This window comes from Netta rufina (assembly GCF_964035555.1).
Source record: "Netta rufina genome assembly, chromosome: 2".
Lineage (NCBI taxonomy): Eukaryota > Metazoa > Chordata > Aves > Anseriformes > Anatidae > Netta > Netta rufina.
This window is the reverse complement of record NC_140124.1, coordinates 65,820,281-65,877,500: the sequence shown is the minus strand read 5'-3', so window position 1 is coordinate 65,877,500 and position 57,220 is coordinate 65,820,281. Positions and strand designations below refer to the sequence as shown.

The 57,220-nt window shown below is 36.7% G+C and overlaps 2 protein-coding genes across 5 annotated transcripts; one reads left to right on the top strand and one right to left on the bottom strand.

Moving 5' to 3' along the window:
- Window positions 1-3,834: 3,834 nt before the first annotated feature.
- On the bottom strand, window positions 3,835-19,353 carry TRIP13 (thyroid hormone receptor interactor 13). 2 transcript variants are annotated; one of them, XM_084282832.1, is made up of 14 exons: window positions 19,168-19,353; window positions 18,802-18,904; window positions 16,916-17,081; window positions 15,990-16,119; window positions 14,058-14,113; window positions 11,278-11,368; window positions 9,504-9,576; window positions 8,589-8,652; window positions 8,230-8,316; window positions 7,335-7,441; window positions 6,120-6,273; window positions 5,807-5,919; window positions 4,577-4,646; window positions 3,835-4,024 (listed from the first exon to the last, which is right to left on the bottom strand). In XM_084282832.1, the coding sequence occupies exons 2-14, from the start codon at window positions 18,891-18,893 to the stop codon at window positions 3,929-3,931; spliced, it is 1,299 nt and encodes a 432-aa protein (XP_084138958.1). In that variant the 5' UTR covers window positions 18,894-18,904; window positions 19,168-19,353; the 3' UTR covers window positions 3,835-3,928. The 2 variants fall into 2 exon arrangements, with proteins under 2 accessions (XP_084138958.1, XP_084138959.1); XM_084282833.1 differs by having other exon boundaries at window positions 4,577-4,643.
- A 120-nt stretch (window positions 19,354-19,473) lies between these two features.
- On the top strand, window positions 19,474-46,278 carry BRD9 (bromodomain containing 9). 3 transcript variants are annotated; one of them, XM_084306644.1, is made up of 17 exons: window positions 19,474-19,590; window positions 20,531-20,751; window positions 22,489-22,621; window positions 24,408-24,468; window positions 25,386-25,530; window positions 26,791-26,901; window positions 27,745-27,857; window positions 30,885-31,017; window positions 33,150-33,225; window positions 35,047-35,142; window positions 35,978-36,110; window positions 36,859-36,970; window positions 38,616-38,654; window positions 39,273-39,344; window positions 41,032-41,134; window positions 42,676-42,843; window positions 44,459-46,278. In XM_084306644.1, the coding sequence occupies exons 1-17, from the start codon at window positions 19,518-19,520 to the stop codon at window positions 44,557-44,559; spliced, it is 1,890 nt and encodes a 629-aa protein (XP_084162770.1). In that variant the 5' UTR covers window positions 19,474-19,517; the 3' UTR covers window positions 44,560-46,278. The 3 variants fall into 3 exon arrangements, with proteins under 3 accessions (XP_084162770.1, XP_084162769.1, XP_084162768.1); XM_084306643.1 differs by having other exon boundaries at window positions 27,742-27,857; XM_084306642.1 differs by having other exon boundaries at window positions 27,682-27,857.
- Window positions 46,279-57,220: the final 10,942 nt, after the last annotated feature.

Sequence of the window (57,220 nt, the reverse complement as noted above, 5' to 3'; positions counted from 1 at the left end):
GCCCTGGAACTCTCCAGTGTTTGTAATCAAGAAAAGGAATGGAAAATGGAGACTGTTATATGATCTGAGAAAAATTAATGAAGCCATGGAAGATATGGGAGCACTTCAACCAGAATTCCCAACTCCAACTATGCTCCCCCAGTCATGGACATTAATAGTAGTAGACTTAAAGGATTGTTTGTTAAACACTTGCCAGAATTTGGAAAACTTTGCCATATTTACCTTTTCTGATTGTACATATGTATAGACATACTCTGGTTTAATATGTAAAAGCAATGTTTTGTATATTTAGAAAGTTCGATGTTAGTGTGTGTGTGTTGGTAGAGCATAGACTCCCTGCACACCCAGCACTGTTTACTTGCTTTTTATGAATAATACTAAATTCATATTGAGTTGTATCTTCATTTATAACAATCCCCAAGTCTCCCTCAGGCACCCACTCCCTGCAGCCATTCCCCATCCTTCTGTCCTCTCCCAGCTGCAGCTGACATCCCCAAACCAAATTGTGGAGTGCCAGTGGACTGCATTCAGCCCCCTCCATATGATGCTACACCAATGACTGCAGACAGAGGCTTTGAAAAATAATACAATAATTTATTAACAATAATTGTGGTTGCTGCCACCAGCCCGGCCCCAGGCATATTTTGGCCAATATTTGGGTCCATGGATGTGAGAAACACTCCGTAGCCAATAATTTAGGCTCAGGCGAGGACCTCAGTGAAGTAGTAACTTATTCGCAATTGCAATGGCGGGCACCCCGCAAGCAGGAGAGAGCGCATCTACTAGCTCCAAAACACAGTTTATATACCTTTTGATGACAGGACCCTCCCCTGTTTCCCCACTGAGTGGGTAATCCAGGTTCACAATCTATCTGATGCTTCACAAACAATGCATGGCCTTCAGTCGCCGGCCTGTTAAATTTCAAATATCTTTTGACATTTTTACTGCTTGAAGTGGTAATGTTTCTTCACTTATCTGACTTGACACCATGATTTTCACCTACTTGTCCTAAGGAGTCTGGTTGTCTGCATTTTACAAGGTCGCCTGCTAAGCTTTCTTATCACTGTAAGCATATCTCAGTACCACATTCCTTCCTTCTAAACAATGTAACTGCAAAAACAACATTTATATTCCCACACTGGACACTGTTGGTGCACTTCTGAGAGTTTCCCAGCCCTCCCTCACCACACCTTAAAGGCACGCATGGTGTAAGTCATAGGCAACCTTGTTTTTCATCACATAAACTTACAGTGACATAGATCTCAGATTTTTCAAGACCTACCTCCCTGTGAATGAGATGCTTGAACTTCCATACCAAGTAACTTCTGCCATGTTGGGTAAACTTTTTCAACTTTGAATGAAGTTCTGCAACAACTTATTTTCATCAAAATTCTGTAATTACAGTGCTTCTATAGGCATTTTTTGAAACATTCTATAACCCATTGAGACAGGGAACAAGATAAAGGATGTTGATTCTGTAGGTCTTAGCTACTGTAATTGTATGTTAACCACAAGGACAGGATGACTCCAAAGATAAGGGAGTAAAAGACTATATGCATAGATAATGGAACCAGCAAGAATTGGCTTGACTGCTGAAGTCTGTCGAAGACAGGGAAGGTCAGAAGATTAGCAGTGAGGAAGACTTCTGGCCTTCAACAAAAAAAACACCAGAGTATGCTGGAAGACCACCCAAAAACTCCAGTATGCATGCAAATAGGGGTGAGAACCTATGTTAATGATACTTCTGAGACCTTATGAATATGCAAGAGACTTACAGGAAATTTGTCCTACTAATATAAGCACACTACCAGTAACCCTTGGTGTGTGTGTTAGGCATAACGATTCCCCTCTCCCACCCCCAGCACCCTAATAAAGAATACCTGCTTAATAACTTCAGTTACTGAGTTTCCACTGCATCACCATAATATCCCTTTCTCTAAGGCTAAGTCTAAAGATTTAAGTTGTTACAATACATTAAAATTACCACTTTAAATATGATATTTTCACTGCAGCCAACTCTTGCTCATTTTGGCTTTTAAGAGTTTCAGTCAGCATTTAGATGACTGCTAAAACTTAAGGATTCATGCTTGCCATCTAGTGTCTTTAAGATTTAGAAGCAAGCTCTCTATATAGGATCATAGAATCATAATCATTAAGGTTTGAAAAGACCTCCAAGATCATCTGGTCCAGCCCTCCCCCTACCACCAATATCACCACTAAACTGATACCAAGTCAGAAGAACATAAGATTCTTGATGCACTGAAAACTCAATGAAAATAGCTCATGACCAAATCTTTCATCTTATAAAAGTATACTGTAACATTGACTTTAAAAGATATAAAAGTAAGGAAACATAGCATCATTAGAATATTTCTAATACTAATGGTTAGGAGGTGTGCATTAACTGCATAGCATGTACTTAAAGCTCACTATTTTATCTTTGTTTAAGGGAAATTCAGCTACTACTCTGGAAACTCCCTTCCATTTCATTCTTTCAACTGACTGAAGATGAAATGCTTGTAATAGTAAAAGAAAATGAAGAATTGTCAGTTTTGTACTCAGTATTATATATGATATGTAATTACTACATAAAAGTTGTCTCTGGCCCTTTAGAGACTAGATACTTTTTTTTCCCACTACAAACTATTTACTACCCCATAGACAATTTGTAACTTTTGATATTGTATAAACTTACTTTAGGATAGAATAAATCTTGTGGTTAAAAATTAATGAGAACAAAATATACTACATCTTGTTATCTGTCGACCTTCTTGTTGAAGCATCTTGTTAATTGAAACATCCCGTTATCTGTTGACCCTCAGTTAGGCTGAAACTTGAGATAACTTCAGCCAACTTGGCATTGTTTATCAAAAGGTGAAAAGTACATCATGAGGAAGACTTATGGTCTTCCTCCCAAAGACCACTGCCCACATCCCGAAGACCCTTTTTCTTGGGAGGCTTTGTGTAAGCAAGGACTGATAAGCTAATTAGCGTATGAAGCGAGAGTAAGTGGGTTTGGGTAATGAATATGCATAGGCGTTAATAGAATATTCATTGTTTTGCTGTATAAATATGAGATAGTTTGTTACTTCGGGCATGCACGTTAGGTGGAAGGATCCCCCGTGCATCCAGCGCTGACAATAAAGGATACTTCATCACTTAGAAATTTCGGCTTCGATCTTTGAATAACTTTGATGTCATATCTACATTTTAAAAAAAACAAACAAACCAAGCAAACAAAAAAGAACCTTCATTCATTTAGAAGAAACTTTGTTACACATTTTAGTTGCCTTTCAGTGAGTGATGGTCTATTTGCAGCAACACAAAAAAGCAGTATTGTAAAAATCCAGTTAAATGATCTCTTGAGCTTAAACTTCTGAAGCCGGTATAAATAATAATAATTAAAAACAAAACAAAACAAACAAACAAACAAAAAACACTTGATATATTAAGTTTCAGGGTAAAAACACGTCAGTATAAAAGGGCTGGACTACCAAGTGAGCACTTCAGGTTTTTTCTAGTTTCATTATTATTTCAGTAGTAATTATCAGTGCATTAGTGCACACATCAAACACTGAATTTCTATTCTTTTAGAATTTGAAATAAACTGGAAATAAAAGAACTGATGCATGCACAGAAAGTTAAGAAATGAGAAACGGAATTCTGCTCACTTTTAATAACTGCAAGTAACATAAAAACTCTTCCTGAAAGTCAGCTTCCAATTGTCTCACTGCATTTGAAATGAAAGAGCAAAGTGTGCTGTAAAAATTGTTTATTAATGAATGTTTTGAAAAACTAGATTAGGGATTCCAGTTTTTTTAAGGTGTTGACAATCTGTTTTACATATGCGTAACAACTGCATGTTTCTTTGCAATAAGTACGTAGTTTTCAAAGGTAATAATGCAGAAAAGTATAGAACACTAAACTATCACACAGAGTCTGTAAGTTTCCTTCTTTCTTCGAATTGCTTGTCTACTACAAGTGAAAGAGCCTGAAGAAATGTTTTCATTGTAACACTGGGGGACTGGAAAACAAACAAACAAAAAAAAACAACAAAAAACATTCTGTTAGACCCACCACAGCAATAGACATGCATAAAAATTTACATACAAAGCACAGCATTTGAAAGGGAACTATTTGACTTCCATGGTACAAAATGCTCAAAATTTAAAAAAATAAAAACCTGAAGTTTTGTTTTAAACCAGCTAGCATTCTACAGTCAAAGTCAAGCTATGCAAAGTCCTGAGTCAATCAATATTACTGTGGATTTACCTCTAATGTTTGAACAAATATGCATTATTTATGAAGACAAGGTTTTATTTTAGCAACAAAGCCTCAGAGAAGAAATATCAGTGTTCTATCACAACATATCAGTTGTGAAATCAGTCTTCTTTGATCTCCTTTTAAATTATGGGCTGCACAGACTGTTTCATTCTAGAACTTGGTAGAAATAGTGTCCTTTAGATTAGCAAAATGTTTTAGGACCAATCTTTCACTTCAGACTAGTGTCCAAATGTCCTCCCACCTGCCTCCAAATCAAACCCAAAACAAGATATACAGAGTAGAATAGACTTACTTGAATATAAAGTGCATGTGCTAGGAAAGGAAGTTTTCTCAGGACACGGCCACTAAGACCTTCACTTCTTCTATAATAAAACAAACACAAGCACTGCTTAAATGCTACATATCTACTCTTAAAAGATGAAATTTCCTTTATTTGTGCTTGCCCCATAAGTTCCTCTAAATTAACTCAAATCAAAATACCTAGTAATAAGGAGCTCAGTTGCAGGTTTTTTAGCAGAAGCTGGACATGAACAGACAAATGTGTGGGAGGCCACATGGTACAAAGAAGCAAACAAGGATAGAGAAATATCCTTTATTTGCCTGCCCAAAGCTTACATCACAGTGATGGGAAAAGCATGATGTATCTCATGAATATGGGGGGGAATATCTACACTGAAAGCGTATAGTATAGATATAACCTTCCATACACACTCGGAAGGACTTGATAAATTTATTTTAAAGGTTGGACCTCACTGCTAATGCAGTCCATTGATTCCCACAATTTACATACACATTCTACTTCACCTACTTGATATAAGACTCAGTCTCTCTCCTCCTAGCACCCCTCTGTGTATGTAGAACCCAGTTTAAGTAGAAATTACACGTACTTCAGGAATGGAAAGGGGAAGAACAAAAACAAATTTTGTCTTGAATGTTATTTTACTTGGACCATAGAGACCAGCACTTTGGAAAAAAATATTGCTCAATATTGTGAATATAGTTTTATTGTTTCAAGAATTGCTATGCTGCAGAGAAAACATTTCCTTTACTAGCATACTCAGATAACTGTAACACTCTCTGCTTACACTTCATTCCCTTTTTTTTCTGACCACTTAAATCTTGCTGCCTACTGGATTGCAAGGTATTCCAAGACACTTTCTTGGCAGGAAATAAGGCCAAGGCTATTTCCAATAAACTGCATTACAAATCACAATATCCACCAAAACCTCAGGAATCTCATTAATTCAGGCAGCAATTTAAAGAACTTTAAAGAGTAGAGCAGAAACCAGAAGCAGCACTAAGTCAAGCCAGGTTTGAGGCCAAAAAATGTTTGCCAATCCTGATTGCTTCCACTTATTGTCTGCTGGAAGTTTTTTTCTAACCCCAACAATATTAATAAATAAATAAATAAAACACAACTGAGATGTTTCAGAAATCTAGCTATTATCTAATTCAATTATTTTGAGATATAATTCCACAACTCCTTTATATATATATCAAGCAGAATTTCAAAAAATATTACCTTGAGATTTCTTTTAGTAGAAGGCTTAACCTTGACACATTATTTTCTACGAAGCCAATCATCTCTAACTCTCTGAGCGTCAAGAGCTGCTGTCTAGGGTATATTATTTGACACTAGAAAACAAAATTACACACTGTTGTTTTTTTATTTATTTTTTTTTTACTTAAAAATACATTCATAATTAAATTCTACAATAAGAGTGGTAATACAGAGAAGGAATCATTTTTTTGTGGTTTTGTTATTTAGGAAGGTTGATGCATATATTAACTTTATTAAAATATGATGTTTTACAGTTCTGCTTTCAAAATATTACCTTCATCAGCTCTTCCAAGCAAGAAAGATATATTCTGAATATTGCTGCAGTGGATGGAGGGCCAATATATTGCTTTATGTCAGCCCTGTCTACAAAGGCCATGTCAATTTTCTCCGTAATATTTGAAGTAGTCAGGATAACTACATTGGGATACCTTCAAGATAAAAGCAGATTTTTAGGTTACATGCTCAATAATTATCTCCTCTTGGCACTGGCAAATTGATGCCATCCTTCTTACAACTCAAGCCATCTCATGCAATAAGCAGTCACATCACTTTTGTCAGCTAGCAATTACATTAAATGATACAATGGTCTCAAGTCAGTCACTAATCTATTTCAATGCATTGTCTCTTTCTTTCAGCTATTTCTCAAGCATCCATAGTTTTTAACCTTGCTTTAGAAGTGATATAACTATTAGTGATAGAACTATTTATTATGAAGAGAGTCTACCAGTATAGTTTCTGCCATGAATAGGTTTACAAAACAAAGGCTTGTAAATTTGAATCTCTTATCTATATGTTCTTGATTTCAATTCAGTAGAAAGTATTTAGTTTAACGGCTAACGTGATACATTCTACTGTGTATGACGTTAGAATGAGCTTCAACTCACTCTAACAAATACCAAAACAAAAATTTTAATCACAGCTATATTTAGATGAAGCCTGTGAACTGTACGGCTGAATAAGCCACTTGCTTTTAATTAGCAGAAAGACAGGGCAAAAAATACCAGGGCACCTTTCTTTCTGCAAACAGAGCCAAGTATGCCCACAAAGTAAAGGAAGTGGCAGGAAAAAAACAAGAGATGTGCTGCACTAAATCCAGCACATGAAGTGGACCAAGTACTGTTAGTGATTGATTCTAAGCCAAATGCTGTACACATCTGCTTGAGACTAACATCTAGGAGCTGTTACTGATGAATGCATTCTTCATTGATCTTATTCTTATCCCTCCGAAGCAGTTACTATGACCATCTGTGCTATATCTCTCCCCAGCTTTAATGGAATTATATTATCCGCAGATTATCAAATCCACATTTGTTCACCTATTCACATGCAAAATATTCTAGTGGATTACTCTAATTTCTTTTCATAATTAGCACCATTAACAAATTGTTTCATTAACCAATTAGGATTAGTATTCTAACTGGAAATTAAGATTTAGCAGGAATCATGAAGTTGTCAGTTACCTTTCGCTGTTGTAATAACATAAATTTACCTTTTAATCTGATCTATTTGTGTCAGTACAGCATTCACCACACGAATAGCATCTGAAGGCTCTGTGCCTGCCTTGAAGGCACTGCGAGCTGCTGTGAGGCTTTCCACCTACAAAACCAAAACAAACAAAAAAAGCACCCACACAAAACATTGCATATCTGGAATGCTGGCAGCAAGCAAATAATACAATACATCTCCAGGTTCTTGAGAATAGTATCTGAAATTTTGCCTTCAAAATCTTTTGTTAAGTAGGAATTTAGGGAAAGAGAGAAAAGAATGTCAAGGAAGCAAAATGTAATAAGTGAAATCCCTGTTCAGATAGCAAGGTCTGTTTCAGTAAATTAAGTAAATGAAAAATTAGTTTTCAGCAATTTAATTTCTGGGAAATAAAAAGAACAAAACAAATAAATCAAATTTAAAACAAGCTTCCCCATAGGAACTCCAACACAAAAAAGCTAATAAAGTACACATAAGCAATTTAATACATAAGTACAAGACCGTGCAGAGAAATGAGACAATTAACTGAAATCAAATGAATTCTTTTTAGAACTTCACAACTCTAGAAAGAGCACTGTTAATACAAATCCAGGCTATTTAGAAGCTTAAAACAATATTCAATTTATAAAGACACAGCAGCAAGATAAATGGCACCAAAAAAGGTTTTGCTTAATTTTCAACTGGAATTTGTCTGTTAAATCACATCGTGTCCTTCCCAAATCTCTCAAATCCGCCAGTTTAGATTAAAATTTACTCCTCTGCACAAAATTATGTAACTTATTTGAAAAAAAAAAAAGCCTAAATATGATTTTATTACACTTCGAGAATTATCACACTTTCCTACCCATAATTTACTTTCTGCTAAGTTTTAATGTACATCAATACTATTAGAATTATACCTCATCGATTAGTACAAATACAAGAGCATCTTTGTCATCAATTAACTCTTGAATCTTCTGGAACATCTTGGTTACGAGCTTGCCACTCTAGAAAGAGACCATATACATATGTTTAACTAATCCCATACCACATCACTTTCCAAGTCTTTCCAAATTTAAGAATGGAAAACTCTGTAGGCTTTTTATTATTGTTCTTCTAAGTAAGGCACTATCATAGCTTCTATTTAAGTGTTTTCAAACACATTAAGTATCCTGAATAACTTCTGGTGCAAAAACCTATTTTACGAACCAAGCTCAACAGATTACAGTGTAGCTTATAATAAAACAGAGTCCACTTAATAAGCTAAATCAATACCTACCTCAGAAAACCATTTAGAGAAAAGGCTATGGCTGTTTATCTCAATTAACTGTCCATACTTATACCTAAATTAGGAAGGCAAAAAGAAGCGTCAATTCTGTTGCATTGTAAATAAAAGTCAGTGATATCAATAACTTCCGTAAGTCTCACTCTCTCCATTTCAAGCCTGGAATTTTGTGAATTAGTAGTTTAAATTACTTAGTTCTAAAAACATAACACCCGTTTTGTTTTTAATTATAACTTCCAGAAACATGTCGCACTAGAATTTTTCACATTAAACTGCTATCAGGATTCCTTCATTAGAAGGGTTTTGGTTGCTATTTCCATATAGTTTAGGAAACCGTTTCCATGTTACTGGCATCATTCTTGGAAGATTTTGTTTAGTATAGCAAGTAAGAGCATGTATAAAAGCATGAAGCTTATTTACCATGTGAAGCATTTTTATTTAGCTATTCGTTGCAAAGAAGCTTACGGTTAACTCCTCTACTTGTCTGATACATAGACTGACCTCTGCTGACTGTGGCATTCAGACAGTTCAAGTATAAAACAAACTGGCACCAAAATCACTACCTATTAAAATCAAGTTTTATTAATCGTGAAGATTCAAATAGCAGGCATAATAACCTGTGATCCTTTATTCTTCACAAATGTACAATACTAGCATGAATAAATGATGATACTGCCACTTGAATTTGTTTTTTCTAACTTGGCTCAAATAATTAGACATTTTAAAAGGATTTATAACACCATAGCTAGTCTTTTTTTTTATATCAGATTAATTTTATTGCCAAGCTAGAGCTATGAACCTTAGCACTTGGCACCAGTTACTTGAAATCAAGTATTAAGCATCTTTGGGCTATTAAAAAATAACATTTAAAAACAATAAATTAAAGTGAAGAATTTCCAAAAAGATCACCTGTACGACAATCGTATTGTCAGCTTCTGAGCCAATGCTTTACAGAGAGAGGTCTTGCCAGTTCCAGGAGGGCCTGAATTCAAATAAAATTCATACAATATATTACACAGAATCTGCAACAGATTATTAATGACACCTAACATCTTTTTAATTACTGTATTTCATTACAACACTAATTGCAGCGTTACAGGAGACAGGATTGGGAACATAAGGGTCTTTTGAGAACTTTGCTTACTCACTACAATTTTAGAGCTGTGCTCTGCTGTCAGCTTTTAATTTTTATGTTGTAAATTATGATTATGTATAACATGCTATGTATATGATACGTATAACAGCTTGTACACAGACACCATAGAATTAAAATAATCAAATTCTACAAGAGAAAAGTGTTTCACCCTAGCAAGGCTTATGCTTGTTAACATTCTCAAAAAATCTGTGCTTTGCTTAAACTTCCTAAAACATACCCTTCTAGCATGCAAAAACAGAAATCCACTATGCCCAGTTTGATCAGCTGTTCACTTTACCAGAATCTACATACTGGGGTAGCCCAGAGCATCTTAGGAAGTGTGCTACAGGACAAACCTTTTGAATATAGCTTGAGGCCCTATAGAAGAGCCATACAGATTTCTCCAAGCAGACAAACATATTTAAACAGAACATGAATGTATGGAGATTGATTTGTGGATGCTAAACAAATGGATGACAGCAACCAGCTGACAGTATTTCCATTCAAAGCCAGTAACACCATTGTATCATAAATGTTGTATTTTGCACTACAAGAATTTTAGGTTTCCCAGTATTAACTTCTTTGTGATCACAATAAAGAGCCCATTACCAACATTAAATGTATCTATAATAGATATATTGTCAACAGTCTAAAATAAATAGCTTTCCAAACAAAGACATCCTGCATCTTCTAAACTAATAAATAACCAAGGAAGAAAATATTGATTTTAAATAGTTCATTGAACTAGATGTGTTAAATATTATAACTTAAGTAGAATCACAACAAATACACTCATAAACAAATACACTCATAACAAACATTTCCACTATGACCTTTAGTTTTTTGAATACCAGTCTGGATGACAAAATTGCAATTAATCAATAACATGCTGCAATATGCAACAAAATGAATTCAGCTGATGTCCATCTCATTTATGGTATCACTTCCACAGTAAAGTAGGAGTGATTGAACACTACAACTTAAGTGAAATAGTGTTAACGAAATAAGTGAAGGTACTGCCTTTATACTGGACAATATAATATACTGTTAATAACACTTGTTAATAACACTTGTTAATAACACTTGTTAATAACACTTGTTAATAACACTTGTTAATAACACTTGGATCAATTTTGCAGTTTCCTCAAAAGTATTTGTAATAAAGCCATAATTAATGAATTTTAATATTGCGGAAGAACTGTAACTACACTGGTTCCTAATGTGCTCAGTAGCTACAACATTTTTTGCACTTTATACAAAAGCAGTAGTATCACTTAAAAATGAAAATTAAAAACATGAACTATAAAATTTATAATGTGTCAACAAAGTTCCTGCAAAACCTAGTAGATGTGAATACTAATTTGATTATGACATCACTTTTCTTCTAAATTTGTACTGCATTATAATGCATCTAAAAGCACAGCTGCTATAACACAAGAACACGTATATAATTTTGCTAAACATAAGAACTGCTATACAAGTTCTTCAGAAGGAAAACATAAACAGATGGCCAATGAATCAACTTGTTTTAAGACAGATAATTCTTACCATGCAGCAAAACAACTCTGTTCCATGATATCAGGTTGCTGTCAACATTTCTGTCAGAAAATAGTAATGTTGTTGTCACATAATCAAGTAACTAATTGAAGACCAGGGTTGGGGGGGGAAAAAAGACACAAATTAGAGATGGGTCAGCAAATACAATTACAAATGGACAGTCTCCTAGTTATCTCTATCATGTACTCAAACAGAAACAAAAACAAAACAAAAACAAAACAACAAAAAATTCATTGAGTTTAAATCTCTCAGACCAAGTCCCAGTTTCCTTCTGCGAAGGTTGGAAATTCATTTCCTCCTTGCCCTTGGGAAAAAGAATAGCATTTACTGAGCACAAATGGAGTCTAGAGATTTTACATGAATAAATTAAATGCTTTTATAGAAGTTAAATTATTTTCATTTTCTACTCTCCCACTTCGAGTGTGTACTTAATTCACGAGCTGCCCAAGCACAGAGGGTAAGAGAATCAGACTCTGGTTTCTGTTTAACTTTTATTACAGGTACACATCTGTTTAGTGTGCTGTAGTCTACCCATCAAACAAAGCATTTGCTGTCAAATTTAGTTGCTTTCTATTGAAGCATTTGTATCAGCTACCGTAAGTAATGTGTAGATTGGTTTGTAGGTTCCAAAAAAGCAAAGTTGCATGTACCTTCCTTCAATGCTTATTTCTAAATACAAAATTACTTCATTATCTAGAGTAAGCCAGTAGAGAACTCTTTCCATTAAATGAATATGAACCTGAGGTGTGAATGAATACTGATTATTACCTCTAACACCTGATATCATTTTGTTTTGTATTATCATTACCTGTATTGTGCTCCATTTAACATAAATAAGACAATAAATAGTATTCCTGAAATAACCCATGCCACAGAATGGAACAATTAAGGAGCAGAAACAAAACAAAACAACAACAAAAAAACACCCTGAACTTCACTCAGCATATTTGCCAATAGCATCAATCTGTCAATGTAATATTTTAAAACTTAACAGGAATCATTTCAGTCTGCAAAGTCCAACCATAACCAGCCAGTTCCACAGTTTAAGTGACAATTCATCACAGCAACTTCTACAGAAGTTAACTAGTTCCATTTTTAGTCATTGAAAGCTAGCACTTCTTGTTCTACCAACATACCCTTACAGTCAGTGTTCTACTCAGTTATTTATTACATCAGTAAGTCTAGAGTCTTGTCATTTCTCAGATGATTTGGAAAGCAGTTCCATAAATCAGACAAGCGCTGATATGTTCATTGATGTTTACTTTACAAATGAACAAGCACTAAAATGTTTTGTTACAGAGTTTATGATTATAAAGCTTTAAGTGAAAATAGTGTATCTGTGGTGTTATAAACAAGCTAGTAAATTAGTTACATGTGTCCAAAAACTTGACACAGAAGCATTTTTTTTCTTTTAAATAGGCATAATAAACAATTTATGAAATGCTGTCATAAGAGCAACTGAGTCACTTGTGACTTTTACTCACATCACAATTATTTAATTTCAGGTTACAGTTCTACAAATTCTTGGAGTTATCATCACAACCTCTAATGAAAGCACAGAATCTTCAAGCTAGAAAATGACCCCACGGAACAGTTTTGTTTCTTCTGGATCCCTTACCAGCACTCGAATGGGAGTGCACTTGCTCTAGTCAAATCATTCAATGTGCATTTGTATGAACGGTAACACTGCAGATTCACATTACAACTAAACCAATCGGCTCGCTGCTGCCAGAAGCACACAGACCAACTCCCATTTTCCTCCACCTAACTGCACCTGCCAGTTTTGTTGCACTGAACCAATTCCTGGGACAAAAACAGGTGGCAATCAGCCCATCACACAATAAGTTGGACGTTTTGTGTTTGTGTTTCCTCAATTAGTTAACTGCAAGGGTAACAAGAATGCCAATAGAAGGGAAGCACCAATAATATAGCTGAGAGAAACACTATTCCCTTTTAGTGATACCAAGCCACCAAATTTCCTTATCATTAAAAAACTCACACCTGTTATACAACAGATCTCTTAGGACCTTCACAATACAGAACTGATTTCAAAGAATGCTGCATACGTTTTTCTAAGCCTCTTTGGAGTTAATTTTTCCACCAATTTTCTTCTCCCCTTCTAGGAAAGCATACGATTAATCAGTCTTTTGAAAATGTGCAGCATTATAATCAAGTGAATTTCTACTCCCATTACAGAGAACATTCATTACTTTCTTTGAGGCAGGATGCTTAACATGTCTAAAGCAAAAGTGAAATTATTCTAAGAATTTGTACGTAGCTACTAAAACAACACCTCCAGAGGTTAAACTTCTGATTTTAACTGTTTTGTTTTGTTTTAAATAAGCTAACATATCTGAAGAAGTTAATTCTAATTTGTGGAATGGCCTTCACTGAAGCTTTTAACATGGAAACTGAGATTTTTTTTTTTTGCAAAGCAGACTTCACAGTCATACCTACTCATACACCTCTTGAGATATGATATTTAGTCTCAAAACATCAGTTCCATCTTCCTTTGTTAAGGATACATCAGAAAAGCACGGAAGTACCAAAAATTACACAGAAATTTTTGACAACAATGTAAAGCTTTGCAAAATGGCTAACACTACACTACCCTTCATAATGTAGAACTGTAATAAGCAGACATAAGAAATCTTTCTCAAGTTTGTTATTTCCAAATAACTTTTCCAAAGGATGTAACAACTTCAAACAGTCTACACTTAAACTCTTATTTCTCCTCAAGCAATTTTAATTGTTATTAATTTTCAACTTACATGTGATTTTACTTCAGTGTCATATATAAGACTTTCCCAAAGGCCATGAAATTCAGCTGTGGAAGCAATACATTACACATCCGTTTAAGGTAAATCAATCCGAGAACTTGTAATCTATCATTGCAGTGCAAAGCAGTTTTCAAATTATTCTCAACTAAAATTAAGGATCAAGAACAGAGCTATGAGAACAACGAAAGTATATGGAAAAAAATATATGTATGATTTTTCTCAAAAAGCAAACTCTACTTTTTAACAGACAACTTTAACTTGTAGTTCCTTGAATACTGTAGTTCCTTGAATAATCATGAGTGGAAATTATTCTTCTTCAACCTTCTATCAGTTTTCTATAAAACCTTGACAAGAAAGAAAAAAATCAGTATTTCATTTTGTCTATTCAAATATTTATTTCCATCCTGAACTGGAGAGGTAGCTGGCTATATTTTCCCAAGTTAAAGAGCTGCGAAAAGTTGGGCTGGGAGAAGGTTTTACTCCCAAAGTTATACTCAGCTATTTATTTATGTATTTTACATGAGCATGTAAAGGAAGAAAATAAAGAAGCACGTAGTTGAATAACGTATAAAAAATTAGTTGTGATTTTGGGGTATTAATAATTTCTAGCAATTAGCTAGAAATTTGTTTTCTTCTTACAGCAGCATTTGTTTTCTTACCTTACAGCAGAAGAAAGCAAAAAAAAAAAAAGACTGTGATGAATTATAAACCACAATAATATGAGAATTATGTCAAAGTACCAGACAGAATTCTTCCCAAAGAGAAACGTTCTTAATACTTTGGCTATCCACAACATAAAAGGAGCAAGAAATGTCACAGAATCACTCCTCGAACTCAAGCTTACACTTGTACTTCTCTTTCCGGATACAGAAGGCAACTTGCCCAAGCATTAGGCAGCACTAAAAGGCAGGCCATGCTTTGTTGCAGCGGAAGGCCTTATTCTTCTTTCCAGAAAACACTTTGAGGACTCTAAATCTCTTCAGCTTCTTTGTTCCTATCTAGGGGAAAAGCATACTTCGTACATGTGAAGTAAGCTTCACGTTTCCCTCTCTAGGAAAATTATTTTCTTTAGGGACAGAGAAAAATAACCTGCAAGTTTACTGAAAACACAATAACAGTTGCTGACAGTAGCACCAACAGTGTATCTATCAACTACATATCTAAACAAAAACTTGTGATTTTCATTGCAATAGGTTGATAGTATGTAACTTTATGAACAGTTGTATTAAGTTCTCAAAAGAAATTCAAGATAGTATTATTTGTTTAAAAGCTCAGTTTTTTTCCCCAGACTACATGGTTTTCAATACAGGCACATAGAAAGCACACTAAAATTACTTCAAACATCAATTTTCACAGGGGAAAAAAAAAAAAAAAGAAAAAAAAGGAAAGCAATAGATGAAAGAATCAGACACCTGGAAAGAATCAAGTTCAAAGTCACTTCCATTCCTGTGCCTGTTCTGTTGCGTTTCCAGTAAAGCTTTTGTACAGACACTGAAGTCTGAAAAATTAAGAGCATCACTGTCTTGGAGGCTGGAAGCCTGTAGTGGGCTTTGGAAAGCCAGTATTTAAAATTAGGAGTTTCTTGCAGGTATACAAATGAAAGTTTGGAATGCTGCCCATAGGGTTAAAGATTTGCATGCTTGTGATTTTGACTATATGTTTTCAGGATTTATTTCACAAGATCAGTGACTTCCAACCACAAATATTGCAGAATTGACATTTTGTGGAACCACCTGTAGCTCAGTCAAAACCATAAAAAAAGAAAGGCCATATTTATTGGCTCCACCCACAAAGGAAAAAGTTACTACATCCGATACACATAATACCTTTAAATGGTAGCCCTATAAACACTTTTAGCCTTTCCAAGATTTTATTTCATTGTAATTTCTCTGGACCTTCCAGAATTATCAGATGGGTGGGTACCTGCAGGTAGCACCCAGTGGTTAGCTGCAACGATATCTTCATTATCTTCTTCCAGGTTTTCAGAGCTTGGCCCTTCTTCATTCAGATGAAAAATGTGAATGGAAAGACTGCTTTTGCTCAAGTCAATAGGCTAGAATAGATATAAAAAGACTTTTAATAAATCATATTACTGTGTTCAGCTGAGTTCATACTGTGTTCACCATAAGGACATGGACTTGTTCAAGAAAGTCTAGAGGGTCATAAGGATGATGAGGGCTGGAGCACCTCTGCTATGAAGACAGGCTGAAGATGTTGGGTTTGTTCAGCCTGGAGAAGAGAAGGCTCCAGGGAGACCTTATAATGGCCTTCCAGCCTTCCAGTACCTAAGAGTGTCTTATAGGAAAGCTAGAGAAGGATTCTTTATCAGGGGGTGTAGTGTTAGGACAAGGAATAACAGCTTTAAACTAAGAAGAAATTCTTTACTCAGAGGGTGGTGAGGCACTGAAACAGGTTGCCCAGGGAAGCTGTGGATATTTCAGCCTGGGAAGTATTAAAGGTCAGGCTGGATAGGTCTTTGAGAAGCCTGGTCTAGAAGATGTCCCTGCCCATGGCAGAAGGATTGGAACCAGGTGATCGTTAAGGGCTGCTTACGACCCAAAACATTCTATGATTCCACAATTCTATGATATTTCTCACTTCAAAGTGAATTAGAACATAAATTCACAGTACTCAGCTGGCATTCAGCTTTGAAGCCTATTGTTTCTTCCTACTGTGGGGTGTAAACCAAAAAACATAGCTACTTTTTTCCATTTATACCTGTTGGTCTAGTAAAAGATATTCTTCCTACAGACCTTGCTTATGGAATATGACCTTGCTTAGACAATCACAAGTCTACCTACTATTTCATATACCTACGAACAAGGCTGTACATTCTTGATTGTAAATACCTGTCTTTCTTTTAGCTTCAGCTCTGTATCCACAATCGACACAGACTGCACATTGCTGTTAAGGAAGCCATCATCAAACTCTGTCCACTTGTAATCACCAAACACGATGTTATGCCTGTTCAACAGTTTTAGGACACTCATTCTGATATCTTCTTTCTTTGCCGTGCTAATAAGAAAGAAACAGCATTATTTATGACACTGACATTTATAACGCAACTAATATCACAATGCTTTATTTATTAGTTTATTTAATAAACTAAGCCTACACAGAAAACAGCCTCCATTTAAAAACAAACACCCACCACTATAACAGAAACAAATTATCAGATTCAGTTTGTTTGCACAAGCAACGAGCTTGATACCTTTGCATTAAAAGGCACGCGCAAGGGAAGAGTATTTGATCTGCTTGCAATCATATCAAGGGACCTGGAATGACAAAACTAAAAGCTTTCGAGAACAGAAATCAGTTACACTGACTGTGTATCATTAGGAATAATAGTGAAACTCATAGCCAAGCTACTAGACTGAGCTTAGTTAGCTTGGAAACTCGGTTATGCTTTCACTTCTAAGGACAACTCTGGGTGCTATATGAAGAACTCCAGTAAAACTAAGGGAAAAGGCATAGCATCTTAAGATTCCAGAAGGATGTTAAGTTTGCAGCTTCAATGCAATATCTTGTCTTTTCAAGCCTGATGATAGTGGATATTTTATACCTTGATCTTTACAAGGCCTTCAACATACTCACCCATAGTATCCTGATAGCCAAATTAGTAAGATAAGGAGAGGATGAATGGATAACAAGGTGGTTGGACTGTCCTGCTCGGAACAATCAGTAGTCCAAGAGAAGCTGCAAGTAAGTATGTGAGGCAGGAAGGGGGTGAGGGAATTAGGACCAACACTGTTTTCACATCTTTGATAACACCCTGGACAACAAGATAGAATGCAGCTGAAACAAGTTTATGGGTGACACCAGAGCAGGAAGGACTATCAATATGCAAGAGATCAAGGCTGCCATTCAGATAGAGACTTCTGCAGGCTGACATAATGGTTTGGCACGAACCTCTTGAAGTTCACCAAAAATATATGTGAAATTCTGCCTCTGTATCTATCACCCAGACAGCAGTACAGAACAGAGGCTAAGAGATGAAAAGCAGCTTTGCACAAAGGACATGTAGGCACTGGGGGGCAACAAGTTGGTAGTGAGTCAGTGGTAAACACCTGCCACAAAGAAGGCCAACCTTATTTTAAAGGTTGTGCTACCAAGAGTGCAGACTAAATATTAAGGGAAGAGATTCTTTCCTTCTCATCATCTGTCTGTGCGACCGCATCTAGATACAGTGTCTAGTTTTGGGGTCTACTTGTAAAAGAGATATATTCTGGAGCAAGTCCAAATGATGGCCACCAAAACAACTGTAAGACTTTATCACACGATACACAAAGAAAAGCTGAGAGAAACGGGTTTGTTCAACCTCCAGCTATCTCAGCTGTGGGGAAACTCATGATTGTGTAAAGGGAACACAAACGAAGACTCTTGTAGGTGCACAGCACAATGACAAAAGGCAACAGACACAAGCTGCAGCAAGCAAAGTTCTAATCAGACAAGAAAACATTCTTCCCAGCATGAGGGAGGTGGGTCAAACACTGGACCAGATGTCAAGAGAGACTGTGTAACCTCAAAACATGATTAACCAAGTCCCTGTATAATCTGATCTAATTGGCCCTGCCTTTAGCAGTAAGCTGGAAAGACAATTTCAGAGATCCTTTCCAACATAGTTCATTCCATTTCAATGTTTCCTTTACTGTTTTTATGTGCACAGGCTTTTTCCACTACTGATTCAAACTAAAAATTCACTATAGGTTGCCAGAGACTAAAGGGCAAGAGAGACCTGATTGAATTTTGATGAACTTCCACGTGTATTTGAATGTTATCGCACGTGTTTGGGAGCTCTTGTTTCAGATCCCCAGCAGTTTCGTCCATCCTTCTCACTCCTAAGGAAAAGCAACAAGCACAAAAAGCAGACTTTTAGTGACCATTATACGACCAGCGGCACCAGCAGCCCTTCCTCGCACAGGAACACCGTGCCTCAACCACGCATCCCCCAGCCCACCGCGGTGACCAGCACCCACAGTCACCAGCACCTCCCTCCGTCTTTCGGCAGATGCCGGTACCGGCCAGGGGACATAAGACACGTCGCGGGCGCAGGCTCCTGCTCCTCCCTTGGCTAGCGTTACAAGCGGGGAAAGGAAATCACCTCACGTCAGGCGGGACCCCGAAAACGGTGCCCTGCAGGCAGGGAATACGAGGTCGCAAGAGGAGCAAGGGGACTAAGCAGCTTCTTTAGCCTCTCCGTGAGCAGGCCGCTGCGAGGGCTGCGCTTCTGCCACACAAAGAGCAACAGAGCAGCGTACTCAAAGAAGAAGAAAACCCGACACGCCAGGCCACCACTACCGCCTTTTTCCAAAACGGCGGGCTAGCGAGAAGAGCTCCGCCTCCTTCCCCTTGACCGGGATCTTCCTTCGCAGAAAGGGGAGGGGGAGAACCCTTCCGCCTCGAGTGCTTCCGGGCAGAAAGGAACCTGCGGTTGGTGGGCTCGGCTCTGCTATGGGCAAGAAGCACAAGAAGCACAAGGCGGAGAAGGCGGAATGGCGCTCGGCCTCTGCCACCACGTACAGCGGTAAGAATTCGGGGGGGCGAGGGGGAGCGGTCGAGAGAGGGGGGCGCCCCCTTGTGCTCGAGGACGTGTCTCTGTCCCCGTGGCTGTCGGCAGGGTTCGGCATCCCTTCGTGGGCTGGGTCGCAGCGGAGAAGCCTTCGTTTGCGTGGGTGAGCGCTCCGGGGGTGAGCCGCTGGGCGTGGAGGAACGGCAGTGCTGAGTGGAGCGTTTCCCTGAGAGCAGGGACTCCCCTCGGCGGGAGAGACAGGGCTGAAGCAGATGGCGGCTCGGGAGACGAGCTGAGGACACAGAGCAGGCGCTGGGACACTGGCGTGAAGTGTCACGGTGTGTTTGAGCCCGGGTGTCTTCGTGGTTTGCACGGCTCTTGTTGAGGGATTTTCGTTACTATATCAGTGTTCGAGTGATACGAGTTTTCACCTTGTTCTGACAAGCGTTTGTCGTGCTGTGCAACTCAAGGAACATTTCTAGATGTATTTGGGAATCTCGTGCAGCAATTGAGGTTTTACTCCGTGGGAGGACGTGTTGAAAGATTAGTCATTTAGCAGATACAAGAAATGCTTCTAGCAAACAGTTCAAATGTTGTCAGGAAAAAAAATCAGTGAAATAATTACTGTTACTGTTGGTTGTGGCTTCGAAACAGTTTGTGTTTTGCAAGCACTAACGCTTGCACTTATAGTAGGATGCCAGAACTACACTTGTATCTATGATATTTTTATGGAGAGCCAAGGAGCTAGTTCCTTGTATTTTCTGAGTTTTTGGAAGTCAGGATATTAAATGTATGAGCAGCAGCTGCTTAACGTGGATTCACTAGCCTTTGCAATTGCATTTATCTCTGAACGTATTGCATGCTTTTTCAAACCAGAGCAGATTCTTGTAAACAGCACTTCCAGAAGAAGCATCCCTAATAAGATTTTTCTTCTTTTTTTTTTTTTTTTTTTTAGATTACGTGGACAAGCCTTTGGAAAAACCTTTAAAACTGGTACTTAAAGTTGGAGGCAGTGAAGTGACTGAACTTTCTGGGTCAGGGCATGATTCTAGTTACTATGATGACAGGTCAGATCATGAGCGAGAACGACATAAAGAGAAGAAGAAAAAAAAGAAAAAAAAGTCTGAGAAAGAAAAGGAAAAGCATCTTGATGATGAAGAAAGAAGAAAGAGAAAGGTAAGGTGTTACTTCTAGAATTCATATATACCTGGATTCAGACATGCTTGCTTATCAGATGTAAAATCTGGTTCAGTGTACAGAAACACTTCTCTTTTTCTTTTTTTTTTTTTTTTTTTTTTAATTGGTATTGTAGGAAGGTCATCGTTTGGAAACTTCTTCAACCAAAAGCAAATCAAAAAATGTTCACACTTCACAACTGTAGAAAACCCCTGTATGGGACTTTGTGCATGTCTTCCATTTGGAAGAGTAATATCTATGTGATGACTTGTTAAAAGAAACAAGCTTTTACATTATTCAACTGCTTTTTCTCCTATCCATTTGTTTTGTCTCTAGATATAATTATTTCTGTTCTTAAATCTGATGTTTCATGTTTCACCCAGGTCAGAAACATGCTTTGCTACCCTTTGAAGAGGGTATTTTTGTTCTTTCGAATAAATCCAGAATGAACTTCTGTCCCTAAGACGTTACAAGATATTGGACATTGAAACTTATGTTTACTCAAAACAGCTTTTTAAAATGTGCTCTGTTGAGTACTGTAATACAATAGTCTTACCATCTCTTCTTCAGAATAACTTCTGCATTTGTGGCTTTGGGGCTTTGTTAGTAGAAATTGTGATCGCCTTAGTGATGTCTAAGGACACGATTCATGTTGAGGGGTGAGCCTGAAATTGGCAAGAAGGCACTGACACTACAGTTTTGTTTTAATAATACTGATTTTGTGTACTAATCGTACTTTGACCTCTTTGCTTTCCGAGTTCTATGCTGTCATCGTGTTCTCATCTGACAGTTTTTTTGTACTCCTTTGTGTTTGTTTATGGCAAAAGTGTTTTTCAAATTGATTTGTTGGGCTCGGTTTACTTGAAGGTGATGTATTTTGTAGGATTGTTCAGAAGCTCTTGAACACAGCACAGAGAGAGGAAAACGTAACTTGTAGAAATGTTTTCAAATGATTCAGTTACGTGTAGGTCTGGGAGTTGAAATGTACCAAAAGAACCATGTTTAATGCAAGGGCATTGTGCTTTTTCTCGGGTGTGTGTTTTTGGTGTGTATGTGTTTTTTTTGTTTGTTTGTTTTGTTGTTTGTTTTTTTTTCTTTTCTCCAGAACTTCATTACTGGTGCATACAAAAGAAACTAATGGTAGATCAGTAATAACACTGTAGTCTAAACAAGGTTAATCAAAGTATGCTTTTCTATGCAAACATGAGTAGTTACTGTAAGAATGACTCGAGCATGTCTTTGCTTTGAAGCTCAGGAAGAGATCGGCAATTGCCACCCCTGCCAGAGCATTTCTTTTGGCTCTTTTGTACTGTTACTGAATTATTGCCTATTTTATTGATTCCTGTTTAATGCATCAAGCAACAAAACACGCACAGATGTGCAGACTGTTCTTTACTGAATCAGCAATTAGCGTTGTTTACTCTCTGATGTGGGTATTAACAAGCAGTTTTGCATGGAAATAGCTTCAGAATTTAACATTCTTTTTAGGAACTAATGAGAGAACAGTAGTGCATTAAATACAAAGAGGAAAAAGGTAAACACTATTGCATAATCAGAGAAATAAAAATTGACAAGAGGCAGTGGAAGTGACGCTATTGTTCAAACAGTATTATTACATGCTACGGGTCAGATATACCTTGAATATTCCAAATGAAAAAATACTGTCTTTATCTTCTTGTATGTAGAATAGCACATTCCAAGTATGTTCTAAGACCTGTTTTCTTCCTTCTGTACTAGGAAGAGAAAAAGAGAAAAAGGGAGAAAGAACAGTGTGACACTGAAGGAGAAACTGATGACTTTGATCCTGGAAAAAAAGTGGAGGTTGAACCTCCTCCAGATCGTCCTGTAAGAGCATGCAGAAATCAGCCAGGTGAGCAGTGTGAAAACTTAAATCATCTTGAGTGCTTTTAAAAATGCCGACAGAGTAATCAAGCCTTTGCCAAGGTACCAGCATGTAAAATTTCCATGAGAATATTCTGAACTCTAGAGACTTAACAGAAACTTCTGAATGTTGAAAACACTGTCTGAAAAATCAATATTCCTCTTGATGCTGCTGCATTTTAGTAGGTATGCTTTCATAGATTGAACATGCTGAAGACATCTGTTTCAGGCTCCTGTTACTTAAGTGGCATAAAGTGTCATTGTGTTCCACAATTCCTCCCCCTTAGCATTTCCTTGGGGTTTGCAGAGCAATGGTCATAATGTCTGAAATTAAGCTTTGCTCAGTTCAAGAGAAAAATCTTGTAGACTGTTTAGCTGTTGTTACAGTCTTTTTTTTATAGTCTGTGTGGAGTTTTAAGCATCAAAGTATATTAATATAGTATGTAAGTATATAAGTATTTAAGTTTTGAGTATTACTTTTTTCATCAAAAGTATGGCAGATAAGTTGTGATAGGATGTCTCTAAAGACCATAGTCCCTACAACTCCATACCAGTTTTATTTAAGTCTCATCACTGGCCAACATTTATATCAGTTGCATATGGTAATTTCTGCATGTTTAATCCCTTCGGGTTTTCAACACTTTTCAGTGGAAGCTTTTTCTTAGAAAGAATGTTCAGGTATATCATGATCTTAGTACATATCTGCCTTGAATTGGAACTTAGTAGTAAATGTTATGTCTAGGAATGTATTATTTTGAAAACACTGCCCGTTAACAGGTCAAGCCATTTGTTGAGGAATTTTTAATTATGGCTATTACAATTATGACTACTTATAATGACTTCTAATAGTAAATTAGGAATTTGTCCATCAAATGTAAAGGTGCCCTGATAGGGGTTACTGACACTTTCTGATCAAAGCTTTATGTCTCTGGATAGTCTCGAGTCTTGAAAAGCTGTCAGGCTAGAAGCTGCCACCTACGTTAACTAGGGTTCTCTTTTCATCTGCTCGGAAAAAGACATATGTGAAAAGCATATAAAAGACATAAAAAGACATACGTGAAAGCATATAAATTGTCTTAGCTGTTTTGGTTAAGAAGGGAAATGTTTCTCCATTTTCATGATGAAGAGTTGGAGCTGTAATTCTAGATTTCTGGATGCTTCTTTAATTTTTCAAACTTCACAAGAGAGCCAGTCTCTCTTAAGCATATACATGGACCAGGTAGCTAACATTTGTAGCATTTATCATTTAATCTGTACATTAGGTAATATCTTAATCTATACCTATCTTTCCTGAAAGTCTGCATCTGTGTGTCACTCTTCTTTTTGACTGAAATATTAGACTGAATCTCAGATGTGCTAATTGCATTGGTGTTATGGCAAAGGAGCTATTAAAATTTTACTGGTAAAACATCAGAATGTGGATTTCCCAAGTGCACTGCTTGAGCAGCAAAGTTTCTTTTTTCTTTTCTGTAAAAACAGGTAACGCCTTATGTTCACTTAATAAAATTTCTTAAAACTAATAAATAGACTTAGCATTTTTGCATCTAATTTAATATCTACTAGTTTTTAATTTATTATGTTTAAAACTGATTAAGTAATAAAGATGAATAAATCACTACTGTATGTTTATAAATAGATTATCTGATGTGATGTATCTCGTTTATCTCTAAACCAGAACAAGTTGCACTTGTAATTACAATTTTGTCTGGCTTTTTTTTTTATTATTGTATTCTCTATTTCATTGCACTTATCCATGTTTCCATCTCAAACTGCAGCTGAAAATGAGAGCACACCAATCCAGCAATTACTAGAACACTTCCTTCGCCAGCTTCAAAGGTACTAAGTATATTGTATCTCTAGTTATATTGACAGTGCCTAGCACATACGTGTTACTTTAAAACTTATCCTGGTTTTCTGTTTGCAAATAATGCCTAAATGACTGTAGTAGCTGTAATATGTTTGGTAACTTGCAACTGCATCAGACTTGTTAATTTTTAAAGATTAGTTGCTGAATATTGTTACCAGCAATGCCTGGGGTTAAGCATGGTATGTTTTGGGTGTAGGATGTGTTGCAACTGAAGATTTAGTAAATATTGAGGACAGAATTTAGGGAATAAAAAAAACAGTTCTGAATTGTAATAGCTTAAAGATGGAACTGTTCTTAAGAAGTTGTGTTTTATTCTACGTCCTCTGACAGATGCCAGAGCAAATATGTTTTTGACATATTGCTTGCTTGATAATCTTCTGATTTAGAGCTTTTTATTTTATTGTTTGCATGTTTTTTTTTTCTTATGTTAACCCTATAGCTCGTATTTTGAAAAGAAAATTTAAAAAAATCTTTGATTTTGCTTTTTTTAATTATATAGCAAGAAGCTGAATTTAGAACTAACGTAAAACTGTAAGCACTGCAGTTATTTTTAGAGGATCTTATGAACAAGGAGATTGAAAGAGGTGAAGCCTCTTCACATAGTGAAGCCAAAAGACCCATTTGGAATGTAAATAGAGAAAGCATACAAGAAATAATTACATAATTCAAGAACTAGATGAATCTCTTTCAGAAAGTCTGCACATGCATAATCAAAATTTTCTCCTGCATCAGGGACCTTTTCAAGTATTTATCTGTTTTGGGAGAGTGTTTTCAGTCATTTTTAAAAAGACTGCCCATTTTATGCCATTAACATAGTATAGAAACAAGGGCCATTTTGTTTGCTTATATAAAGCTAAAAGTGTTTTGTTTTGTTTTTCCCTTTTAGGAAAGATCCTCATGGTTTTTTTGCTTTTCCAGTCACGGATGCCATTGCTCCTGGATATTCCATGATAATAAAGCACCCCATGGATTTTGGTACTATGAAGGAAAAAATTGCAGCAAACGAATACAAATCAGTCACTGAATTCAAGGTGAATTGGTAGAGATTTAGTTATTTCAGAATGCTTCAGGGAGAAATTGAAGATTAACTTTAGAGGCCTTTCTTAAATTATTTTATCATGCATATGTTCAGAACTCAGTATATTCTTTGTATTAGACTGGGTTTGTTGTTTTATTTATCACTGTGGAAGTTCTCTATTTCCTAGTTTCCTATTCTACTACAGTCTACTGCAAATTACGGCAGAAACCAAGTACGTATTCTGAAGTTACATAGAATTCATGCTTCTAGATGTAAACATGAGTAAGAATATTACAAAGTATTAAGTTGCTTTAAGGAACCTGTAGCTGATCCTTCTCTCTCTCTTCTTCTCTCTCTCCTTTTTCTTTTTTCTTTTTCTTTTTTCTTTTTCTTTTTTCTTTTTCTTTTTTCTTTTTTCTTTTTCTTTTTTCTTTTTCTTTTTTCTTTCCTTTTTCTTTCTTTTTTCTTTCTTTTTTCAATTGGGTTAGGTTGAATAAATGGTAATTTAAACATCTGCAAGAAAACTGGAGATACTAAAGCATTTTGTGTTAGATACAATAGCAGCTGTGTATTTGCATATAGTTTTCCATGTAACTTCATTTGGAATGGTGTTTTGGCAGAACTTGTGTGGCAGAGTTATTGGCAACTTCTCTTAGCGATGTTGGGTATCGGCATTGCTGTAATACTTTATTGAATGCATTGTTGTTTTACAGACAGTACAGTTTGATTATTTATTTTTTTTCATGATGTCAGCTCTTGGGAGGAAAGTTTTATTTAAGCAGTTCATGAAATTCCATCAGCTGCCTTCAGTGTTGTTACATCAATACCACTCTAGAAAATAATAGCCTTAGCTGTGAACATTGGCTTGTTTTTCTTTTTTTTTTTTTTTTCCTTCCTTAGAAAAATCCAGCAAAGTGAGTAAAACATGGCTTAGATTTCCTATGAGTGAATTGACAAATAGTAGTTCTTTTACATTTTGTCCATTTGATACATATTTATTAGGAGGAAACATTGCATTTGATGTATAGGCAAAACTTGTTTATACACAAAGAAAAACAATTCCAGACAAATCTGAGCATTCTGAGTAAGGGAAAAGAGAAAAACATTTACAATTTAGTCTTCCCTTTTGGCTTTCCATGAGTCTTCTGCTTTTGGTGCTAGAATGTTATTGTGGTTAAAGTTTTTGACAGAGCTGCCTTGATGAAATGGTAACTTCCAGTCATTTAACAAAGGAGTTTGAAATTTTAACAGCTTTTCTTTTTGCATTCTACAGGCAGATTTTAAACTTATGTGTGATAATGCAATGACGTACAACAGACCAGATACTGTTTACTACAAGCTAGCCAAGAAGATACTACACACAGGCTTTAAGATGATGAGCAAAGTAAGAGACCTATTAAAAACAAAGCAGAAATACTTTGTTTCGGGGTTGTTGGTTTATTAATCATTCTAAAAAAAAAAAAAAAAAAAAAAAAAGAACATAATTAATAAGTGTTGTTATTTCATCCATCTGCCATTAATTATAGCAGTACCTATTTATGCTGCTATATTTAGAGGCTTGACAGCATTTGTATTATAAATACACCTTTATTTATCAGCCTCATCTGCACCACTGAAGTCTGTAGGAGCTTATTCCACAAGCGTCAGTGGAAGTGCCTCAAGTCCAACTATAAAACATTGCTTATGGGTTCAACTTTGAAAATAAGATATTATTTAAGTTTTATTTCTGCCTTTCTTTTTTAAAGGTGGTGGGTGTATGGGAGGTTTCAGGTATTTCACAGATCTGCATGTGCAAATCCACGCATTTTTTTTTTTATTAAAATGCAGTTTTTAGTCTGTAAAATTGAATTATTTTTCTGAGCTCCTTTTTGTGTGTGTGTGTGTGTGTGAACGTTTGTGTTGCAGGTCTGTTATGGTAAGAATTGTGTAAAATAGGCAGCTGCCTTTGCACATGCATGGGTTTTTGTTTGTTTCCCTCTTGATAGTTGGGCTGCAGAAATTCTGATGCCATGCTACCATGACCAAATCATGTTGCATCACCATTGGAAACGAGGCATTAAGAACAAAATAAGGCCATGGCCATTCCCATCCCATCCCATTATCATAGCATCTTGGCTATGAGGGAAAGGTTAAGTCCCTGCTGCTCTGTCCTTTCTGATTCTAGGAACGGCTGTTAGCTTTGAAGCGCAGCATGTCGTTCATGCAGGACATGGATTTTTCTCAGCAGGCAGCTCTTTTGGGTGATGAAGACGCATCAGTTGAGGAACCTGTCCCTGAAGTTGTTCCTGTACAAGTAGAGACTACCAAGAAATCTAAAAAGCAAAATAAAGAAGTTATTAGGTAAAGGTTTTAACGGGCATGCTTACTGGTCTGTTGCAGTTTTTGTAGTATCAGACAGCAGCAAAGAATTGAGAACGGATTCCTTGTGTCCTTTTTCCTTGTGGTCTATGGGATAAATGAGCAATTTAATTTATTTATTATTTCTTAGAGGTAGTTTAATAATCCTGTATATTCCAACTTGAAACAAGCAACTCAAAGAGTTATTGCATATTCTTTTGAACACTAGCTTACAGTTAATGTGTATATATTAATATTTTATCCTTCTTTACATCTGCAGTAAATAAGTAGGGTTTTTAACATAGACAGAAATCTTTCATGTTTTGTCATAACTTTGATTTTTTTTAATTTGATCTTGTGGTATATGTCAAATTTGATGGAAAATCACTGTGTTTATTTTAAAAAGAAAAAAGTGTTGGTGTGTATCAAAATCTAAACAGTAGCTTTGTGAGAGGGAAAGTGGACCAGATCAGTAAATGATTTTTATTTAAAAATGATTTTATTTTAGTTTTTTTCTGGCAGGATACAGGTGTACAGAAGACTATTTCTACAGCAGATGATAACCTCTTCCCAGTGAAATCTTACTAAGCTTCTTTGTAAAATACATTGGTAGTGTAAATAGCTGTCTTCTAGCAACAGGTATCTCCTTGTCACAAAATCATGTCTTTACTGCTAAAACCTAATTTTGGACAAATTTAATAGGTTTTTATTTTCTATTTTATGAGGAGATTGTACCAGAAACCCTGATTTAGAAGGAAATTATCATCTTACCGTTCATCAGATGAATGTCATCTTATGTAGATGTCCTAGGATAGATTGCAGAGCTTTTAGAGATTGATTTTTATACAATTTGTCAATTAAATTCCAGTTGATGGAATCTACAAACTGTAACAGAGCACTGCTAATTATGTAACAAATAATTTGATTATGGAGATATGTCCTGCAGTCGTCTCTCTCAGACATCCAGAGGAAAAAAAGTAGTTTCTTATTTCAACTCGATGCTCTCACATTTTTGTTAAAAAGAAGTTCTAGAGTTCTAAACAGTCACATGTTTAGTGTAACAAGAACATTTTTGTAATTCTATTTAATATCTGAGGGAATAAAAGTATTTTGTGGCAATAGGAGACGGTAATATGTATCTCTCAAAATATTTTTAAACTGAGTAATTCTGGGGCTATTCTGAGGTCAGCATACAGAAACACACCTGCTGCTGTATAACAGGCAATGATCAAAGCGTATTGTGTTTAATAGATTACATACAGGAATTAATTGAATGTACCTTTCTGTAAAATGGGACCTCCTACAGATGTTTTTTTTTTTTTTTTTATACCATTATTTGGTTTGTATGATACCCAGAACAATAGGTTTCCTTTTCTGATTAGTTCTTCAGTAAACTACCTTATAGAAGTACATTTGTATTTTGCCACTTTTTGTGTGCTTGTCTTCAAAGAGAACTAACAGAAAAGGAAATTGAGACTGCCAAGCAACACTGTACTGCTTTGTCTTTAAAATCAACCTTAATGTGCAATCACATAGTCAAGAATATGTGAAATACATGACTGAATTTTATACTGCTTTCCAGTTTCTTTGGGATCAGTTTTGCTATAAATTTACTTTCCTGTTCTTTTCAGTGTTTATGTAATTTTAGTACTCTGAACTATATCTCTGCTAATTAATTTGTCCTTTAAACCAATTGTATTTTGGCATCAGTGTGATAAATATTTTTTTTGATGTACAATAAGAACTTTGGGTAGTGAATCAGACATAGGAGATATTTTTGCCTTCACAATTCACAGCTCAAAGAGCTGAAATCGATGTTTTCAAAATGTGTTAGTTTAGACTTCTGTGCTGTAGTTTAGAAAGTGACTTGATTATCTTAATATCTAAGCTTTTTTTGAAAATTTTGTCCAGTGTAGCTGCTGAACATTCACTTAAAATTCTTGTCCATTATGCATTCTGTAGAGTGATAGAAAGTATCTGTTTTCGAGGAGTTTCCTGCTGTATGCACCATTTCCTTAAGTTTCAATGGAACAAAAAGCTTTAACACATTTTTCTCATGACCCTATGATCTTTTCACTGTCTTTAATAGCAAAGCTTTCTGTGTATTGGATCTGAATCTCTATACAGAAAGAAAAATCTTAGCTAAGCAAATAGAAGAAGGTAACCCGGCACAAGGAAATGGATCTTGTGTATAGGTGCTCTACATTCACTTACCTAGTACCTAAGGTGTTTGGCCCTTAGTGTGTAATCTCTACGTAATACCCTAAAAGATTTTGATGTGCAGAGGTTTACTTATATATTTAATGAAGACTGCCGCATCTTACTGGTACTTTTGCATTCCCTCGTGCAATATTGCCTTTCTCTATTTTTATGTAATAGTGAAGATACTATGTCCTTTTCCATTTGAGGTGTGCTTATTTGTTACGTTTTATTGTCTAGTGCTGTAATGAAGAGTGATCTACTAAAAGATAAACAGGAATGGTGTGACTGAATATGAACACAGATTGTCAATATTGACAAACGTAGGAGTTAAAAGGAATCTCTGTTTGACTGGGAGCAATGTCCTATTCTTTCTGGGAACTACATGACATAATCCTCATAATTGCAGTATGTTGGGATTTTTTTGTTTGTTTGTATATTTTCCCCACAGAATTGCAGATTGTCCATTCCCTCATCATGTAATTTCTTTCCTGCATCGTTCTGTTTGGCATTTGTGGTAATAGCATATTTATCTATGTGGAACACCAGGGATGCATATAACATTCACCTTGTAGTAATATAAAAAAAAAAAAAATAATCCCAATTTCTGTCTTGAAGTTCTTCCTTTATTTCCATCAAGGTATAGAAACAGTTAATAAGCTAGCTTCTGCTGAAAAACTTCAGTTTCGTAGTATGATTATAATTCTACAGAAATGCTAAAGTAGACTCTCACTGGGAACGGAGTGGGACTAATCTGTTTAGCAAACTCAGAATTTTAGCCCTTTGTTTTATCTTTTAATTTCTACAACTACTACTCTTTTCTTTCTTTAGTTGCATATTTGAACCTGAGGGAAATGCGTGCAGCCTGACAGACAGCACTGCTGAAGAACACGTCCTGGCACTAGTGGAACATGCAGCAGATGAGGCTCGGGATAGGATCAATCGATATCTTCCCAACAGCAAGGTCTATTTCATGACCAACTTCACAATTCCATGATGTGCCTAATTGCATTGTTGCATCTTGGAAAATAGGCTTTAGTGCTGCGGTGAGACTGTAGCATCTAGGAAGGATAACGTATGCCACGTGTGATTTGTCTATCACTTAATTCCCACTGAAGCCCATTTTAGGGTGTCCTAAATGGATCTCAAGTTGTATCATGCTTTGAACGTCTTTAAAAATTTACCTGCAGAAAGCAGTGAACATTGGTCAGCCTTTGATCTGGTTTCCTTAATTGCAACCTGTAGTATTGAAAGTGATTAAAATAACATGGCACTCTTAATGCTGCAACATCAGAAGGAACAGACTTTGGCATAGGTTAAAGGTTTATTAAGATTCCTCCCTGATCCTAACAGAGTTAAGAAGTATTTAAGTATGAACTTGCTGTTTTCAGTGAGAGGGCTGGAACCTCTTCTAGTCTTGTACTTACTGGTAGTGGCTGTCAACTATCACACATTCTTGTGTGATTACAAAATACAGACATCCTTCAGTGACCAGGAGGAAATAGCAGTGGGTTGTCTGGGTGGGAATTTTGGACAGTGCTTACCACAAGCTTGATCATCTTGGACATGATGCTGTTACCATTCAAAGTATTTGATTTTTTTATGCTATTCCAGGAACTAATAGGAAAAGCTCAGTACATTTTCTTCAGCACGATCTGTATATTTTTCTTATTTTTTCTATATTTTTCTTAGCTGTGTGGTTTTGTTTGTTACTTCCTGCTAGGGTTTGGAGTGAATGCTGAAGGCATTCCCTACATGTCTGTGTTGAGATATATGTTACCTTGTCTCCATTGCATCATGTGGAGTCTTATTAACACCATTATACTTTGACCAGATTTCTCATTGTCACATACAGTAGTGACCACTGTGATCAAAAAAAAAAAAAAAAAAAAAAAAATCAGGATGTTGCTAAATCCTGCATTTTCAACCTGATCTTTTAACTACTGTTGTAGAAGAAACATTTGCATTGAAGCATTAGTGATAGTAATGTGTTTTCCAACTTAAATGTATTTCTTGAACCACGGCTCTTGACTGTAGTCACTTTAGGCTCAGCTGGATTAGGAAGTGAAGCATCATAGAACAGTGGGAGAAAGTTTAGCTTCTTTGGTGTATTTCTGAAGCTAGGAAGAAAACTCACTAGGATTGAAGGCTATTTGGAAACCTCTAAAGTAAGAGTGGTTCTTCTTTGTTAAAAATAAATAAATATTTAAAAAAAAAAAAAAAAAAACAACCCACAGCAATGTCAATCTTCTGCTACTTGCTACCATTACCAAAAATGCCTTTCATGAAGCAGTCACCTTTGAAGAGAGCAAGCCAGTGCTGTTCAAGGAAGGTATGCAGCTCTTTATATCTGGGCTGTTGATCAGCTAGACAACACACTGCAGACGGCAGTAGGCAACACTGACACATACTTGAAGTTCACCTGTTGTTAACTTTTGCCGTCACTTGAAGGTATTATTCTTGTTCATACCTCCAGCATTGTTGCTTCTTTTTTCTTAAATTCCTTCATTAGCTTTGGCATTGTGTACAGACAGAGTTTTCAGCTTTTTAGAGGAAGCAAAAATAAAAATAAACAAAAAAAAACAACAGCAGAGGTATATTGTTAAACTTAATTGGAAATATTTAAGTAGAATATACATTTCTTTTTGTCTTCACTGAGAAGTTACAATACTTTTTGCATGGTTCACGCTTAGTTTGTTGACTCATGTGGCAACAAACAGACCTGTGATCTCACTGACCTGTGATGTTTACGGGTCAGTGTGTTCTATCATCTTTCAGATAGATCTCTTTCTGTCTTCCTACCATCACGTGTGCCCTGATAGGCCTGTCACAGCGCTTCTTCCTTTTCAGGAATTGGATAGTGTGCTCATGATAGTACTTCTTTAATTAGAGAAAGTTGCGGGTGAGATGCATAAAGAAGTATTTCAGTCTAGATTAGAAAATAAGAAGTAAAGTAGACTGCACATAAAACACTAGTTCGCAGGATCCGAATACAGCTAAAAATGCTTCTTAAAATTTTCTGTGTAAACAGGCATCTCCTTTGAGTTTGGGCTGTTTTGAATGATCACGTCTATGTCTTTGTGGTTGTATTTACAGATTGGTTATCTAAAAAAAAGAGGAGATGGAACTTTATTATTTAGTGTAGTAAATTCATCTGATCCAGAAGCAGAAGGTAAATGCTGTAATCTTCTAAGCAAACCTTTCTAATATTGAATGTTGTAGTAGATTTTGTAATCTTAAATGTATGTACAGATCCTGTGCAGTACAGATGAATTGGTTTTTTGTTTGTTTCTTTTGTTGTTGTTTTTTTGTTTGTTTGTTTTTAGTAAATATGTACTCCCATAACAGTTTTCCCCAGCAGCTTACTTTGGAGGTACTAAATAAGAGATGTTTCTCTTTACCTGTCAGGTTTTCAGATGCTCTGTTTTAATGATGCTAATAGTGAGGTAAAATAATGTCTCCTTATAAGCAATTATATGTTGATACAACTTTACAGAGAACTTGCATGACAGGCTTTTGCTCCAAGTAGCTAGACTATTAACATTTAATAGACAAAACGTGAATGAAAGAACTATACTGGTACACGAATGTGCTATGCACAGATTCAAAACAGGAAAAAGATGATTCAGTATATGCATTTCTGTTCTAAAATACTGGTTTAACTTCTGTTTTAAGTTAATTAAGTTTTGCTAATTTTTTCTGTAGTTCCTTAATCTTTTCTATGCTTTTTGTTTGTGTTACTACCACAAATTATTTATATTATCTTACACTTTTTCTTCTCTGTATTTTGAGCTCAAAACTAAAAAGAAGTCTTCAAAGTTTGTAATGAATGACATAGCATAGTCCTCATGCTGCCACATGTCATGTTGGTTTTAGTACTCCTTTCTCTGTACATTTTGAGATTGGAATTGATTTACATCTTACCTGTATCAGGAATGCATGAACCCTTTTGGGTAGTCACATTTCAGTTGATTTTTTGATAAGGAGATGCAAACCTGTATTTCCTTTACTGTCTGCATTCTTTTTCATTTGGGATTAAATTGTTCTGGAATGAAATTGAGCATTTTGGCTGCCATCATGCACGAATTTCTGAACAAATAAAATGAATGGGATTAATACCTCTGAAATCATGCTACTGAAAATTTAGGTAGTGATGGTAATTTTTGGAGAGCAAATGTTCATTGTGTACTATAAAGTACTGTACTGCTTCCTGATGTTTTTATGTTCCATAGTCTTTCTTGATTGTAGAGTTAATAGTAGTTACACTGAATTTACAGCTAATACTATAATATGAATTTTTATTGTAGTTTATTTTTTTTCTATCCTGCTACGGTTCTAGTGATAAATTTGCTTTCTGTTATTCAGTAACTGAGTATAATTACTGCTTGATTTCATAACATAGTCAGTGAGATTTTAAAGTAACTGGAAGGGTCCTAAATACAAATTAGTTGGTTTTGTTTTATTTATTTATTTATCATGAAAACATATTTCAAATTATTTTAGCCATTTTAATTAAGCAGTTCTCAGAACCTTAGAAAAAAGAATATTGCTGTAGCCATAGTGGTAGTTACGTTAGCAAGGTTTTTTATATTATTTTGGTTTCTATAGGCAAACTACTGATTCATAGTTGCTCTTATTTTGTATGTTGTTTTTATTGCTTTCATAAAATCTGGATGTAGGATGCTTATGAATCAGCTGGCAAAAGAACTTCAGATGGTGCTGTATGCTTTACAAGTAAAATAACAAGATCTCTGACTTACTTAGTTAAGTAGGAGATAAAAACATATTTTGCACGTATCTGAAATTTAAATGGAGAACCTAAATTATTTTATGTATGTTTAATAAAAACATAAATCTTAAATGATAATTTTGCTTTTACAGTAACTACAACTTTTTAAAATAGCAACAGCTAAATGTTCACCATAAGTAAGTTTTAAACATGAGATTTAAAAAAAATAATAAAAAATTATCTTCTTTTTAATCAAATTGTTAGAGGAAGAGACTCACCCAGTGGATCTGAGTTCACTGTCGAGCAAATTATTACCTGGCTTCACTACACTGGGCTTTAAAGATGAACGAAGAAACAAAGGTAAGTGCCAAAGAATGTTCTGACTTTGTGATGGTTTAGTTGAGCAATTCCTAGATAAAAGATAATTTCAGATTATACCTGTCTTTGAGGGAAAAGTTCACTCAGATATTTGTATAATATATAATTATTCCATTTGCAGCGGAATGCAGTTTTAATTATAATGACTTTTTTGCATATTTAAACATAACTTACTTAGGAGATTATTGATTAATGAAAGTATGATAGAAGCTTTTTTATTAAGGTACACCATTTTCTGTGGAGGAAAACATTTTCTTCCTGAGCAACAGCATTTAGAGCTGAGAAAGAAACTTTTGGCCATTTGCTTTGTTGTATCATATGGCAAGAATTTCACAAACAAGAGCACTGATCAACTCAAATGTGCATTTTTTTCCAGCACTGACATTTCTAATAGTTCCTAACTCACTGTTTTTTTAGCACTCTAGTGTCACATAAACCATGCAAGTGTTGTTTTTTAAATTGCCTGGGTAAATCTTGATTGAAAAAAATTGCTGAAAAAAAACTTCAATATTTTTTCAGTGACTTTGCTCTTTTGAAGTGCAGGAATATAAAATTGGGTAAAATTGGCGTTGCTGGTATTAGGGGAAAGAGAGGGACTCAGTTAACTTTTTTATTTTTTAGTGGTAATACGTGCATTTGTTCATTTGGTTAAAATTATTTGTAGAGTTTCCTTTGGATATTGCAGTTGATTTCTGTTGGAAGAAAAAAGCACTGCAATACACTTTCCTGTACGTTTCGGGAAAAAGATGATCTCCTTTTCAAGTAATCTCTTATACTTGCATTAATCATTTGTCATCTCTTATTTCTACCTGTCTAGTTACCTTTCTTACCAGTGCTAGTACAGCCCTTTCCATGCAAAACAACTCTGTTTTTCATGATTTGAAATCAGACGAAATGGAACTCCTATACACAGCATATGGTGATGAAACTGGGATACAGTGTGCCTTAAGGTAAACACTTCCTTACTAAGATGTCTAACATTTCAGCGCAATTTTATGACTAAAAGCATTTTGGACTAAATGTCATCTGTGAGCCTCCAAATCCTCTTCCTCTTCTAGCTGTTATCTTTTTTTTTTTTTTTTGGGGGGGGGTGATCTAGTATTTTTTACTTATTTTGTAATTTGCACATTTATTTTAAGACTGTTCCAGATCTTGTTGTTATGGGTCTTTGACCACAGGATGTTATTGGTTGCTAGTTATTTGGCCATTTGCTTTATACCCAGGAGTAACTGGTTTTGGATATATAAGTAGTAGATTTCAATGAATTTTAAAAACAAATTACATATTTTTTTTTTCTCTCCAGGGAGTTTCAAAACAGTCAGAGCTCCCTGAAAAGGAAAATGCCACTTTTCATTAAATTGTCAGCCTTGGAGGGAGAGAATTAATCTGAAGTTTGTTTTGTTTTCTTAGATTTTTTGCTGCTGTTGCTGTTTCTTTTTTAAAGGAAGGACATAAATATCTAAATTTGTTTTTCATAATTACCAGCAAATTTTCTCTTGAAATATTATTGGTATTGAGTGGGTTTAAAAAAAAAAACAAACAAACTTGAATGCCTGAATTGCTTTTCTAAAGAAGCATGATTGAGTAAAAGAAGAAGGAAAATGTATGTGTAATGCACCATAGGTTGAGGAAAAACTTACAAGTTACCTTTTATGAAAGTAAACATTTTCTGTAATGATGTATCTCCATTCCTACTAGCTTACAAGAATTTGTGAAGGATGCTGGAAATTACAGCAAGAAAATAGTAGATGATCTTCTGGACCAGATCACTAATGGAGATCATTCCAAAACCGTTTATCAGCTAAAGCAGGTGTGTCCTTGATGCACAGAAATGTCACGGGTTCATGAAAACAAGGATGGGCCTGTATCTGTTTTTTAATATTCTTTGAGTGGCATTGTTTTCCAGTGTCAATTTAAGCAGTGCAGGCTCAGATGTTCATAGAACCACGTGGTGAACCAAATTACTAACTGAATTAATCAGTAGAGAAGTAATCTTCCTCTACCTCTTCCTCAGCTAGATCAGTTCTCCAGTGTGGTTCACCAGGTGACTGCAGAAGGGAGCGAGCAGGGCAGCATAGTGTTGGGGGGGAGACCAACAAACTGAGGCTGTGTGCAGCCTGTCACACAATGTCATGACTTAAGTTTCTGCTTCTGAGTTGTAATGCAAAGGTTGTTTTAAGGATTTATTTTTTTTCATTTACATACAAAATGTGTTCTTTGTGGAAGGGTTAATAATTTGAAGTATTGGAGAATGTATTAATACCACTGTACTGATACCTATTACCTAACAGTGCTAACTTTTAAATTCGCATAGTATGTCTAAAATAAAAACTTTTAGCTTTTTTCCAAAAGCACTTTACCGTAAAAATCCATACTAAAACTGAAGAGGAAATTTTCTCAGATGCGTGTATAATACCAGTGGAAATACTTGCATTTGGGGATGTTAGTAGGAATGCTAGTCTAAGACAAAATAAACTACAAGAAATTGCAGAATCTTGTTTCATCTTATCTTCACTCATAAAACCACTCTTATTTTGAAATAAATGCCTGCTGGTTAAAATGTTGACACTTCGATTCTACAAGTAAAGAATGGAGAAGGGGAGGAGAGGGTGGAAGATATTCAAACTTCCTGACATGGTGAAAATAAAATTATGGTAAACCTTTGTAACCTTAGAATATAGGATAGGGTGGTTAATTTGGGGGTACAAGGAGAAAATATAATGAAAAATATGGAACACCCATCAGCATTTTCTGGGTATTTTTTTTTCAGTACAGACTGGAAAAAAAGTTTGTATATGAAACCTCCCTAGCATGAAAAAAAATGTAAAGTATTAGTTCAAAAAAAGTCTTCTAAAATAATATTTTAAATATTCTTCTACATGTGGAAATGTGTGTATACAAAGTATGCGACTTTGCTGTAAAATAAAACACACACCTTACCATTTTTGCTACCTTGTTTTATGAATATTGAAAGAATAAATTTTCTGTTAAGAAAGTTCAAACAAGTGTTCAGTGGCTCTTCACACTAAGAAATACTGTCCAGTTGTGTTGTGAAAATGAGGAGGTTTTGTGCAATTAAATGTGTTTCAATAGCAACATGCCATGGTATTTTATGCTTGAGTATTTTGTGCTGCTACATATAATGACTATCTCTGAAAGCGCAGTATTAAGTGATCTGGAATCAGAAGTTACTGAAGTAATGACTAAAATGCTGCACTTGAATATGAAGTTAACAGATAGAAGAAATAGCATAAGGGGACTCAAGGATTGGTTAAAATGCATAATACTAAAATATGTCAAAACAATAAAAGTTATGCTGTAATTTCATTACAGATACTTGAAATACTTGATTCTCACACAAAATAAAGCTAGAAATTTGAATATGCTTGAAGTTGTACAAAAGAGAAGCTTTTGTCTTATGTTGAATAAAAGTTATTCTTGCTGTTTCTCTCCAGAGACGAAACATCCCGATAAAACCACTGGATGAAGTTAAAGTAAGTTATACTGATGCCTTTTTTTAATTGAAAAAAATGTCTTGGTCTTTGAAGTAAAGAACATGATATTGTCTGGGCTGTGAACATTCAAATTTATTTAATGTTCATCTATTCTGTGTAATATAACACTCCATTTATTTCACTCAGTGGGTGCCAAGGCACTGGAACATGTTGCCCATAGAAGTTGTGGATGCCCCATCCTTGGAGGTATTCAAGAACAGGTTAGATGAGGCCCTGGGCAACCTGATCTAGTGGGTGGCATTCCTGCAGGGGGCTTGGAACTAGGTGATCTTTAGGGTCCCTTCCAATTCAAGCCCTTCTATGACCCTTTTTTGTATTGTGAGAAAAAATGGTCTGTTAGAATCCTGGCTAGTTCTAAATTGTTCACGTGAATGTGTGTGGTCATCCATTAGAGAAGGGCTAATCTTTATTTATTAATTTCTTTTAGTGGATCTATCCAAACATCACAAAACAAGACAGCGTTCTGTGTTGTTTTAGGATCTGATTGTGGTAAACCAGTCAATTACACAAGCTAGGAATATTCTTAGGAAACATAAGTATAACCTGTAAAATGCTAAGATCTAAAGTGATTTGTTTTTCTTTTTTTTTTTTTTTTAGGTTCTGCCAGTTCTCATAAAAGAAGAACACAAGTTGCGTAATACCTGCCCAGATTCTTCCAAACAGATCATGGTAAAATGGTTTGTAGAAAATGGGGAGTACAGAGTACATTCATTGTGCTTCAGTGGAAGAACGTGCATGCTCTGAGGTAGAGGTTTAAAATTTCAGTATCTAGAATAAGTTCAGTACTTAAAAAGGATTATCTGACACTGTTTACTTTAGTTAGTGTGTTAGTCCAATTTTTCTCTATTCCCTTGTTAATTAAACAAACACAGTACACGTAGCTAAATCCCAATGTCAGAAAGATCACTTAGGAATCTGAAAGATAGTTGATCTGCTGATGATGAATGTTTGAGATTCAACCTGCCATTAAACTGGAAAAAAAGCAGTATTTATCAATTTTGCCCAATCTATTGAAAATGTAAGTTGGAAAGTAGGGGAAAATAAAGCATATCCTAGGCTATAACAGCTACTAATCAATAAATATTTCTTTAAGTGGTGCTAATGTATTTTCAGTGGTACTAATAGCTCTCTATAAGTACATAAAAGGAGGCTGTAGTGAGGTGGGGGTTGGTCTATTCTCCACATGCCTGGTGACAGGACGAGGGGGAACAGGCTAAAGTTGTGCCAGGGGTATTTTAGGTCGGATATTAGGAAGAACTTTACCAAGAGGGTAGTTAGGCATTGGAACAGGCTGCCCAGGGAAGTAGTGGAGTCACCATCCCTGGAGGTCTTTAAAAGATGTTTAGATGTTGAACTTAGGGATATGGTTTAGTGGAGGACTTGTTAGTGTTAGGTCAGAGGTTGTACTCGATGATCTTGAGGTCTCTTCCAACCTAGACAATTCTGTGATTCTGTAATTTTATCTTGCAAATTATTTGTGACAACATAAGATATGTACCATATTCCGTGGCAATTCACATTTAAATGATATAGATTACATTATAAGGACTAGTGAAACTTAAGTTTTATGGAAGGGTTTTTATTTATCTAGAAGGTGACTGGCTAGGTTAATTCATAAAACTACTATGTTATCTTTTCTAGAAATACAAAAAGGAAATACCAGGTTGTATATATACCTGCATGTCCTATTCCTCCTGCTGGACCAGGCAACCTCGAAGAATTCTGTTGAAATGTATTTTGAAGCTTAATGAGTTTCTTACTTCGATCTCTTGCTTTTTGCCATGTAATAGCAAATAGAAGTCTTGCAGTTGAAACAAAATGCAGACTCTGTTTCATTATCCAAAAGCATGGAGTGTCCAGCTCCAGCTGATACTGTCTAGAATAGAGAGGCATACCTTACAGATTGTATTAGTTAATAAAATTTTCAGTACATCCAGTGTTGCATTGAGGGAAAAGGGGTTCTGGGAGTTGTTTGTGAGGGAGTGGTTCCCCCGGTGTTCTTTTGTGGGACAGGGATGAATTTGGCAAGAAATTCAGTTTGAGATGATCTGATAATATTAGTTTCAACGGTCCTTGATATTGAGATGTAAGATATTTGAGCTGCCTTGGAGGTTGCTTTCTGGACCTTTTGTGAGGTGTGATTCATTGGACAGGGCCTGTCCTGGTGGTACATTTGGCTTGTGACGTGAAAGTTTGCCAAGATGGTTATAGAAGTTCCAGTTTCAAGTGTTGATAGTGCACGTTTCTGAGAGTATGGATTAATCTTAAACTCTTAGTTGTTATGAAACTTATCATTACTGTTAGCCTTTTTCATGTTTGTTTTTTTGTTTTGTTTTGTTTTGTTTTTTTTAATTAGGTTGGAGAATCTGCTGGAGATGGTAACACTTCTGACTTGGACTTTCTCTCTATGAAACCATATTCAGATGTATCTCTTGATATTTCCATGTTAAGTTCATTAGGTAAGTAATTAAATATAAGCCATCTGTTATGGTTTAGTTGTGCCATTTAGGCAAAATAACAGCTGGATTTGCTAAGAAGAAAAAGTGCTCTAAAAGTAGTAATAAATCTACAGTTAATGTAGCTAAAAGCCTAGGGCTGGTACAACATAAATGAAACCTTAGTCTGTTTTTCCTTTGAGACATTCATGTGCTAGCAAAGGTGACTTTTCTTGTACCACTGAAGGAAACAAAGTATTTGTACCTCCACATTTTGATAGCTTTACCTGTGGTTTATGTGTGCATAGTAACCAAGTATTAGGAATTAATGTGGAGCTTTGGCTCAGAAAGGTTATTGCTTCAGATGCTGTCTTTTGAAATAACTTCAGAAACAGGTAAGTAAATATACAAGGCTCAAAATATCACTACTTGGAATGTCCACAAACAAACAAACAAAAAAAAAAACCCTCCAGGTATTGGAAAGACTTTAGCTTCAAATAAGGTGACTGTATAAAGTATTAGGATATGATGTCAAATCCGCATATGGCATAGGCATCGTACTTTAAATGCTACTACAAATAATGTTCCCATTTCTGCAAGCTACTGAGGTGGCCAAATGTCTTCAAGAATGTAATCAGAGATAACTTTTGCAGTATGTGAAAGATGTTAAACTACCTATTACAAATCATAAGAAAGGGGATTGAAAGATAAAGGCTACAGATCTGCAGTAGTCTTTGAAAAGCAATAGTAAGCTCGGATTATGTTGTCACACACTAATACTACTGCACTTCAGAAACACAAATAAATACCTGTTTTATAGGTAATGTTTGGTGGTGTCCGTTTTGCTATGAATCTTCTGCTGCATTGAAAGCTGCTGCTTTAGTCTTTCTTTAAATAATTAAAATAATTAAACTTCTTGAGTAAGTAGTTTCTGGAGAGAGATTGACGTATTCTATTTCACATAATTCTTGCAATGTTAGGCAAGGTCTGTGTTGAAGACAGTCCAAAGAGAAGAGAGACTTTATTTTTTAAGTCTTCAGATGAACAACATGTTTTCTTCATCATAGTTTTCTTTGGCGTCCTGTAAAATGAGTGCAACTGGAGAAGATACCATCCTTCAAACTTTCTGTGATGGGGATTTCTTCACCTCCTTGAATCATGTTCTACTTTAACTGTATTTTAGGTTAAATGTTTAAGTTATCGTACTGGCTTCCCTTCCTTTGGAGCATACTAGATCTATTATTTCCTGTCTGGAGTTTAACAGATCACAAAGACAAATTTAACTCTTAGAGCTGTTTAAATACTAAGAATCACTTCAATTTCCCGTGGTTCTTTCCTTCACCCTCCAATATCTCCAAAAGCATTTCAACATGTATGTCTTGAAACTGAAAACTGCAGCTGATGCCTTTTAGAAGTACAGAGGAAAATGCAATATTCAGGTATTTGTGTAATGGAGAACACTTGCATTAGCTTACTTTAGAATTTATTTACAATGACTTAGTAATTCATGAGTCAGTCCACGTATGCTAATTACAGGTTTTTGGTTGGTAACTGATGGCCCTTAGGGAAAGTGAAGAAGGAACTTGACCATGATGATAACCCTTTACACCTGGATGAAACAACTAAGCTGCTGCAGGACCTTCATGAGGCTCAAGCTGACAGAGTGGGATCTCGGCCTTCATCCAATTTGAGTTCTCTCTCCAATACCTCTGAAAGAGACCAGCATCATCTTGGTAAAGTTAACTGTGTCATAGAAGTTACAGTATTTCTATTATAATTTAAACTAGTTAAAACTTGCCTTTTAATTTACGTAGGTCTTTATCATGAAACTACTCTGATAAAATAAAGCGTGCAGACTGCAGGGTAACTTTTTTCTTTTTTTTTTTTTTTAATACACATGGCAAAGGCAACTGAGAAGACATAGTTCTGGTCTGTAGAATTAAGCACATTAGTTGTAGTTACTTATTTTAGACTTATACTAAGCATGATGGAAATAATTATGAAGTGTGGTGGCTTAACCTTGGCTGGTTGCCAGCTACTACCAAACTTGTCTCTTTCTCGTTCCTGAGCAGGATGAGGAGAAAACTATGATGAAAGAAACACATTCGTCAAGATACGGACAGGGAGGTCACTCAGTAATTACAATAACAGGCGAAACAGTTGACTCAATTGAGGAAGGGTAATTTAATTTATTTCCAATTAATAAAAGAGTAGGATAGAGAGAAATAAAATGAAACCTCCCTTTCCCTCTTCTTCAGGGTCAGCTTCACCACCAGTTTTTCCTCATCCCTGCAGAACGGCGTAGGGGTATGGGGAATGGGGGCTGTGGTCAGTCCATGACTCTGATGCTCCTTTCTCCTCAACTCTCTTACCCGTCTTCAGTGCAGAGTCCCTCCCATGAGATAGTCTTTCAGAAACTGCTCAGACATGGGTCCCTCTCATGGACTGCGGTTCTTCAAGAACTGCTCCAGTGTGGGTCTTTTCCAGGAATCCTCCATGGGCCGCAGTTTCATGCTGGAGCAGGTTTTCTGGCAGGGCTGCAGCTCCTGACAGGAAGGTGCTCTTCCGTGGGATCTTCACAGACTGCAACTTTCTTCAGGGCATATTCACGTGCTGTGTTGTTGGGTCCTCCATGGCCTGCAGAGGGTCTGGTTCACAATTATCATCTCCTTAGGCTACAGAGGAATCTCTGCTCCAATGCCTAGAGCACCTCCTCCCTCTGCTTCTTCACAGATCTTGATTTCTGAATAGTTTTTTTTTCACATTTTTCTCACTCCTTTCTCCTACAGCTTTTGCACCACTTTTTTTGCACAGCTACCAAAACCTAGCCACATAAACACACTATATGAAATATGCTGACTGGCAGATGACAATATGCCCTTGCATTTTATGCTCTTAGGAAATACTAATGAATATGTTATACAGTTATGTTTATTATACAATATAAATTTATATAACTGTGGCATATCTACATGCAACAAGTCACAGGTAGGATTTTGCAATAGCCTTCCATTGTCAACTGAATAATGTAACGATAAGATGATAGGGTAACACACAACAATTTGGTGTCACTTTTAAGCAAGTATGCAATGTAATTTAGTATATCCAAATAACATCTTGTGTAATTCTTCAACTCAAAGTAATAATAATAATTGCTTTTTCAAAAAGAATCTAAATTACTAAAGAATCTTGTGGTTTCTTTTTAAAATCTCCCTTTTTAAGTGTCATCTAAATGTCTGTGTTGCTTTAAAAGACTGAAGGCAACATACTAAATAACCATGCTATTTGTTTATGTCATTTTTCTGTACTTCTAAAGGTTTAGATTTTTTTTTTCCCCATTTGCTTCAGGAAGTCCTTCTCATCTGAGTGTTGGAGAACAACAAGACATGGTTCACGATCCTTATGAATTTCTTCAGTCTCCAGAAACCTCAAATGCTACTACTAACTGATCAGTTTTATGTTTTATATATATATAAATATATATATATGTATGTATGAATATTGTTTTTTAATTGTATTATGTTATCATAAAGTTTTTGTACATGGCAGAAACCTCAATTTTGTCCTCTTTCATGTGAGGACTCCTGTATGAAGTTGCCATATATGCTGAATCTTGGTTGAAAAACAGTAAGTAATGTGTTACAGAATTTGTGTTTTATAGAAACTAAACAGCGATCATCATGACAACAATCACGAAGTGTTTCCCCTTGAATCATGTACCAGTTTCTGTTCAGGTCTTAAATATTTCTCTTTGAGGATGTTAAAGTTTATTTCAGCAGTGATAAAGCTGAATGAATTGTGATAATTATTAACATTTCCCATTTTCTAATCATAATAATCTGTGGAAGTGGTTTCTGTTTCCCCATATTTGAAAATTCTTGTTTCATGTTTCATTACCCTAGAGAATACTTGATATGAGAGTAACAATACTTGCAGCTGCGTGAAAATGAGCACAACATTAATTCTACCCTGGATCTAAAAAAGGTGGATGTTTTTGTGATCCCTTGTGTCTTAAAACTGAAGAAAATATAATACTCATCTTATAATTCAATATTTGCTTGGATGAAAAAAATACCTGATGAGAAGTGGTTTTTCACTAGTTTTAAAGTAAAACCTTTAGAATTCAGTACTGATGCATTGGAGGGGTTGTACCACTGGTATCTGCAAGCTGGACAAATGCTACAGATTTAAAATGGTTTGTAAATATTAATACAAAAACACATTTTGTTTGCAAATATACATGGTGAGAATTTGATTCCTCATCTTTCATAAGTCTGAAATACTAGGAGCTTCTGGTCTGAATTTTTGTGCTGTTTTAAAAAGTGTATTTCATGATGCAAAATACAGTTGTAATCAAAATCAACTGTGAGAGCCACTGAGGAAATTTATCAGGTAGCTGAAATCAAAGCCTTGATAAAGTTGTTATTTAGGAAGGTTTGTTCACTCAAACCAGGATGTTTGTGGTTGGGACTGTTTCCTTTCCCTCTTGATCTCCCTCTGAGATGGCTCTTCCACCCCTTCTGCCATCCTGCTCCTTAGGGATACGTGTTTTCTGTTTGAACATAACACTTAATGTTACGTTCAATTTATTACAACTTAAAGGACTTTTGTTACGATGCTTGTGTAAGGAATTATGATGGCATTTTCCCCTTTATGGATTAGTAGCATGCTCTTTCTGTTGCCGTGAGTCATTTGTGGACTACCATCTGAATTGAATCAAAGACATAATCAATTCTTTTTTGCCCCTCCCCCAGTCAGGTTGGCACAATATTCAAGGGAACAATGTTCTACTTAAAGGTTAGAAATAAAAAGTGAGAGTCAGAAAACAGAACTCTCAAAATCAACGTTGTCTGTAAAGCCTTTTCTGTCTTCGTCAGTTATTTTGTGAACTCTTGATTGCCGAAGTTTTGATAGCTACGGTTCTCTGAGTGCAGATCTGCAGCATATTCGTCACACACAGTGCCAGTGCATTTTTCTGGTGTCTCAACTTAATACTGAAAGGAAACGCTAAGACTGATAAGATATTCATCTGATTTATCAAAGTATCTTACCTAAGTAATTCTTTGGTATAAATATCTTATTTTTGTAATTCATCATGATGTCAAAAGTTTTGGTAGCATAGAATGTTTGCTGGCTAATAGCACTATTTATTTGTTAAAATTCAAAAGGTCTGCAAGCTCTTTGACTTCTACAGAGTGCATATATTGTGTTGGACAAAAAAAAGTTGGCATCACAACAGCTAGAATGGGTGGGAGGAGAACAGTTAGAGGTCATATCAGTAACTTGTGATAAATATATTCTCATCTCTGAGGGAAATGATTGTATTTGAGTATATAGTAAACATGTTCCAAAAGGCATGTTTGGTGGGGGAGGATTTTTTTGTTGTTGTTGTTTTTTTACTCAGACAATAGATTTGATATAAAACAATTCGTGGGATGTTTTTGGAAAGTCAAATGAAATGCAAATGTTAATGTATGGTAGGCTTTAAATAGTAATGGAGATTCAGGTTTGTGAGAAATGTTTTATTTTTAATTATTAATAATTTGTTATCTTTCAAACACCATCTGTTGTTCACTGTTATGTTACTAGAAGTAACCTATGCCACCAGTCTGATTCCTGGCTTGTGTCATTTAAAAATATAGCAAGAAATAAGGAGAATATGAATTCAGCTAATAACATCTTTTGAAGCCAATAGGACCACATTTTACAAGTAGATGATTTCTATCACATTTTCATAAAAATTAATTCTTGAGAGGAGTACGTTTAAAAAACAAAACAAAAACTAGCCAAGCTTTTCTTCAAGTACACATCATAAAATGCCTGGCAGTGCCTCTTCAGCATTTGGATAACTGAATACATCTAATCAGGTTTACAGTGGTGTGTGTGTGTGTGTGTGTGTGTGTGTATATATATATATAAAATATATATAAACACAATGAGAAATTACATGATCTGGCACGAACTGCACCCCTGCCAGAAATGACATGAGAAATTACATGATCTCCCATTACATGCTCTATTGAGAAAAATTCCTAAGTCTTATCACAAAATCACAAGACGGTATATGTTGCAAGGGACCTCTGGAAGTCATCTGGTCCAGCCAGGGACACCTAGAACTGCTTGTTCAGGACTATGTCCAGATTGCTTTTAAGTAGATCAGAGGAGGGAGACTCCACAACTTCTTTTGGCAACCTGTACGAGTGCCTCCTGGTGTTCAGAGGGAACTTCCCATGTTTCAGTCTGTGCCCATTGCCTCTTGTCCTGTCACTGGGCACTGCTAAAAAGAGCCTGGTTCTATCCTGTTTTTACCCTCCCTTAAGGTATTCAAATACATTGGCAAAATTCTCCTTTCAGCCGCCTTTTCTCCTGGCTGAATAGCTCTGGGTCTCTCAGTCTTTCCTCACAGAAGCGATGCTCCAGTGGTTTCATGATCTTTGTGGTCCTTCATTGTACTCTCTCCAGTAGGTCCATGTCTTGTACTGGGTAGCCTAGAACAAGAGAAAGTACTCTAGGTGTACCTTCACCAGGACTGAGTAGAGGGGAAGGATCTCTTCCCTCACCTAGCTATCAATGTGTGCTAATGCAGTGCAGATTACTCCTGCAGTTTTTTCAAGCAGCAGCACTTTGCTGACTCGTATTGAATTTGGTGTCCACCAGGACATCCAGGTTCTTTTCTGCCAATCTGTTTTCCAGCTGGGTTGGCCATCAGCCTGGGGTTGTTCCTCCCCAGTTGCAGGACTTTGCACTTTTCATTGAAGTGCGTGAGACTCGTCAGCCCATTTCTCCAGCCTATCGGATGTCCCTCCAGATGGCAGTATGGAGCACTAGCCATTCCTCCCAGTCACCTTGCAAAGTTCTGGAGGAGCCTGTCCTATCATTCAGATTACTAATGAAGAAGTTGAAGAGGACTCGGTCAATACTGGGACTCAGTATTGACTAGTATACCACTAGTTACTGACTTCCAACTAGACTTTGATAACAAATATGTTCACAAAAGTGGTTTTTGTTTTTGGTAAAATATACACAGCTGGCAGGAGTTTTTTTTTGTTGTTGTTGTTTTTGTTTTTACCACTAAAAAATAAGCTGCAAGAATAAGCACTCAGGCCAAAGATAATGTGTGGACAAAAGCAGTATCTGAATTATGGAATTGGGATTCAGTGTTCTCTCTACAACTCAAAATGCTTTCTGTGACTCCACAATGCAAGTTGTATAAAGCCTGAGTAGGCGACCTATTGGATAGGAACCTGATCTGATGCATAACCAGAACTGAGGTACTGTATGTAATAGAAACATCACTACTTTTTTTTTTTTTTTTTTTTTTTTTTTTTAAGGGAATGAGTGCTACATGAATTAACCTTCTACAGAGACGAAAACGTCTCCCATAAATAATGTTAAATGTTGGTGAGTGGACACAGACTCTTGTGGGATTGCATAGATCTTCGCTCTTTGTTTTACTGTCCAAGTGACATGATTTTATCTCAGAATTTACATTTGCACTATTATAGAAAGTTTTGTTATTGTATTTAAGCTCTTCTTTACACCCACTCCCCCAAATATCTCTGAATACAATATCCTTAACATAGTCGCCTTCTTCAATCAATGTCCCTTTAGTCTACAAACCACACAGGCTGAAAAGGGGAGAGTCAGGGTCCTAAGGCCTAGCTTTCCTTTTCCAGAAAGCTGGAAGACCAGAGGTTGCCTGGTTGCCTCTTTTTTTTTCCTTTTTTTTTTTTTTTTCTCTCCCAGAAAGTAACTTTTGTTGTATTTGCAACACCTTCAGAACTGCAGAAGGAAAGCTTGAAGTTGGGCCTAGATTCAGTATTGCCATTAACATGCCCCTGTGACATGGTTGTCAGGATAACTGCACTCCCAATCATGTATTGTCCAGTCAATGGGCACAAATTAGAAGAATCTGTCTCCCTCTTCACTCTGTTCATTAGGTATTTATACACATTGCTAAGACCACAACCACCCGCCCGAGACATCTTCTCCTCAACCTGGGAACCTCAACCTCCCCTAATTATCTTTGTGGCTCTGTGCTAGAATCACTCTAGCAAGTCTGTATATCTCCTGTACTGAGGAGCCCAGAATGGTACTTCAGCTGTAGCTTCACCAAAGCTGAATAGAGAGGAAGGATCACCTCTCCTGATCTCCTAGCAAAGCTATCCTGAATGCAGCCCAGAATAATAATGGCCGCTTTTGATGAAAGGGTACATCTTGTGGTTAACTTGATATCAACCAAGATGCCAAGGGCTTTCATTGCAGAGCTTCTTTCCATCTAGTGGGCTCCCAGCATGTAATGCTACATGGGGTTGTTCCTCCCCAGGTGCATGACTTTGTTCTTTTTCTTGGAGAATATCATGAGTTTCCTTTCTGCCCATTTCTCTAGCCTGTCCAGATCCCTCTGAATGGCAGGACACTTACCTGGTCTGTCAGTCACTCCTCTCATTTTTGTAGCATCTGCAGGCTCTGCTGCATTTTCCAGATCATTAATGAAGATGCTGAACAGCATTGGATCCATCATTTAGCCCTGAGGTACTATGAGTAACTTGCTTACAACTGGATTTAGCGCCACTGAACATAAACATCTAATTAGGCCCAGACCTTCAGCCAGTTCTCAGTCCATCTCGCTGTCTGCTAAGTATTTGTCATTGCTCAGGACCCCATTCAAACTCATTCTTCTTACGGATTAGTTGGTAGAGCGGGTTTACAATCAGGCTGTAATTTGGAATGTGCATTCTCCAAAACCCCAAAACACCTAGGAAAGTTTGTGTTTCTTTTTTGCTAGTTGGTGGAGACATAGCTGTTATTTTGTTGATCACATCCATTGGGGTTTGACGACGTGCATCTTGCCATTTTATTCCTAAAAACTGGATCTCTCGTGCAGGTCCTTTGACTTTATTTTGTTTTATGGCAAAACCAGCTTTCAGAAGGATTTGGACTATTTTCTTTAGCAATATCAATTGTGGCGTACCACTTGGCTGGCTTCGATTCAAGTTTGTACTGGAGTTCCAGCATGTCCGGCACTGCAGCACTCAGTGGTGGCGTCACTTCGTTCAGGCCACGATAGTCCACTGTTAGTCTCCACTCACCATTAGACTTTCGCACTGGCCATATGGGACTATTGAAAGGTGAATGAGTCTTGCTGATCACTCCTTGGCTCTCCAATTGATGAATTAGCTTATGGATGGGAATCAGGGAGTCTCGGTTAGTGCGATATTGCCGCCGGTGCACAGTTATGGTAGCAATTGGCACTTGCTGTTCTTCGACCCTCAGCAACCCCACAACAGAGGGGTCCTCTGAGAGACCAGGCAAGGTAGATAATTATTTAATGCCCTCTGTCTCTAAGGCAGCTATACCAAAAGCCCACCGGAACCCTTTTGGGTCCTTGAAATACCCTCTTCTAAGATAGTCTATGCCAGGGATACATGGAGCATCCAGGCCAGTCACAATATGGTGCTTTTCCCACTCATTCCCAGTCAGCCTCCAATACAGTCAACTGCTGAGATCCCTCTGTCACTCCATAAATACAAATGGGCTCTGGCCCTTTATAGCTCGATGGCATTGCAGTACATTGTGCACCAGTGTCTACTAAAGCCTTATACTTCTGTGCATCTGATGTGCCAGGCCATCGAATCCACACAGTCCAATAAACTCGATTGTCCCTTTCCTCCCCCTGGCTGGAGGCAGGGCCTCCCTAATCCTGGTCAGAATCTTCATTTCTGTGTTTGAAGGACCGTCTGCTGGAAGTTGGAGCAGCAAACTTTTCAGAGAATCCCTTTTTCCCGATTGTTTTCTTTTGCAACTCACGTACCACGCCTCTAGGGTCATGTTAGATTTTCCATCCCATTTTCTCATGTCCTCTCCATGGTCTCGTAAGTAAAACCACAGGGTGGCACAGGGTGAGTACCCACCATATCGTCTTCCTTGTGTGGATGAACGCCTACCCCTGATAGCTGAGACACTGCTTTGTACAAGTGGGGAGGAAAATAATCTCTCTTCAAGTTGGTGAACCTTTTCAGAAAGTTTCTTCCAAGTGTTCTCTTTTGGTTGGTGGACACTGGTTTGTTCAGGTGGGGAGGAAGATAAATTCTCTTTAAGTTGGTGGAACTCTTCAGAAAGTTTCTCCACAGCTGAGATGCAGGCCTGTAAGGAAGAGGAGAGACTTTCTTCGTACTGCCGAAGTTGTTTAGCCAATTCATCCACTGTGGGTTCCTCATCCTCTTTCCAGGCCATTATTGCCAATGAGCTGGCATATGATGATGATGCACTCCGTACAAACTTCCACCACATGGGTCGTGTACACCTGACTTCATCTGGATATCTGGATGTTTGTCTGAGGTCTGGATCCTCATAAATCACTTCCCTGTACGGCTAATTCCCTCAGGTACTGGATTCCCTTCTCCATAGTGGTCCACTTGCCTGGTAGACATACAAGTTCTTCCTTGAAAGGATACCTTTCCCTCACAGCTGAGAGGAGACACCTCCAGAGGCTGTGGGATTGTGCTCCATTTGCAATTGCTTTGTCAATGCCTGTATCTCTAGCAAGGGATCCCAGTCATCTGGCTTCCCTGCCCTCTAATTCCACACAGTTGGCCCCGGTGTCCCAGCACCAGAGCAGCCAGGTGACAAGCTGCTCACCTATACAACGACCAAAATCTTTTTGCACATCTTGTAGCTCACGCTGGTATACATGTAGGTTTTGGGTAGTTACTGTTGATTTTTCAGCATCCTCATCTTCCTCCTCCTGAATCCCTGATGGCCCAGCATCGTTGTCTCTATACCTAGATTTGGCAGAAGACTCTCTGCGTTCTAAACAAACTGAATCTCTATACCATTTTTTCACCTTCTCTACAGGGTCAACTTGCACTGCTACAGCTCGTTTCTCTGACCCAGCCACAGGAGCTGGAGTGGCTGCAGGAGCTGGAGCGGCTGCAGAGTCCATCATAGGGGACACAGTGGCCGTTGGATCTGTCACAGGACTTGGAGTGGCCAGAGGGTCTGTCACTAAGTTGATAGTAGTATCAATTGCAGCTCAATAGGCATGAGCCAGGCCCCAGCACGTTACAAGGATTTGTGTCACTTTGGAACTGCCAGAGTCATGACACCTTTTTTTCAAGCATTCTGCCAGTTTTTTAGGATTTTGCAGTTCTTCAGGGGTGAATTTCCAAAACACTGGGGGTGCCCACTGCTCTAGATGCCTGCCCATATCCTCCCATACTCCCTGCCACTCACAACTATACTGTCTCCGGGCAGATCTCTGGATAAGATTCCTAAGTAGTTGTTTAACTTTAAGCAAAACTTGAAGCACATTCAGGAGGCATAACAACAAGACCATGCTGGTCAGAGTATCCCAAGGATATTCAATATCTTGGAGAGCTATTGTAACAAGCTCCAAGGATGAGAGGGTGGTGAAGGAGAAAGGGAGAGTGATCAAAGAGGATAAGGGGATGGTGAAGGAGAAAGGGAGAGTGAACGAGTAAGAAAAAATATCTTTCCCTTTCCCCTCCACAGATTGACTCCCTGATGAAAAAAGGCTACAGGTATAATTGCTAATAGTTTCTGAGATACGGTTTCCTTAAGTATAGAGTCGACGACGTTACTGAGTACAAATACCAAGTTAGAGTCATAACCAGATATTTCATCGTCTCATAAGCCACTGTTACAACACACAGTACCATAACGATCTTAAACCAGGGCCTGGAGAGGATAAACAACATGACAGAGAGCACATACGGAAAATAATGTGCTATAATACTCAATTTGGAAAACAGGCGCAGCAGACTTGAGATTAAAGCAATCAGCATTATGACAAGTAACCATTAAGCAGGTCTAATACTTACACCAATTTTAGTTTAACACACTCTGGTCAGATCTGCTGTTATCTCAACCTTTCGGGCCCCACATTGGGCGCCAAAAAGACTGTTGTGGTTTAACCCGGCTGGCAGATAAACACCACACAGCCGTTCGCTCACCCTCCTCCCTCCCTCTCCGGGATGGAGGAGAGAAACGGGAAAGTGAAGCCTGTGAGTTGAGATAAAGACAGTTTAATAAGACAGGAAGATAATAATAACAATAATAATAATAACAACTATAATAATAACAATGATGATAATAGTACTACTAATAATAATGTGTACAAACAAGTGATGCACAATGCAATTGCTCACCACCCGCTGACAGATGCCCAGCCTAACCACGAGCAGTCCAGCCCCCTCCCCTGGCTTGCCACCCCTATATATTGTTTAGCATGACGTCAGATGGTATGGAATACCCCTTTGGCTAGTTTGGGTCACCTGTCCTGGGTCTGTCCCCTCCCAGCTCTTACTGCACCCCCAGCCTGCCTGTTGGCAGGACAGAGCAAAAGGCTGAGATGTCCTTGGCTTGGTATAAGCACTGCTCTGCAACAATTAAAACATCGGGGTGTTATCAGCACTCTTCTCATCCTAAGCCAAAACATAGCATTCTACCAGCTACTAGGAAGAAAATTAACTCTGTTCTAACTGAAACCAGGACACATCCTTACATTGTTACCTTCTCTAAGAAGATGTTATGGAAGACAGTGTCAAAAGAATTTTTAAAGTTAAACAATATGCACTTCATCCACCCCACTATGCACCTCATTGTGAAAGCTATCATGTTGTTGAAGCATGGTTTCCCCTTTGTCACTCCACATTGACTACTCTTCATCACCTTCTTGTCCTGAGATAGTTTGCTGTTTTTATTTATTTATTTATTTTTTATTTTATTTAAATCTATAGGGATAGAATGCCAGGACGTGGCAGAAATGTTGGTAGTTGAACTAGTAAAGCTAGTAATATAGGCTTGTTATAAATGAAGTCTCAACTCAATCTGAATTTTGTAATATTTATAAAACAAATATTTATAAAAGGTATAAAAGGCAAGTAAACAGCACTGGGTGTGCGGGGAGTCTACGCTCCACCAACACGCACACACGAACATCAAACATTCTAAACATATAGAACATGGCTTTACATACTAAACCCAAGTATGCCTATACATATGTACAATCAGGAAAGGTAACAAACAATCCTTTAAGTGCCATGACTTAACAGTATCCACTTTCCATTCCTTTTCTTGATTACATACAAGTCTCCATTTTCCATTCCTTTTGAACAATATGTCTCACTTTAAGTTGTCAAGCAACTCGGTCTTTGGGCCTTACATATACCGTTCTTCCCAGAACGAAGAAAAGCACATCCATCTCCTTTTCAAGGCCAATGAGGCCTGGGTCAAAAGGCATGTCCAGGTCAGCAGGGGGCGGAACAGCAAAGGCCTTCGATGGCTGTAGCAGCAGAGGGGCCCATGGCGTAGCAGTCGGATCAGTAAAGGAGCCCGCAGCTCCCTCACTATCTGGCAAGCCACACGTTTGTGATTGTGGCTCCACATGGCTCTTTAAGGCCTCAGAGATTGCTCACCAGGTGCCGAGCAATCCCACTGCAACCTTATCATTTTTAGTTGCAGAGTCCCACACCTTGACCTCAATTTCGTCCCATGTACCAGGATCATAAACCAGGTAGACAACATCTACAGTCTTTCCATCATTTACTAACTGAGTCATCTTGTCATAGAAGGAGGTGAAGTTAGTCAGGTAGAACTAATCCATCGTAAATCCATGCTGGCTGCATCTGATCAATCGATTTTCCTGTATGTATTGCGTGATGACATTCAAGCTGATCGATAAGCTTCCCTGGTACTGAGGTCAGACTGACAAGCCCATGGTTCCCTAAATCCTCCTTTCTACTCTTCTTGTAGCGTGGTGTCACATTTGCTAACCTCCAGTCAACTGGGACCTCTCTGGTTAGTCAGGACTGTTGGTAAATTATTGAAAGTGGCTTGGTGAGCACTTCTGCCAGCTCCTTCAATACCCTCAAATGAATGCTGTCAGGCCCCATAGACTTGTGAAGGTTCAGATGGTGTAATACGTCACTTCTATATTCCTGTTGGATTGTAGGAGCTTCATCTCATTCCCTGTCACCACCTTTCAACTTGGGGGGCTGTATACCCTGAGAACAATTGGCCACACTAATAAATACTGAGGAAATAAGGCATTGAGTTCCTCAGCCTTATCCTCAGCTTTCATCCCAATCTTTCCCCTCACATCCAATAAAGGGTGGAGATTCTTCTTGTTCCTCCTTTTGCTGTTAATGTATTTATGAAATGTATGCGGTAATGTGTAAATGTTTAATGTATAATCTACAAAAGCATTTTTGTTGTCTTCTACTGTAGTAGCCAAATTGAATTCTAGCTGATCTTTGGACCTCCTAATTTTCTTGCTACACAAGGTGAAGGAGAAAAATCATGAAACTGTAAAAGCATGGCTTTTGTTTGTTTTTAACAAAAAGAACTTCTTTTCCATATTTAAGTTATTATTAAAATGATCTTTGTTAATCTGCTAGTTGTACCCTGTCATAAGACTTTCCTATGATCAGTTCTATTTTTTTTTGTCATAGCGTAATAATAATAAAAATACTTTGTCAAATTATATTTCAGTCCAGAAATTAAAGATTTTAGAGCCTCTAGTTGCTGACAGAATTGATGGAGTGCATCAATGAGTTTTAATTTTGTTGATTATACAGTACAGGAGCATTTCAAGATTCTTTAAGGTTTCCTTGCTACACTGCTAGCTATATCTGGGGCTGATATAGACAAATTCTTAAGAAAATAACTTCCAAACAATAAAATGACAATCAATTTAGGTGGGGTGGCAAAAGTCATGGTGGATGCTAAGAATCTCACGTAAATGTGTAGCTATAGGTCTTAAGTTAGCATTTCTAATGAAAAGAGATATAGCTAGTAATAAGTTTGCATACAACTGCTTTTAACTTATTAACTCAGTCTTTCACTAATCCTTAAATGAATGAGATTTTTGAAATCTGAAAATGAAAGGGAAGGGGAAAATTTTAAAAACTGTTATACTCATGAATTTCAGAGTATTTTTGCTTTAAGCATTTTCCAGAAAGTAGAAAAAAAGTCCTTGTTCAACTGTAATTTTAGATCAACTACGTTATGTTATTTGACTTAAAAATATTTAGGTATGTTTTAGATAACATTAAGGTCTGATGTTTATATTTAAATAAAAATGTCAACTTAAAGCAAAGTTCACATTTTATGAATTGTTCTGTCACTCCATTTTCCATCAAATGGTATGTATGAAATGCCAGTCTTTTAAACAAATATGCTCCTTCTCTCATTCCCTTAAATTATCAGTTTTCTAAGGTCTAACAGTGAGAAAACTCTATATTTTTCCTAAAGCTCTAGATGGGGAAACTTGATTTTTCTTGTAGGAATGGTGAAATTTTTGTGAAGTGATGATTTTTAAAATCATTTTTAGATTGTGACACTCTATTATTGTAGTTAAGATTTACAACATGTTTTACCATGAAAATAATTTGTTTTCAAAGCTTGACAAAGGATATGGAGCTTAGCTTTTTTAAATATATATATATATTTTTTCTTTAAACTGTGTGCTAAAGGAAAAAGTTATCCCTTAGGAACAAGTAATCAGTATTTTCTTTCTTTTAACCAATGCTGTATTTTGAAAGGAACCCGGTAGGAAACATAATAACTTTGCACAAAACAATAAAGCAATACGTATTTGTAGTAAGATCAGAAAAGTTAATATGTAAGTTCCTCTCCTTTCCCTGATTTTTTGTTCTTTTCCTTTTTTTTTTTTTTTTTTTTTTTCCTTCTTTATCCTGCTGCTATCATGATTCTGAGAAAACTCTAATCAAATCTAATCTATCACAATCAAATTTGGGAAATTCTGATTCTGCATGTCTTCTGCTACTAGAAAGGAACATGGGCTGTGATGAAAAATTCTGTTAAGAGAAACATTATTACAGTCTACACTCTACGAGGTAGGGGAAATTCTTGAAAATATTGTAGCACCAGCCGCATATTAAACATTAGGTGAGTATTCTCCACTGGGCTACTTACTACACCTCATTTTTTTGTTAATCTGGATTGCATTCGTTTTTGCATTCAAAACTAGTCTCATTTAAAACCGTACCTTTCTTAATCTGTTTTTCAGTTGCAGGGTAGGGAATCTTTCTGAGGCAGCTCAAGTTTCATAGAGGGTAGATTTCC

Excerpts from the sequence above, each read along its gene's own strand:
- TRIP13 (XM_084282832.1), bottom strand. The coding sequence starts at position 18,893 with ATGGACGAAACTGCTGGGGATCTGAAACAAGAGCTCCCAAACACGTGC. Across the intron at positions 17,082-18,801 it reads GTTCATCAAAATTCAATCAG|CACGGCAAAGAAAGAAGATA; the intron begins GTCTCTCTTGCC and ends CTTTCTTATTAG. Across the intron at positions 8,317-8,588 it reads TCTCTAAATGGTTTTCTGAG|AGTGGCAAGCTCGTAACCAA; the intron begins GTAGGTATTGAT and ends GTCTCTTTCTAG.
- BRD9 (XM_084306642.1), top strand. The coding sequence starts at position 19,518 with ATGGGCAAGAAGCACAAGAAGCACAAGGCGGAGAAGGCGGAATGGCGC. Across the intron at positions 22,622-24,407 it reads AGCATGCAGAAATCAGCCAG|CTGAAAATGAGAGCACACCA; the intron begins GTGAGCAGTGTG and ends CTCAAACTGCAG. Across the intron at positions 31,018-33,149 it reads GATATCTTCCCAACAGCAAG|ATTGGTTATCTAAAAAAAAG; the intron begins GTCTATTTCATG and ends TTGTATTTACAG.